The 72,089-nt window shown below is 33.9% G+C and overlaps 4 protein-coding genes and 1 long non-coding RNA gene across 5 annotated transcripts; all 5 read right to left on the bottom strand.

Annotated features, from left to right (window-relative positions):
• Positions 1-6,948: 6,948 nt before the first annotated feature.
• LOC134237561 (uncharacterized) lies at positions 6,949-11,791 on the bottom strand. The gene is made up of 7 exons (XM_062719661.1): positions 10,432-11,791; positions 10,185-10,328; positions 9,930-10,065; positions 9,717-9,845; positions 8,667-8,762; positions 7,649-7,824; positions 6,949-7,156 (listed from the first exon to the last, which is right to left on the bottom strand). The coding sequence occupies exons 1-7, from the start codon at positions 11,773-11,775 to the stop codon at positions 6,974-6,976; spliced, it is 2,208 nt and encodes a 735-aa protein (XP_062575645.1). The 5' UTR covers positions 11,776-11,791; the 3' UTR covers positions 6,949-6,973.
• Positions 11,792-17,434: 5,643 nt separating this feature from the next.
• LOC134237553 (ficolin-2-like) lies at positions 17,435-24,447 on the bottom strand. The gene is made up of 11 exons (XM_062719652.1): positions 24,388-24,447; positions 24,179-24,265; positions 23,361-23,438; positions 22,428-22,529; positions 21,580-21,724; positions 21,432-21,470; positions 20,513-20,791; positions 19,797-19,939; positions 18,812-18,908; positions 18,071-18,241; positions 17,435-17,919 (listed from the first exon to the last, which is right to left on the bottom strand). The coding sequence occupies exons 3-11, from the start codon at positions 23,427-23,429 to the stop codon at positions 17,657-17,659; spliced, it is 1,308 nt and encodes a 435-aa protein (XP_062575636.1). The 5' UTR covers positions 23,430-23,438; positions 24,179-24,265; positions 24,388-24,447; the 3' UTR covers positions 17,435-17,656.
• Positions 24,448-30,121: 5,674 nt separating this feature from the next.
• Positions 30,122-39,864, bottom strand: LOC134237554 (ficolin-2-like). Its single transcript, XM_062719653.1, has 4 exons — positions 39,728-39,864; positions 39,407-39,503; positions 30,833-31,003; positions 30,122-30,384 (listed from the first exon to the last, which is right to left on the bottom strand). The coding sequence occupies exons 1-4, from the start codon at positions 39,752-39,754 to the stop codon at positions 30,122-30,124; spliced, it is 558 nt and encodes a 185-aa protein (XP_062575637.1). The 5' UTR covers positions 39,755-39,864.
• Positions 31,790-36,324, bottom strand: LOC134237555 (52 kDa repressor of the inhibitor of the protein kinase-like). Its single transcript, XM_062719654.1, has 2 exons — positions 35,633-36,324; positions 31,790-34,776 (listed from the first exon to the last, which is right to left on the bottom strand). The coding sequence occupies exons 1-2, from the start codon at positions 35,850-35,852 to the stop codon at positions 31,790-31,792; spliced, it is 3,207 nt and encodes a 1,068-aa protein (XP_062575638.1). The 5' UTR covers positions 35,853-36,324.
• Positions 39,865-61,671: 21,807 nt separating the features above from the next.
• Positions 61,672-64,034, bottom strand: LOC134237562 (uncharacterized). Its single transcript, XR_009985842.1, has 5 exons — positions 63,965-64,034; positions 62,472-62,535; positions 62,286-62,342; positions 62,027-62,113; positions 61,672-61,736 (listed from the first exon to the last, which is right to left on the bottom strand). It is a non-coding gene; the product is annotated as an uncharacterized LOC134237562 (long non-coding RNA).
• Between the last annotated feature and the right edge of the window lie 8,055 nt (positions 64,035-72,089).

The following is a 72,089-nucleotide window of genomic DNA, read 5'->3' on the forward strand; positions in this document are numbered from 1 at the left end:
ATACTAGAAACACTCCGGTCTTTTTTTTTGTTAATATTTTATATTAAAATAGCACTTTTCAATAAAGAAAGAAATATCTTTAGTACGTACCGTGTTTGTCGTCAACCAGGAGAGCTGAAATAAATCTTAAAACTCGAAAATTCTATTTGGTGGTGGTGAAGGGGGGGTCAACTTTATTCAGTAAAAAATTTTACTCATATGCCACTAAGTACACGACTTTTAATATATATACTGACTATTAGTACTGCAACAAAAAGTGTAAGGGATGGGGGGCAACAAGCCTTTCGCTGAACTTTTCCAGTAGTAAAAAGTTACGTTTAGGAAAATGTTTCGTGGCCACCCTCCCTCTACCGATGAAACTTACCCCATAGGAGGTCGTCCACCCGGAAGTCAGTATATATATTGAGACTTTGGTGGTGTGATTGTACATTGTATAATTTCCCTTTCGAGAATTTTTCACTCAAATGGAGAAGCCACCTCTTGCCGGTGGAGAGCTGCAAATTTGTCCTATATACTCGGCACTTATAGCCATTGAGCAGTGAGGATCTTTTTTCGTGCCAGCACCTACTGCGACACGGGACCTCGGATAATACGGTCTAGATCTCATCCGAAGGACCGAACTCCACGTCCTATAGTGGGATTCGAACCCACGACGTATTGGTCGACTCCTTACTACTGTACTTCGTGAACTCTTATAGAGCAGACGCCGTAACCACAGTGCCACGCGGGCGACTGCATCCGGGGGGGGGGGGGGGGAGAGAGAGAGAGAGAAAGAATCATTATCCATATGTACTCGTGAAGATTATCTATGTTTAACTAAATGGTTAAAATGATTTAATTATAAAACACTATTAAAATGATATTATTTAAATATTTATTCATACAGAACGGATAACTTTTCTTCAAAAACTGAAAACGTTAGTATATATCAACATTGTTTTACGATTAAAAAACTATTCGGGGGAGGGGTTGCTAGGAATGGGGCGAATTGCTATATATAGCGAGATTTCCCACGGAAGACTGGCTATATATTGAAACTTCCCCGGGGGAAGTCCCACTGTCTAGTCTTCCGAAGGAAGCATCACTATGTAGTCAGTCTTTCAGGGAAAATCTTACCATCTAGCGAGACTTCCGAGGGAATGACATGTATCAGGGGCAGCGGGCACATACCTGAACTTATAACAAACATCAGGCATTTAAAAATTTAAGTTTGATTGATAAAGTATCAAGGCAGAAAATTGAAAAAACTCGAATAACCCCGGCCCGGGTTTGCTTATCTAATTTTACCAATTTTTAACACTCTTAGCGAACACCCCTGCCACCTAGCGTTATAATGCAGCACTAAATTCGGACAACTTGTATTCGTCTTCATTGAATATGCTTCATTGTTAGCGTGATTGAGTTAACGTTCGTAATAGATATAATCATTTGAGAAACCGTATCAATTTAAAAGAAAGTAAAATGAATTTACAAGAATAATGCAACATAGAAGTAAGGGCAAAATGAAGAAGGATAAAAGTGAAAGTGAAATGTAATAAAGACGAATATGAAAACAATAAAGTGACAAATAATTACAATAATAACAAAGCATAAAGAAGTAGGCAGAATAAGAATAAAAGCAAGATACATAGACTTTTGGCGGTAATTCCCTTCCATAATTTTTTGATACTTTCAATGACTTCCATTGAGAAAGTAAAATGAGCTTAGAAACAAATTATATAGGTTTCAATAAAAAAAAAAAACGACGTCAGCTGTTTGATTGCTTCCTATTTTCATTGACGAATCGACTTTACGTTCTAATCAAATAAAGCAAAGAAAAGCAATATTTTAATAAATAGTAAAAATTGTCAAGAGCCATGAAACATAAATTATTATTTTTTAACTTACCTTGTTTTCTATTCTGTTACAGAGGACAAGGAAGAACAGTACAGGAATCTGCAACCCTGTCACACCTCTTGTAAGTTGATTTTGTTATAAATATTTAATAGCTTATTTTTTTTTTTACGATCGGGTTATATAAGAATTTAAACAATTTAGGCGATCTATTGATTATTTATGAAATCACACCAACAATGCCGTAACAGAATAAACTAGAAAGTAAGATATACTTTGCAAGTAACATGAATTTTTAATATCATTTCCTTTTAACATGCAATTAATCTACAAAGAATGTACTGAGGCTACTAGTGTTATTTTTTTAATGAAAAAGAAGAAGATTTTTTACCTATTTGAAAGTCTCATTTGAGATTATTTCTAAAGAGAGTGAAGCAGCTTTCTATTTTCGAAATTTAATTTGATAAATAAATACAATCATGTACAATATTTATCATTATTTTTATCATTATAATCATTATTAATTATTATTATTATTATTTCAAACATTTATCCCCTTCAAGTATTATCATCATGAAAAATACCAGAACTTGCCTCGCACTTAGGAAAAGAGTACATGCAGTTACATTTAGTGTATTTATTGTTTATTGTCAGTATTTTATTCATTGTTATTTATTCGTCTAATGTGAAGTTAAGAATATTTTTTCGGTGCTTTCCAATCTATCATTACTCTTTTAACATTAGAATATTGCAGAAAGATCGTGTAAAGTAATATATATATTATGATCATATGCATACACAAACAACATCTAATGTTAAAATCGATTCCCGGAAAACTCTATGCACGCTACATGTATAATGAACTCGATGAAATTGATTTTCAAAATCTATCCAACGGAAATTATCCGCTTTATACTCTGTGAATCTTCAAAATTCCAATCCAATCTACAAAGTGCATATTATGAATACATTTTACACTGCTTATAGGTTAAAGACTCTCCTATTACATGTACATGTACCATGATAATTCAGAAAATGTCCTGTTTCCAGTCCATTTATTTTATATTTTCTGCACGTGTAACATTTAAGCATACTATATATTTTTCTCTATACTGCATAATTTATTTTTTTTTAATTATTAGCAGTCACGTTGATGGAGGACCACGGTCTTGTTTAAAACAGAAGAGGACTGGTTCGAGCTCAGTTTAGTGATACTTTATTTCGGATTAAAAATTACACTTGATCTGAAGTTTCGTACTAGTAGTTAATTGTTTTACCTATCATAAAACTAACACTAATCCAGTTCCTATTAAGCTTCAGAGATTTACGGGGTCAGCTGAATGTCCAGAAAAGTGACAACTACCTTCCCGGGTCTCTTCACCAAGCTCAGAAAATGATTGCCGAGTTGTCGGAAAGCACCAGAAGATGTAGTTGCTACAAAACAGTAGCTATAGGTCACACCCGAATACTGATTACAGGGTTATTGTCGCCCTTTCAATCATGCAAACAAATGTTCCCCGTCTTAAATTCGCCCACTCACACTTTTGTTTAAGAAATTAAACTGTATTTTTCGAATTCGCCCCGTTTTAAAGTCGCCCACCCGAGGTAAAGGCAAAAATTTCCTTGAATACAGTATTTCAAACCAGGTACTTATTGCTTCTGCCAAACTCTTCCTGTGATTGAATTTTGCACCTCAAAATTTGTTAAAGTGACACGAGAGCATACTTTACGTACAGTAGCACCATTGCCGACATGAAGCCCAGTACAAAATTGAACCCCTCACCATGCTTCCCAGTGCACAACTGTATCTTTGAGTCCTTTTAATATAATCAATTTAGCAACAAGTCAGTGGATCAATAGATACGTCTTTGTTTTATAATCGCTACAGCACTTATTATATAATCCATCTTTTTAAAAGACAGGCTTACATAGTGGTCTATGGTACTTTCAAAAATTCGGGATTTTTTTCTCGAATTTTGAATGGATAAATTGTTTTTGTTCAATCAATCAACGAATGCTTTTTTTGTAAATGACGATATATCCGTTTGGGATATACATTGACTCATTTGTCTCGAGAATAAAAAAAAAGACAAGTTATAACGATCTGTAAGATAACGTGCAATACACCATTCTACAAAAAGTTATGTGCTAGCCAATTTAATATCTGCGCAAAATGTCATCAAAATACGATATATTTCAGATCAAGATTTGATCCTCTACGCCAAGAATTTGTGAGGACAGTAACGTATCTGAAACTCTCGGCTAGTGAAGAAGTCAAATGAATATATTTTAACTTTCTTCTCAAAGTCACAAAAATTATGACTCATATTCAGACAAAATATAGGAGGAACATTTTTCATTTTAAAACTTTATCTCAAAGCATAAAAACTTGAATCTAAAATATTATAAAAATGAATACTAGTACAGTCATACAGTTTATATATTCACGATCAATGATAAAACAAGGAAAGAAAAATAAGTATACTGAAAAGAAAACGAAAACAACAGCATTCCAACTACACTCTACCTCAGGCATTCTAAAACTCATAGAGCAAAAGTGTCACTGTAAACGCAAGAATGAAATTGGCAACACACCTCCATAAGTTGTACTTTAGTATTTTATTAAAATGAGGAGTTAATGAAGTGCATATATGACCAAAAGGCTTGTAGAGCAATAATCATGCACCACGGCAACCAATTGAATATGAATTTTAAAAGATACCCACTGAAATTGTTTTCTTCAAGCTTTGAGACAGCTTTAGATACTCAAACAGATTGAGTCATTTTCCACAATTGGATTATCTTTAAATCTGTGTAGTTAATCTTTTACATCTGAGTCAGGTTTAATATTTTTTTTATTAAGTCATCTCTTTTTTAAAGAATGCTGTAATTCACATTTTCATACTATTTTACACAACATGAATCGTAAACACTTGTATGAGAATACGAATATCTTACCTTGTAGAAATGCTGTAAGAGAAAACTCGACGTATATTAAGTTTATTTTATGTTATGTTATGACTTATTTGTCTAATAATTTCGATAATCCTAATATGCTTATTTTGTAGTATCATGTAGAAGAGAGAGAGAGAGAGAGAGAGAGAGAGAGATGAACTGTTTAGGCTATGAAAAAAGCTCATATTGTTTAACATGCCCCTTTTTATCTGTAGATCTAAATATAATGGTAACTAATTTTAAAGAATCCACATAATACATTGAAATAAAAAATAACATTTTCTTTCTCAGCAAAAGTAAAGACACTAAACTATTGAATGCTATGTACAGGGAAATTCTCGCCCCTATTTTATATTCGGCCTCCTTGGAAGTGGGGGAATTTTAAACGAGGCGAATTCAAATAAACAGTTTCATATCTTTAAAAAAAAAACCAGTTTCTGGGCGAATTTGAAAAAAAAAGAAAATCGTTGGCAAAAGTGATCGGGCGAAAATAACCCCGTATTCAGAATTTTAATTATGAAAAGTAACTAAACATTAAAATTTCTTACATGTACCTCCGCTAAGAGAAAAAACAAAAAATAGAAAATAAGCAATAGAATATATAAAATCAAAAGAATTTCGAAATAAATATGCTACTAAACACAAAGTTATCAAAAATGAAGAAGCATATGCCACAAGAAAACTAGATTAGTGATATGAATAATATAACAAAATAATACAACCATAGTTTTCCTCAAATGTTATACAAATTAAAAAATTGCAAAGTCTAAGACATTTTTTCGGAATTAATCAGCATAAAAAAAAACTGAATATACCTGTGTTTGATGAAAAGTTCATGACAAATAAATCCAATGCCTATAGTAAACTCGTATATATATAAAAATGTTGTAGTTTAACTATAAAAGATATAGTGTTAAAATATTTCGAACTTCATATTATTATTAGCTAAGATAGAGAAAACTAAGAGTTATAAACAATACAAAAAACGTCTTCATTATTACAATTATGAATAACCTATTACATTGTATACATGCATATACAGTTAAACTTGTCAAATCCGGATGTTAATTATCCGAAATCATTTCTAATAAGGTCTAAAGTTTAAGTCCCTTACAGTAAATTCAAAAGTTTTATATGTTGTCTAATCCGTAATGTTGTTTAATCCGACTAATTTTTTAGAACAAGATTTGACAATTTATATCATAAACTTACTATGGGATACATTTTGGACAATTATTGTATACAATATTGTCCCTGAAATACACATGTTCAAGCACATTCCTTTCAATCCTAGATTACAGGTATATTAAATATTTGGAGATATATAAAAATCGTTAGAATATGATGTATTTCACACTGCCGCGTGTTAACTTACACGATGCTATGTGTGAAAAAGGCTTCATAAATAACTTACTAAATCTTTTGATTTTCCGAATCAGCGGAGCAGCTAGTACATGTACCTGTAAAACAAAACAATACATGTATGTTAAAAGAAATAACTTGACCGAATATTTGCCAAAATGAATTGAAGATGAAATTGTTTCTTAAAGTTAAAAAGTAAAATACTGTTGACTTCTATTGATATGAGGACTAATCTTAAAAGATAATTTGATGTACATGCTGTTAACAGTTCTTCCACCAATTAATCTTGAAATATGTTTGGATATTACCAATACGCTACACATATGATTGAAAAATCATCTATCTACAGCTTCAATTCATTGTTTTGATTATCTGAATATAATATATCATGCTCTGAATGCAATTTAGCATGATAGTTAAATTGTACTTATCAACAATAGCAAGATTATGTATATACATTTAACATTGAAAACCATTCATACAAAATCGAATAAAAACATTTAAGAAAACAAAATGAAAAAAAATCTGTAACATTTTTACAACATCAAATAACAAACAAGAACACTCGCGCTCATCCCTTGTTAAATGTCCTAAAAAGACAGAAAAAATCAGTCAGTTACAAAAATAAAAATCAACACTAAGAAGTTTTCGTGCTTTTCTTTTCGGTTATTTTAGACTAGTGCGATAATTTTAGTTTTATCTTAAAAACAATCTTACCATATTTGTTGTGAGGGGATCAACAAAATATACTAGCACAGAAGTAAAATAAGGTCAACGAATTAATTTTCATTTGATATATATCAATGTAATGTTTATTGATAACCTAAGGTACATTATACACACTTTCAAAAACTCCATGCTGTATTGCTGCAGAAACAGTTATTCTCTTAGTAACATCTGGATGTAGCATCTGTTTCAACAAATCTTTCAACATTGGAACCAAAGAATGAGTTGAATTCTCCAGCAACTGTAGTTCCTCTTCTACAATAGTTCCTTCCTCTAATGCCTGCATATAAAAAAATGTGGCGAATGTACATGTATACAAGATACGGCTTACAGCAATATTAGAAATTTCTTATATTTTTAAAAACAAAATTAACAAAAATACATCTAAGAATGTTATATTAATCGATACGATGACATTGTCAGCTAATACAACTTATTATTGATTCAAATGCTGACTGACGTTTTTCATACTAATTTCTAGTCCATTATTTAAATACACTGAATTAATGAATTGACGACGGATTTTCCCGTTATTTCCCGATCATGACAGGGAGCACATGGTGGGTGTGACCGGTCGGTAGCTGATGCTCACACCTCCATGGCACCTGATCCAAATCTCTGATGTTTTAGAGGTCCGAGTTTGCTCTGCTCCTATTTATTATTGTTTTATGGACTTTGATATTGAATACTGTTTGATATCTCCAAATCCTTCATTTAATAAGTTCTCTCGTCAACTCTTCGTATAACATTCACAAGTTAGCAATAAAATTACCTCGACAAAACATTGTCTATTTTCTTTACTTTGGGTCCAATATTTCTCAAAAACAAATCTTCTGAGGAAGTGGGACAGCATGGTACACCCAAGGGTCCATACATCATGAGCCTCTAGGTCGATTAATTCAGGTTTATTCCTCAGTGTCTCGGGTGGATAAAATCTTCTTGTACCGTCTACAAATTATAACCATACCAAATAAAACAAACGTGCGATAATTATAAAAAATTCTGAATAATTTGGTTTTAAAGCAAGGGTAAGTCAGTCTTGGGAAAATGCATGCAATCTCTTCTGGGCCATCTTTGAAATAATGTTTGATTACCCTTTCCCGACTCAGGATAAAAAAAACTTTCGGTTGGTAGGTGCAAACTTTTTTCCTCAAAAAATTTCATCATTTATACTGACGGAATGGAAACACTGATGAATAAAAGGGAAAAAAAGAATCTTAATTCCAGAAAGTTAAAAAGTTTTGATTCAGACATTTTCTGACCTTTTCTAGTTGTAGTTGACGGTAAAAAAGGTTCATTCGTCTTTGTTGTCATTCTGTTTAGTTATAAGTTGGCCCTTAACGTCTGTAGTTAATAAAAAAAACCTAAATATGAATCAAATGAAGCAGGTTCTGTGTTGTCTGTAATTTTTATCTCACTTTGATAAAATGCATATCGATTTATATTAATAAAAAGTATTGCTAAATGATAACAAAGAGTCACCACAAGGGTTTTCTTTTCTTATGTGGAAGTTATTAAATAAAGTTTGCTTATTAGGAATATTGAAATAGGTGGGATAGTAAAGGAGTACAAAAGGCACCCATCGAAATTCTAAAAGATTACCCATTCTCGTAATTTTGCTCAAAAATAGCAAAAAATGACAAAACTTTAAAAAGCAACAAACATTGCATCAATTTTCTTCTCTCAAAGCTTTCGAACAGGAATTAAGATACAGTGTTTGAATAAGAAAATACCTTTGTTCTCCTATAATTATAAACATTCTTTTATTAAATAACAAGTAATGAACGTACCGTTGTATTTCCAATAATTTTTTCCAATGTATTTTGCAGACCCCCAGTCGATGAAAACCACAGATTCAGGTTTCCCTTTTAAAGCAACATTGTCCTCTGAAAAAAGTCACGAGAAAAAAAAAATACAGGTATGATTAAAAATGAAAACTCCGAAGACGTTTTCCAAAACAAAACATATACCAGGAATTTATTTAAATGTAGTTTAAATGTAACTGAAACATCTAATTTTTTTAATGCATCAACCGTAAAAACGACAACGATATCAATTGATATTGCTGATCGTATGTATCTATTTGTGGTATGACATCTAAATACAACACATGTCTCGTAAATGTCGTATTTTTATTGATAGGAAATAATTTACGGTTATCTATATAAGTTTCTCTATTTTTTAAATGGAATGACAAATGCATTAGATATTATAATTGGATTAAGATGCGGAATTACTGTATTACTAAATATACAGGGTTATACTCGCCCCTTTTATTTTCGCCCCTTTCGCCCTACCCTCATTTGGGCGAATTTAAAGAATACAATATAATTTCTTAAACAAAACTTTGACTGGGCGAATTTAAAAGTGAGCAAAATTGTTTGCAAGTTTGAAAGGGTGAAAATAACTCTGTATACAGTATTCGCACCGAAATGCCATCCTGGTCAGAAGGACATAGCGCGCTTCTTAATTGAAGAGTTCCTGTAATGGAAAACAATTGTTTGTAAAAAAAGAAACAAAAAAAAAACCTGATTTTGAAAAAGAAGAATTTATAATTATATTGAATTTAAGTAAAAATCATGTACAAAGCACATTAGTGAATAAAGATTTTTAAAGTGAAGTATCCCGGTGGAGGAAGCGAGGGTTTTGCAGACGAATTTTATTATGATACCATAAGCCAATTTTAACGTTTTAGAGGCGACAAAAACAATTCCGATTTTTCGTATGCCTTGTCAGTGATTACTTAGAAATATGAGAAGATAACTTATGGGGGAGGGTCATTTTATGTATTAAAAGGTATGTGCAAGGAAAACGGTTACCCACAAAGATAAAGCATATACCTTTAATGTCAAAATGTGCGACTCCATATCCATGCAATTCTTTCAATGCCTTGAGGAGTTGAAAGAATATGCTGACTGATTCCAGAAACGTATTTTTTGTAGGATTTCTTCGTTTTTTCAAAGACTCGCCTACAAAATTCAAAAAAGTTATCCATTTTACACCTTATTGTAACATGTTTTTCTTTCTGAAATGAAGCATTTACAATACTTTACCTTCAGCATATTCCATAATAATATTGATGAATTCATCTTCAACAACTATTCCATATATTTTTAACGCCTTTGCATACCCTTGAAGTTGTAATACAGGAATGGTAACCTCCTCCTCCCGAAAATGTGTTCTTTTGATCTATGGAAATCGGAATTTCACAACAATATGATTTTACATTTATCACATCCCTCAGTCTATATCATCAAAACATTTAATTAAATTTTACGAAATGTTTTTATTAGATTTTTTAAAATTACCTTTTTCATTGCAAAAAGCTCATTCCTTTCCATTGATTTGCAAAGCAAAACTTGGCCAAATGCCCCTTTTCCAAGCTCTCTTACTACTGTGTACTGATGGTTCTGCAGAAATGATTTTGATGTTCTTGCAATAGGATCCATTAGCTTAGAGTAAAGAAAAATTAGTTATTTTTAACATTAAATACAATTATTTTTTGATGCACAACAGCTATGATTGTTAATGTAGACATACATAATCAGGCATTACCGTGTCTTTGAAAGCAATTCCACAGTGGTCCGACAAACTGCTATTTTCCTTAATTCTTGATAAAAATGGCTTCAAGTCTTCTCTTGAACCAATTTCTACAAATCTGTGGAAGGGATTGCCAGGATTGCAAACATTTATTTCTTGTGAATTCATAGGAACTCCATTTTGATTTTGAAGAAGCTGTAGAATATGCCTCACTTTCTCTATCTCGTCATTTGTGGTAATTTGTTTCAAGATATCTTGGGACATAAAATCATTCTCCAAAGAGATATTACATCTGTCACCTGCTTGAAATTCTTCGTATGATTCGTGAAATTGTTCTGCTGTTAAATTGATAACCAGATTTTCAACTGGAAATTCCATTTCATTCAGTAAATTCAGCAATTGCAAGGTAGTGGGATTCATCTTAAGGGCAGGCATACCTGTGCTTGTTTCAGATTCAGCATGTGTCTTGCCTTGAAATGCTAGTTCATTCATATTTCTACTCTCTAACGCTTGAACAGCCTTCTCATCCTCATCAGTTGGAAATCGATTCCAACATAAAGGCCCAAAAGGGCTTTTACAAGCAGTATTCCTTTCCTCATAACCTTGTTCTGCATCTTGTTTGTTAGTTTGTAAGGTTTCTTTATTAGATTTTGTATTTCGCAATTCATTGGCAGACAGCATAAATACATATATGATCCGATTTTCAGATGCAAAACAGAATGAACTCTGTTGAAAACATTCCCACCATGCTTCAAAGTATTCTTTGTAGAACCCGTCTTTTGCCAGCAATTGACTTTCAAAAGTTTGAAATTTGTATTTTTCATGGCCATATACCTTCTTGCAATGCGCTTTCGATTTATCAGTGCAGAGCAAATTTTCCCAATCGTTCAGATTGAAAAAATCTTTATGTTCTATAAAAACTTTGTTCTGTAATCGAAATCTCACAAACTTTTTGTCTGGGTACTCTTCCTGAAGAGAACTTTCAAAGCTCATTTTATATCCCTTCCTCGTCCTGGTTGCATATTCTGCCTTTTCTTTCCTTTCCATCAGCGACACTAAAGACGGAAACCAGATCTTTAAAATGTTAATCACCAGCATTGCAATTTTGCGAAGGCAGGGGATAAAAATTCGAAAGATCAGCCATAAAGCAAAGGAGTCTTCTGTTGATAACTTAATTTGGTTCGTTATCCTATTCCATGTCTGATTCCCATCGGCTAATGGCGATTCAAAAGCATCATCAGATTCAAAGACAAAGTCGCTTGACATAAGTGTATCAGCATCAAGATCAGTCGAATTTTCATCATCACCATTGGTATCACATGTTTTGCTAATGTCCGTATTTTGGTTGTACAATTTCATATTTGAAGTGGTTTTCCTGTCCTATGTAAAGAGATTCACTTGTAAAAATACAAATTTTGTAAAGTCTATCAATTATTGCAATGCTTTCTAACTAAATAAAGTAATTTAGTTTTTGTTACATTTATTTCTTTTATACAATGCAATGTGGAAATCAGCATCCAAAATATAATTCAATATAATATGAATAAGTATAAATCACAGCTAAAACAATTACTACAAACCTGTTTAGAATGTTTTCAGTCGGTGGCTATATTTTAGAGAATATCACTAGATTTTAAATAGATTTAAATAATTCTACTTAATGTTTCACCAAACCTCTACATATAGATGTAATACACCTCTTCGGACATTTTAGTTTCTCATTGGTTAAGAAATTAATAACATCAGGAATTTTAAATTGTTGTTGACAAATCTGATGCGACTTGTGCCCAACTTCTTTGCCGGAAGAGACAATCTTATTGGTAACTAGTATTCTATACACTCGTTGACATCGGCCCGAATTTCTATCCAATGTATATTTCAACAGTGACTGAAAGCTGTGTAAATTTCAGATGCTAATTACGTTGCGCCGAGAATGCCACGCCTTAATGAAAGTCCAAGTTTAGCTGGGAATTGTAATAATTCCGCTCGTGTGGTTTTTCGTACAAATTAAGGTCACCTTCATCAACTAATAATTATTTAACCCCCGCTCCGAAGGAGAGGAGGTATACTGTTTTACCTTTGTGTCTGTCCGTGTGTCCGTAACAAATTTTTGGTCACAGTTTTCTCAGCAAATACATTATACACTAATCGCAGATGCTTGAAATTTAAGCACATTCTTTGCTAAGGCATTCAATGTGGTGTGTTCGCTTTATTGAAGTCCGATGTCAAATATCCCTTTATCCAAGTGTCTATCCGTACCATACATAACCAACTCTCATTTCAGTTTTTTCAGCAACTGCTCATTGCAGACACTTGACAATTTAGCACATTCTTTGCTGATGAGTGCTATATAGTGGGATTTATTTTTAGCTCACCCATTTTCCGTCGTCCGTCTGTCTGTCCGGGCCAATTTTACCGAAATTTGGTACAAAGCATACTTGAGTAAACGGGAGTTAAAATTATAAAATGAAAAACAAATTCCTATTACAAGGGATATTATCAAGGAAAGACCGAAATAGGATGGATTCATCTTCTTCTCAAAAACCACACCGGGTCAGAAAAGCTGAAACTTACGTGGAAGCATCTTGGGGATAATGTACGTAGATTCTAAATTGTTAAATTATGACCCCCAGGGTAGGGCGGGGCCATGATAGGGAATCTAATTTTAAGGTCATATACGACACGTTCTTCAAATCTATCTTTTTATCTCTTTGTATTATATAAAAATATGCATATTTGTCATTTTCTTGTGAATTCTTTATTGTCTTCAATATGATTTTAAATATATACGTACATAAAAAATCTGTGATAAAGGCCATTCAAATGATAACCCATATGGGATATAAAAGAAATATAACCCTGTGGTATTGTGTCCAAATACCTGGTAAGGAACCCTATTTTTGAGTGAAAACTTGTTTAAGTACGTAGACTTCAATGACAACTTCTTGGGAAAAGTTTTACATTTTTGAGGAACGTGTCATCTGACTTTAACATTGAATTACATAGGAAATTTCTTTTAAAATCTTTCTTTCAAGAACCACTGGGTCAGAATAGCTGAAACTTATATGGAAGCATCTTTGGTTCTTGTAGATTCTTGTTCAAATCATAAACCCAGGGGTAGAATTGAGCCAATATATATAAAAACAAGGGGGGGGGGGCTTGTAAAACAAAATTACTAAGGAAAGCAATGTGGCCATAAGACCTCTAACTGTTCAAATCTGATGTCAACTTCCTGTTTTTCTGCATCTGTCCGTCCCATTCATCACAAATGTTTGTCAGCAATTACTCATTGCATATGATTGAAAGTTTAGCACATGCGTGTACTTTGTTGAGGCATGCCATTTGGTGGGGTTTATTTCTGTATAAATCTGATGTCAACTTCCTATTTATCTGTGCATCTTCCTTTAGAGAACTTGCATATATTAACATGACAGTGTATATTCACATCAGAGCGGGGGGACCTAAAAGTGAGCATTGACCCACAAACTTCTTTATTCATAATTTAAGCAAAGAATTTTTCTAAAGGTGATGTTATAAAGTGGAATTTATCAATAAGTGGTCAGTCTAACAATTATGATCAGAATTTTAACTTGTGTGAAAACCCGTGTGAGCTTAAAGATATGTATGCCGTATTTTTGCACAGCTGAAACCAAACAAAAATTTCTGAAGTATGATAAGCTATCAAAAATAAAGCATTCTCTCAAATTCGACGAAATATTATTCGGTATTAACAAAGTACTGGTCGGGAAAAGAACACGATATTCTCATGCATATTTATAAAGGACTGACGTTTATGTTGGATCTGCGCATGTGCGCGGGAAAAGCATCATGAGAATCATCAGGTCGAGGAAACTATTTTTTGTGACGTCTGTTCAGCGAGGAACCAACAAGACTGACAAATCGACCAATCAGCTCAATGAGTTCTATTTATTGCATTTATGGGTTACTACTCAGTACATAAATACTTCATGTGTTTTTCGAACAGGCTAGTTTTTTTTTAAATAGCTCTCAGAAAGACGTGCTACATCAGAGCGGGGGTCCCAAGCATTTACACGCTAAATGCATTATGTACATTATCATCTACAAATCCCATGCTAACATTTGCATACAAATGAACAATGATAAAAATAAGAGTTTCCCCACTCTATTGTACAGGTCCGTTTGTTTACAATTTCCCCGTGCTCTACTGACAGTGAAAAGACAATTTCACGTGACTATATATTCCTCGGTACAAAAAGCAACTAACTCTGAGGTGTGCTCACGTATTGACAATGTTTACAATGTGTACAACTTCGAAACATACAGTATGCTAACATGAAAAACTGCATTTGTTTGTTTATGTGAGCATGGGAATTCTCAATTAGTAACTATTCTACCTATTTTTCTAAAACAGGTTTTTTAAGAAATGTAAATTGGCTTTCCAGCCGTCAATTGAACTTACAATTCCCTAACCCACGTGTTTGTAGTGAAAACGTAGTAGACCATCATGCTTTTCGGTTCATTCACGAGATTGGACCATTGTTTGCTGTGAGCATGCGAGACCACGTGTTCATGAATATTTCAATAAGAGGCGGTTTAATATGTCGGAGAGAAAATAATTTTTACAAAATAATATTTCATAACTTTTGAAAGTGATGGAGTGGAATTGTCTTAATTGCAGAAATTACATAACTTATGTAACCTGATGAGACACCACATATATTTATTTCTTTAGCAATAAAACACTAATACGGCATATATATCTTTAAATAGTGTGCAGAGCTGTAGAACCTCTTTCAATTTACATCGTTTAAATGCAGGTATAAATTGCTAAGACATTAGTTAACTGGTGGCCGTCAAATAATTTTCTAGCGGTCGCCAGACAACAATTTGGCGTCCGCCAGATCTAATTTATGTGGCAGCCGCTAAAAACCTATCTGGCGGCCCGCCAGATAAAATATTTTTTCTACTCTGTACCTGGCACCAACTGGCTTCCGTAGGTTTGCACTTTTAAAGGGCATATAAACCATTAAGTACAATAGCGCTGACATGGTGATTTTGTAAATACGGAAATGAGTTGGTGGTGTTAACTTATGAGTTTTTACATATTGAGTGATTCAGAAATTGTTTAACGTCTAAAGTGATATATTCTATACAACGATCAAGCCTTATTTAAAAACTAGCTTTTTTTCAATAAGCCTTATTTAAAAACTAGCTTATTTACATTATTTTAATGATTCTGCACTTTATGAACTTTCCTCTCTTTTTAAAGATAATTTAATGACATCTCAGTCGGGTTCAATGCGACTTATTTATATAGCTCAAACGGACATATTTATGATTATGGAAGCATATATGCAATTAAATTATATGCTAATAAATTGATACGTGTAAGCTTCAAATCTTGAAATTACTTTCGGTTTAACGCCGTTTATCAATAACAATACACACATGCCTAAGTTATTATGAACATAATTATACAAAAAGATCGTTCGCAAATCATTAAATGTATTACGAACTTATACATAAAACCTTCTTTGAGAGTGTTCTGGGATATATGGGGAAAACATCTTACCGTAATTTCTTGATGTGATGGATTGACTTATTTTTTTTTAAGTGTATATCAAACTTTCCAAGGGCTAATTATAGTATCATTTATCTAATCTACCACACAATGAACAAATCTTTTTAAAATCGAAAGAGGAAGCCTTTGTTAGGAATATTAACTTTATGGAATAATATGCTTTTAATGTTGGATACCTTGCAAGAATTGTGAAAGTATGTAAATAATTTGTTTCATTAGAACTAGAATACACGGTTTTAAAATAATTTTCTTCTTAAGAAGCCTGTGGCCCTTTTCACAAAATATTTTACGACTAAATCTAAAATTTCACCACTCCTGTAAATTTTTATCAAATTAAAATATTTTTTTTCTAAATAATTATTTACAATTGTATCATAAGATATTAATATAATGTTACAGAAAAATGAGATTCTTGCAGGTTAGATAATTGTTGCAGAATGAGGGGGGGGGGTTAGTCTTATTCGTAAGAATTAAAAAAAAAAAAAAAGATCCACTGATGAGACCATCTTTCAAAAATTGTTTGGGTGCCCTCTCCTGACCAACTGACTAAAAATGGCCCAATTCATTTTTTTTTGTACATATCTGTACACAATTTATTTTTTTATTCCCCATTTCCCGTAGGTTGAAATATATGTTGACATTTTCTGGAAAAAAGATTTTTATACCTACCGATCGAGTCAATAATTTATTCCTTAGTCGGGAGAGGGCAAGCAAATATTATTTTAAAGATGGTCTTAAATTCGAAACTATTTTTTTTTTAAGTCCAGATGTGACATCTTAACAAGAGGCCCATGGGCCATATCGCTTCCTGAGTAATTTTGGCCATGCTATTTTTACATGATGTCCCCGTTGTAATATCTAATGTGACCCTATCTTATCCCATTGGTCATATTGTGGAGAATGTTGAATCTACACTGCCCGAGGATGCTTCCCCGTAAGTTTCATCTTTTCTGGCCCAGTGTATTTTTAGATGAAGATTTGTCATATATTTCTATGTAAAACTTGGATTCCCTATTGTGGCCTCTCCCTACTCCCGGGGATCATGATTTTATAAATTTAAAATCTGCATTATCCCAGGATGTTTCCATATAAGTTCAAGCTTTTCCGGCCCAGTTGTTCTTTAGAATAAGATTTTGAAAGATTTGTCTGATACATTTCGTTGTAAAATTTGGATTTCCTATTGTGGCCCCGTCCTGTCCCTGGGGATCATGGTTTGAACAATAAGAATCTACCGTGTACACTATGAGAAACTTCCACGTAAGTTACAACTTTCAAGAAAAGCTCACTTGAGCTTTCAGCTTAGGTGAGCATATAATCAAATGGTAAAAAATCATTTTTTTAAGTTCACATGCAACAATATTGGCTTTTTATTATATAAAAAAATATGATACCTTTTTATGTATATTTACATTATCAACGGTTCTGTAACACTTACCTATTAAACCAATTTTGTGCATACACTATGAATTAAATTTGTTAAACACGTTAACAATCTATTTATGAATCGATTGTTCATGACTTAACGCCTGTGTACATAAAGGCTTAAATACAACATGTTCCAAAAGAATATTGCACTTTATACTGGGAAACATTTTTAGAATGTAAATATTTGATGATAATTATAAAAGGCGTTCTAGAAAGTTTGCATACATTTCAGCGTTAAAACAATCCAATTTGTCAAACTCTGCGAACCATCATAAATGAAGTTTTTACACCAATATAGCTGGTTGACAGTGAATACCAAAAATTACAATTCTCAGCAGCCACACAACTTCCATTTCCGTATATTCCGTTAAGGTTTGCCCACGTGCATATATTATGCCACCATGCGCCTTTGCGTGCTAATGCACAATTGCTCGGAGCAAAATCATTATCTATGTCAATTGTAGTGAATTTATATCCATTCGTGTTAGTTGTTCCATGACTTTCAATGGAATCCCCTAAAAATAGATTAAAGTCTGTAAGTTAATAAATTAGGCAAATTAGTTAATATTGTCAATATTCACCTCACAAAAAATACTTGAAAGGTTGTAATTTTAGAAATGAAATTCAAGTTTTCTACTGATGTCCTTCTAATATTGTTTTGCATACCTGCAGTCCCCTGATAAGAACCCTCTTTAACTCTCATCCTATAACTATCTGATACGTTGGCAATCCTAAAATCTTTGTACTTGGCATAGAACCAACCACCGCCGAATTTTTCTAGGAGAATGTAAAGATCTGACGTTCCAAGGGTTGTCAGCTGATGTAAGTGATTGTTTCCTATAGAAATATTTGTTAGTGTTATTTTTTTCTGGACATTAATTTTTTTTATTATTAAATTGGTTAAGATTACTGATTCATCGATTGTCCGAACTTAAAGAAAATAAAAATATTTAAAACCCAGAATGCAAAATCATAGGGTCATATTAACAATGTATTATGTCAATGCCATGATGCTGTTCCTAAGATTATAACAAAATTTATTAATCTGTTTTACGTATCGTTCACGATAGCGTAGTGGTAGATCGTTCGCTTCGTGATCGGGAGGCCTGAGTTCGATTCTCGTTCGCGGCGCCGCGTCAAACCTAAGACGTAAACATAGGTAGTGACTGTTCCTTCGCCAAACGCTCGGCATTAGAGTAAGTCACGGGTCTTTCGGATATGACATTAAAAACGTAGGTCCCGTGTCGCGGTAGGCGTTGGCGCGTTAAAGAACAATCACTGCTAAATGGCCCTGAGTCCCGATTATAGATCTAAATTTGAAGCCCTTCACCGGCATACGGTGATGTCACCATTTGAGTGAAAAATTCTCGAGCGGGACGTTAAACAGCCTGCAATCAATTAACATACCAAGCCAATGCTCTCCTTGTGGTCGCCCAAATCCTGATGAGTAGTTCGACCAAAACCAAAAGAAATCAACAGCTCCATCCTTTCTATGCTGAAACACCTGGTTAAAATGATAAACATAATTGCTATATTTTTGTCCATTTCTAAAACACATCAGTTCGTTTACTTTTACATGCATCTTATCAAATTGCCTACTATGTTGTAAACTGATCATTTTGCAGGAAGCAAGTTGTTCATTGGTTATGTCCTTAAATTCATATAAATTGATACATTTCGCTTCTGCCATAAATGAATTAACTTAAAATCATCTTATCGTCTCGCTTAAAAATATTCCTTCACTGCCCAAAGACCGAGATCAAGTCTAAGCTAGCAGGCCTCCACCGGAAAAGGGTGGCATGTCACTGCCAAATTTTTTTTTTCAGAATTTACTAAAACAATTAAACAAACAATTATATGAATGACATGACATACAATTATGACCGTAGAGTGCTTGAAAAGAGATAAAACAAAATAGAAAAGGAGAAAGAAAACAAGATGTGTTTGTGAAACACTATGCGCCCGGCGGCAACAAAGCTCGAAAAAGTATTTGTAGCATATAGGTCACAGTCAAGGTCACAAGGTCATTGACCTTGGTGTCATTTGAAAGAACTTAATTAATGGGAGTATGCATACCAAAAAAGAAGTCTCTATCTCCTATGGTTCAAAAGTTATGGCGAAAGTTCGAAAAAGCTATTTTTAGCATATAGATCACAGTCAAGATCACAAGGTCATTGATCTTGGTGTCATTTAAAAGAACTTAATTAGTGGAGAAGGCATACCAGATATGAAGTCTTTATCTCTCATTGTTCAAAAGTTATGGTAAAGATTAATGTTGACAACAGAGAAACAGATACACAGACAAAAACAATATACACTCCGGGCGCATAAAAATGTTTCAAACTATGTCTATATAAAAAGAATAGACATACAAATCCTAATTTGAACGTACCGTCCATCCCCCTCCATCTGTTGTCATATCACAGTAAACTTCCACTGGTCTGGTCACGGGGAAGTAGGGGTATATCGTGTACACCCCTGTACTGGTATAACCCTGCTGATGTAGTTGCTTACAATCCATGCTTCTATTTCCAGCTGGAAATTAAACTTTAAGGTAAAACATGTACTATATCATTAAATGATGCCATGATTTTTTTTCATCCATGTCTGTTTTAAATTTATATTTCTCTGATAGGGAATTCGGGGATTAAAATAGCATAGATATATAAAAATGTTAATGACATTCAGTGAATTTGCCGTTTGAAAACTTTATCATAGATCAATAAACAATACTCGAATCTCTATCGCTCTTTCTGATATTGCTTTAGTTTTGAATAAGGAAGAAATTTTGGATACCAAAATGCATACTGTAAACGTCTTTAATTTCTCATGTTTAAAATGTCTCGGTTTGTTAGAAAGTTACCTTTCACGGTGGTTTTAATTTCACGGTGAATCGTTTATAAATGTTCAGGTGGTATGTCTGTTTTTTGCCAGAATTTAATAAAATAATTATCATGATGGTTTAAAGTTCGCGGAAAATTCCTAAATCGTGAACATAGTGAAATTAAAAACACCGTAATGTATTCCTTTTCTACACAGTATGCTACATCCATATACGAGTGCCCAATACGCTTAAGAACGGTTGTGTTCTTTTAAAGGTCTTCATACCTGATATGTTCGATGCTGTTGTCGTAGTTGTCAATTTTGTTGTTGGTGTTGTTGTCATCGATGTTGTTGTTTCCTTTGTTGTTGGTGACATTGTTCCTGTTGTAAACGTTGTCGTCTTTTCTGTTGTAGTTTGCGTTGTTTTTATTGTTGTCTCTACCATTGGTGGCGTTGTCATTATTGATGATATCGTTGTAGTCGGTGTTGTTATCGTTTCAGTTAATTTTGAGGTTGTTGTTTCTGAAATTCCTGGCGTCATCGATGATGCATCCTGATTCAAATCTACGCATTTTCAAAAACAAAAAAATTACAATATTTTGTTATTTAGACTTTTAATTAAATAATTTTCAGTGACGTGTACTTTACCTTAAAAGTATTTTTTTTTTTAGTTTTTGTTCATCTTTAATTAAAAAGGGGAAAATAATGCATTTATCTATGATATACGGTCACAGCACAGACAAATCAATAAGAAAGGTTTACGCCTATGGTTAAGAAATAATAAGAAACAACAAAATCAATAGATATACACTGTAAGGGCTGTATTGAGAAATTACAGTCGGAGAAGAATTGGCCATCTCTTACAAAAGCCAACGAACGATATCACAAAAGTGACATAAATATTGACTCCGGAAACGAAATGGAGGATGAAAGTCCGACCAAACACAACATGGAGGATAACAGTTGAGAAAGAACTGAAGGACATAAATATTACCATTAGGAAGGTGGAGAAGACAGCCGTTTAGTTTCGAACAAAACCTATATTTAGAAACTGGAATCTTCTGATTTTTTTTTTAAATTTTCAACAACAAAAAATCAGAATAGAGTAAGGAAAAGAAAACGCAATGTTTTAAAACTCGTTTCTATTAAAAATTTTAATACTGTAGTTAGATAAGGAAAAACAATCAAAAACTCTAAAATCCACCTGTTGATATCTGTGTGTTTTGATTAGGTTCTGGTTTATCTACAAGAAAAAAAAAATAAAGCACTATGAGAATGAAGTTTACAGAATCGGAGGCTTTTTAGCGTTATTAAGACCATTTAATCTGGTTCTATAAAATAATTTTATTAACCTTTGTTGTTTAATACAAGAAACACGATAGTTCCTACGGAGGAGACGGTTATAATAAACAAGAAGGAAATACAGCAGACGAGAAGAGGTCGCTTGCTACGTTTGGACTGTTTCCTATCTGGAGGTTTTGGGACGGGTGGTGGCTGCTGAAAGGACGTCTAAAATTTGAAATTATACACAGAATCAATCCATTGTTTACTAATGACAGTTCATGCTTTTTGGTTAGCATGTATAATTATTCAATTGCAAAACAATACAATAACATTACATTATATATTTTTCCCTTGAATTTGTATAACCTGATTCAGTATTTTTTTTTAAACTTATTTTTTCAACATCTCTTAATTAAAACTGTACTGGGATGTTTAACATACTTCATAACTAATTAAAATGATGAACTGAACTGTTTTTTGCAAAAAACCAATAAAAGGTTGTAATAATTTTTAAAGCGAAATAAGTTATTGACAAACAAGCTGATGAAACAAAAATATCAACAGTCTTCTGTAAAGTTACCAATTTGTAATTTCTATGGTCGATAAACGGAAATACAATTTATACTCAAGTCAATTTCGGAATGACTTTTTTCATAAAAATCGTTAGACCATTATTTACGCTTTGATTTGTCGACGGATGTTTCTGTTACTCAGTATTTTTCCTATCAAGACAAGAAATGTACAGCGTACATGACCGTTAGCAGGGGAAGGTCACTCCTCCTTGTTACCTTATCCCACCTTTTGTGTTTAAGGGTCAGTGTTTGCTCTGTCCCTGAATTGTTTTGTTTCTAACGGACTTTTAAGCTTTAATACGGCTAATTATCCCCATTTATTTTATGCGTACGTTTATACTTACGCTAATGGTATTCTGTACACGTGTGATTTTCTGTGCCTGGTTTCGCAAAGGATGGACAACTTGTACTGGTTTCTCGTACAGCGAGTCCGATAAACCGTAATCCTGAAAATAAGAATCTTATTCCTATATGATCATACAAAATATTTTTAAACTGCAGTTTTTAAAAAAAAAAATTACAGATAACAAATAAGTCGAATGTACGCAAACATAAAAGAGGAGTTTGATTGTAGTGCAAATATTTAAAGGATTTGTTTTTTTGAAAAGCCACTGAAGTAAAAGGAATTTCGATTAAAGCACCAAAGACTCCCGCAGATGTGAAGTTTGGCGACAAACTGCCAATTTACATTTTAATAATAATTACTTTTGCCATTTTCCAAATACTTAAGTAAAATTAATTTATATATTTTAACTGTATCAGATTAAAAAATCTTGAGGAAAGTATTGTTTTATGGACTTTGAGATTACATACTGATCGTTACGTGTATCTCTATATCCTTCGATTCGAAATTCCAATTTGAAATTACTAATAAATTCTTTGATTTTATGCGTATTAAATTTTATTCTGCCGAAATCTTTATTTCCCTTTAAAGTACCTAATCTTTGCAATACAAGTAACTGTTCTGACTTAATTGTACCCAGGGAGTCATTTAGCATTCCTTTACAATGAATTTATCGTCCTACATACAGAATAAATGTTTTCATGGTAACTTGACTCCATGAAGCAAGAATGTCTTTTAAAATCATTCCTTACCTGCTTTACCTTTATTTACGCAAGGTTTTTTTTCAATACTAGCAATTTGTTGAGGCTCCGAGGGGATTTACCTGATTTAACCATTCAAGATTAACATTTACACATTGAAAGAGATGTATGAAAACGAAGGTCAGACAAAAATGAATTGTGACATAATAATACTTTTAATAGACAAAACTCACGGAGTTAGGGTATCCCGGGTGTGGAATGTCATCTGGCGTGAAGTATTCATGATCCGATTTAGCTGACATCGAAAGGAGCTTCATACAGAATATGACAATAATAAATATTGTAACAGTAGACAATCAATATGAAAATGACTACGACATACAACATTCTTATACATGTACATACAGGTGTGTAAGGAATGAAAAGAAATAAATTAATATTTTTGACTGGGATTAATTTTGATTATTTATGTGTTCTAAAAATTATCTTTTCTGCTTTTTACTTACATGTTCTTCTTAGAAGTATAAGTTGGACACTTTTGATTTAAACAATAATTATCCATTGACAAATGCAACAGCTCAGGTAGCCTAGTAATTATAACATACAATTAGTCTACAGGCACGTAGCATCGTTTTTGAAAGGGGGGGGGGCAGAGAAATTTTCTTTTTACTTACCTGCAAAAGTTGACAAGCAACAAAAACAAAACAAAACAAAAAAAACAAAAAAAAAAAAAAACAAACTCGAAAATCCTATTCCGTGTGTGTGTGTGTGTGTGGGGGGGGGGGGGTGGTTAGTGGCCAACTTTTTCCAATGCCAACTTCCTTTTACTTCTATTTTTTGGCATACCATACTACATTTCCTATATATCACTCTATATTGTGGTAAAAAGTGGGGGGCGGGGGGGGGGGGGCAACCAAACGGTGCCCACCTTGCTACTTCAAGGGTCTAAATTATATAAAGGTCGCAGATGTCATATAAATTAAATACAGTCTTTAGAAAAATGAAATTTACAATGCGTTTGAAAAATCCTCTAAAATCCATGATGGCTTACCGCTGAGTCTCGTATTCTGTCATAATCTGACGACTTTAGTTCCAAATATGCATTGTATGGACTTCCATCAACGTTTTTTCCATATTCCTTAATAAGGAAAGTACATTATTATTATTAAAAACAGGCAAAAAATACTCTGGTTGTAATAGAAAGTGGTAATTTAATTCTTTTAGAAAATGTTAAGTAAGTATTCAAAATAATAAACGTACATGGACTTGATTGTTTGTATTATTCTCGGAGGAACATTTGACATAACCTGAATCCGACAAGCTCTGGAAGATAAAATGTAATGCCAAGAGAAAGAAAACGATAGAAAGAAAATCAGAAATATTAATCGTGATGTAATTATTTGAAGTTAAGAAACAGATAAAGTGGAATAAACGTGAAAAATTCGATGAGCTTTTACCTGTGATGAATCCATCAAAAGTTATTGTTTGTTGTTGAATATGCCCAAGTCCTTGGTAACTGTAAAATAAAGCAATGAGAGAGAGAGAGAAAGAGAGAGCACAGTTAATACATTTATATACATTTTCCCTAATTATTTTGTACTGGAAATATATAATTAAAAATATATTTTTAAGGAAAGAAAAAAGAAAAGTATGTGACCTACCCGATTCTTGTTTGATAGAAATCACAGAATCATCACTTCCTGGTTGTATTGAACCTTAGTTATTATGAAATATCTTTAATTTAAATATTCGCGTACATGGAGAATGGAGTCCACTGAAATTTCAATCGTAATTAGAATTTTCGTCTAAGGAATGTCGTGGATCTTTAAAGAGAATGGCCCTGCTCTTCTTTCCTTAAAAAAGTACACATGTATTGTTCTACAGAGAAAAGATTTAAGTATTTTGAAACTAACTATGAAGTTTAGGTCCAGTTCACACGAAGACATGCCACCAAAAAGATTTTTTTTTACAGTTTTTGATACTTCCACTATTGTAAAGCGACCATCGATTACACGACCTTTTATATCAGGTGCAATTTGTGTTTGCTTAAAAGCAGAGATTTTTTACCGTGTCTGCTGATTTCATAGACAAAAATATGAATGATTGACACGTTTTATTCAACATATAAAACATTATTTAAATTGCACTGCAGATTCAACATAAATAGCAAATTTCAGTATCCGTTCAGTAATCAAGACAGAAATCCAAATGAACAAAAAAAAAACCTTCAACGATTTATTTACACAAACACAGGATTATTATGAAGTCCTCGTGAGAACAAGTTAAAAATTCGAATTTGAACTTAGAGGGTTTATTTTAACTAAGCATGTATGATCCAACAGACAACTATGGATAATTAATATATTTATGATGATGAGAACAAAAAAAAAATACAAATACTGAATCTTTTTCTATTTAATTTCAGTTTTCCTTTGAAAATAATTGTAGCAAGAGCCTTGCTTTTGAGTCAATATTCCTGAAATTACCAATTTTTTTTTACAATCTCAAATTCCCGTTTATGAATCGATCATGTGATAGCAATCATAGCATCATACTTCTCCACAGTGTAAAGTATATTTGCTGGTTATTGTTTTTTTTTCTAAAATAAAATTGCATCTACCTTATTATTTCGCGAGAAGCACCACACGCGATGGAAAATTACTTGCTTTTTTTCTTAAGGTATTGAAGTCGATGTTAAATCTTTTGATTAATTGTCTATTCTCAATTTACTATCCTCTCTAATTGACGTTGAAGAGCACTTTGGCGATTAAACTCGCAAAAAATAAGGAATCGCCAATATTAAATACCATTCACAACCGCTAGACTCCATTGAAAATTACAATGAGATTGAACTTTGAATAAATGACTCTTTCACCATCCAGTCGTATCATACGTTGTAGAATAGCGCATATTGTGTGTCCTCGAAGGCAGTGTATGGTTGTGTTGATTGTCCGACAATATATGCATTGCAAATTTGTAATAGTAATGTCGCCTACGACAATATGTGCAGAGGCGAAAATATGCATTATCACATTAAATTTCATTTGCTTCAAAATCTTACGTACAGCCGTAAGGTAGTACACAATAGAGAATATAAGCCATATTTTCCTCATATTCAATTTTTCTGAAACTTTGATATTTTGTTCTTGAATACAAAATCTCTCTTTTTATTATACCTCTGTTTATTTTTTCCATATAAAAATAAGACGAATAAACATGCTATTTTTTCTAAACAGTCTCTACCGTGAAATAGTTTTTGTGCTATTTGCCATGGTGAATAGTTCTCAAACTATTCAACGGCAGCATTCGATTTCCCTCGCTTTTCATCTCTGAAAACTTCTGATTTTACATGGATTGTGACGTACGAGGGGTTATCAAAAAGTTCGTGGACTGGCGCCATAAAATTAAAATCGCTTTAGGTACATAAATGAATTTTAGAATATCTGGTTAGCATTATCTTTTCTATCTATAAAATAAACCGCAGATCATAAATTTTATTTTAAGTAAATTAGTAATGTTTTTGTAAGCTATGGTATGTCCAGGCGGCGCAACCTCGAATACGGCGTTTTTTCGACCGAAGCTTAACTAAGAAAAACTCTTTTGATATGAACATTTGACATCCAAAAATCTGATTAATTCAGGTATATGTTGGGATAGTATTGCTTCATAAAATATGAAGTTTTCAATTCATTCTGAAAGTACTAAGAAAATTTATCGTAAATTTGACATTGATGTCTAAACAAATAAGTCCTTGAAAATGACGTCAAAAGGGGGGAGGGGTTTCATTTTCCAACATTCTATAAAGTTTTGGCCCTAGAAAAAGTGGTATAGACCCAGGAAATGTTTAAACTGGCTATGGAGAAATTAAATGCATTCAGAGTACTTGTTTTTTAATGCAAAAGAGGTTCAGAGAGGAAAGGGATGCACAGTTAATGTCGATTCTTAGTCAAGGTGTGAAAAATAATTCACGTCAAAAAATGACGTTGATCATATGTTGTAGATATTAAACTCCCAAAAGCAAAATATGCTGGCACAATCGAGCGAGGATTTCTCCCAATGTATCAATCCATTTGCAATATTATATGCATTTAAAGCCGCTGTTCCTGACATTGTGTAGTCATAACAAGAGGTCCATGGGCCACATCGCTCACCCGAGCATTGTGGCTAGGAAAAAGTAATAATTGGTTTACTATTGAAAAGTTTGAATCCAAAAGTTTGGCCCCACTCTACCCCCGGGGGTCAAGATTTAAACAAACTTGAATCTACACTACCTGAGGATGCTTCCATATAAATATGAGCAATTATGGCTTTGCTATTCTTGAGAAGAAGATTTTTAAAGAATTTTCCTATATATTTCTATATAAAACTTTGGTCAGCCATTGTGGCCCCGCCCTACCCCCGGGGGTCATGATTTGAACAAACTTAATTCTACATTACCTAGGGATGCTTCCATATAAATATGAGCAATTATGGCTCTGCTGTTCTTGAGAAGAAAATTTTAAAAGAATTTTCCTATATATTTCTATGTAAAACTTTGGTCGGCCATTGTGGCCCCGCCCCACCCCCGGGGGTCATGATTTGAACAAACTTGAATCTACATTACCTGGGGATGCTTCCATATAAATATGAGCAATTATGGCTCTGCTGTTCTTGAGAAGAAGATTTTTAAAGAATTTTCCTATATATTTCTATATAAAACTTTGGTCGGCCATTGTGGCCCCGCCCTACCCCCGGGGGTCATGATTTGAACAAACTTGAATCTACACTACCTGAGGATGCTTCCATATAAATATGAGAAATCATGACTTTGCTGTTCTTGAGAAGAAGATTTTTAAAGAATTTTCCTATATATTTCTATGTAAACTTTGGTCGGCCATTGTGGCCCCACCCTACCCCCGGGGATCATGATTTGAACAAACTTGAATCTACACTACCTGGGGATGCTTCCACATAAATATGAGCAATTCTGGCTTTGCTGTTCTTAAGAAGAAGATTTTTAAAGAATTTTCCTATATGTTTCTATATAAAACTTTGGTCGGCCATTTTGGACCTGCCCTACCCCCGGGGGTCATGATTTTAACAAATTTGAATCTACAGTACCTGGGGATGCTTCCATATAAATGTGAGCAATTATGGCTCTGCTATTCTTGAGAAGAAGATTTTTAAAGAATTCTCCTATATATTTCTATATAAAACTTTGGTCGACCATTGTGGCCCCGCCCTACCCCCGGGGGACATGATTTGAACAAACTTGAATCTAGACTACCTGAGGATGTTTCCCCATAAGTTTCAACTTTCCTGGCACAGTGGTTCTTAAGAAGAAGATTTTTAAAACATACCACCAAATTTTCACTAATTCTCAATTATCTCCCCTTGAATAAGGGCATGGCCCTTCATTTGAACAAATTTGAATCCCCTTCACCCAAGGATGCTTTGTGGCAAGTTTGGTCGAAATTGGCCCAGCAGTTCTGGAGAAGAAGTCGAAAATGTGAAAAGTTTACGGACAGACAGACAGACGGACAGACGGACGCCGGACAAAATGTGATCAGAAAAGCTCACTTGAGCCTTCGGCTCAGGTGAGCTAAAAACAAGACGGGTTTAAGTCCTTACTCAACTCCAGGGAATCTCATCAGATTAAGTGTATGAGGTAGAAGAAGCGGACATTGAAAAACAATGACGTTGTGGGACGTCATGAAACTAAACGGCGACGGCGCCGGGTAACCATATAATGTCTTTTTTATTTTTTCATGTTTTAGCAAAAAAAGAACGAATCAAGCTAAAATTTTCATTATTTCTTTATTTTTTGTTGCTTTATGTCCCTTATAAATTTTGAAAGTATAGACTGCATAGTACTAATTTTATAGCCTCAGTCCACGAACTTTTTGATAACCCCTCGTATATATGTATTATGACCTAACAAAAGTAAAGTCAGCATCGGTATAATAAAACACCTATTTACTGACTATTCGGACAAAAGCAAGTTTATGTTGTTTGAAATATAGCCTACCAGACCCCTGTAAGAAGATTTTGAAATCAGAAATTGGACAAAAAATGAGCCTTATTTCAAATTTATTAATTGATCTATTGCAAACTTTTTTAACCCTGTTTATAAAGACAACCCTCTTGTTACTTTAATTCAGTAAACTATATAACACTGGCATATTTGAGTAAAATATGAAGTCAAATAAGAACACACATAGAGTCGGAATTGAAAATTTAAATGTTAATATTCTACACTTAAAGTTTCCTGAAGTGAAAATGTCAATTTTAATTACGAAAAATCAACACAATGATTCAAATGGGTCCCAGAATTGAATGTGTAAAAGTACAGAAAATTGAACTAGTGGTTTCAAACATTTTTGTGATTAAAAAAATTAATGCCAACAAGCTAAAAGATTCAGCAAATGACGTCTCACTATTTGACCTTAGACCTCTTGATATATCCTTTACCTTTTAACATGTAGTACCTAAAGAATGAAGACTATCCAAATATTAGCCCTCTATTGTTTATGGAGCAAAATTTATACTGCATTTAATAATTGACTGTTACATGCTTGTATAATTATTGCATTTAGACAGCACAAACACATTCTAAAATGTAAAATCCACAGTGAACAATGTATATGATTCTTTAAATTTTCTCACAAAACATGACGAAAACATGGCACAACTTATCATTTTTCTTACAGTAATTAATTTTTGTCACTATAGTAATAATTTTCATTTTCCCGGTATAATTTTTAAGAAATGAATATTAATAGAATTTATGGGTGTTTTGTAGTAGTTACCTTAACATTCTGTTTCTTTTATCTTTTTTTTGAACGTTACAAAAAACCTTAATACATAGGAGTTATTACAATATTGTTGAAGAGCTGAATTCTTTTTTAAATCACCATTATAATGATTGTTTAATTAAAAAATAATAGCTCTGCAAGGTAATTTAAGTTTAAAAATCAATCAAAATAACTATAGTAAGTATCTGCCAATCTTCAAGTCAAACTCTGCGAATCATCATAAACGAAGTTTTTACACCACTAAAGCTATTTGTCAATGTATACCAAAAATTACAATTCCCAGGTTGCACACAAGTTCCGTTCCCGTACATTCCATTCAAATTTGCCCACGTGCATTCATTATGCCACCAGGCACCTTTGCGAGCCACTGCACAGCTTTTTGGAGCAGAATCATTATCTACGTCACGTGTGCTGAACTTGTGTCCATTTGTATTGGTTGTTCCAAAGCTTTCCATGGAATCCCCTTAAATTATATTGAGTTTTCGAGATAAATAAGTTATAAAAAAATTCTAACGGTCTTTAAAGAACATTTAATCAATTCTTATCAACTGAGTAAAATGTCAACTGAGGCAAAACGTAAATAATTATTTTTATGATATTGAACAATCTGTTCAAAAATTCTGCGTGATCACCGTAATTTTTTGAAATAATATCCATCGTCAAGCAATGTTGACCGTTGTTACGTTGGAGAGCGTGGTCTCATCATTCAACGTGTAAAAGTGTTTTTAACAAATGTGTCTATTCGACGAATCAGATTCAATTACGCAGTCATGAAAGTATAATACAGTATATCCATCCATACAATAAAGTCAATCTTGGTTGTCTTTCATGTATAAAAAAAGATCTAAAATTTGCTATATTTCCAGACCTTAACCTTAACTTATCTTGTCAATATGCCTCCACTAGCTCACCTGCATTCCCCTGATATGATCCAGATTGGAGTCTCAACCTAAAACCATCTGTTTCGTTGGAAATCACGAAATCATTATATTTGGCATAGTACCAACCCCCGATAAATCTTTCTAAACGAACATAGAAATCGGACGTTCCAAGCATCGTCAGCTGATGTAAGTGATCATTTCCTGTAGGACATATATAGTATGATAATATTATAGGATTTAAAAATACAATACATTTTCCTTAAAGTTTAATGAATATTAAAACAAATTATGTTATTTTACTAAAAAATCATTGAAATGGAACAAAAATTAAACCATGATCTGTAACTCACACACCAAATATCGGCTCAATTTCTGCAAGTATTCAGAAAAAAAGTGCATAAAAACCATTTGAAAATTTAAAAGGTCGTAATTCTCTCAAAAATCATTGAAGCGAAACGAAATGTAAACTATATCTGAACCTTATCAAGATACATTCACGTACTAAAAATCAGCTCAATAGCTGCACACACGTTTTAAAAAAGAAAACCAAGTTGGACAGACTGACATAAAGACAGAGGGACAGATAGACGGACGAACATACTCAGGAGAAACCTAAAGACCTGTCCTAGTTTCACCGGTAGGGGAATAAAATGCGTAATGAAAATGTTATGAAAAATTATTTAAAACGTTATAAAATGTGTTTCTTAGACCCCTACCAGTCAGTGGCGGATCCAGGATTTGGTGAAAGGGGGGGCCCAGAAGGCCGGGGGTCTGGGGGCCGCCTTAAGGCCCCCAGTGGGTCCAGGGCAAAGCCCTGGTGGGGGCCCAGGGGGCGAAGCCCCCGGAAGCTCCTGGGTTTTGCTAGTTTTTAAAGATATTTTTTGAGCTATTCCAGCTATATTTTTCACATTATAACACAAATAAAAACTAACAAAAAATGATTATTTGCATGTATTGTCAAACAAGAAAAGCAACTATGTATGAACATCAAGAAAGTGGGTATGCCAGTTGAAGTCGTCTAGGATGTTTTGATGCAAAGATGTCAATAATTTTATCGTAATCAAGTTGCAAATCACGATGGATATATAACAACATCAGTGAATTAAGGCGATCTTCTGACATAACACTTCGTTTTTTGGTTTTCACATCCTTCAAGCTTGAATGACTTCTTTCCACAGAGGTAGCTGATACTGGCATTAGAAGGAGAAGTCTCAGAATTGTAGAAATGTTTGGGTAGAATTTGGAGTTGGTTTGTTGAATAGTAGATCTGAGATTGTCAGGCAGTGACATAGACAACTCTGGGTTGGACCATTCCCTTTTCCATAACTGAATTTCACTGAAAAATTGTTCTTTGCATGGCAGATCGTTTTCAAAATGATCTACAATTGAACGTACTTGCTGATCATCAAGTAAATGCAAGTTTGAAGGAATTAAACTAAGAGCCTTTGATGTTATTGCATTTGCTGTTGAAAAACGAGATTTCAGTTCAGACAGCAAATGGTCAAGGTAAGGGAAAAAGACTGATCTACAAAAGTACTGTTTTGGGGTATCTGCTGAAACATTATTTCTTGTTGTTTGTCTGTTGCACATTCTTGGGACTCCTAAGGTTGTAGATACTTTCTTAGCCATAATCTCTGACTCAGCCCACACTTCATTAAATGAATGGTCACTGTCTCTTCTTATTTGCTCCAGCTCTTGTATGACAATGTTGACTTTCTGAAAAGCAGATATAATGTCTTGGGTTGGTCCTTGAAGAAGTCCACTCAATGATTTGAGGTATCCCGAAAACTTCAGATATACATGTATCGCAACAATCCACTTCGAACTACAAAGACTTGATAGTAGCCCATTAGACTCTGTGATACTCTTTACATCCCAGCCATTTTTCCCATAAACAATATTTGTTAAACAATCAGTCAGGGCTTCGTATGCATGTGCGATGTTTTGAACAGTTGTGTGCCTTTCAATCCATCGAGTTTCACAAAGTGTTTTTATTGATTTTGATTTTATCTTTTCTCCATCTTCCTTACTTGTTGCATTCACATTATCAACAAATGTTTGAAATGCATGTTGTCTCTTTGGTGAAAATTTGAAAAATAATCCGATTTGTTTGCACGTATCTAACATGATTTGTATTTCTGGTATTCTACAAGATTTTGAAACAGCCAGGTTCAGATCATGATTCATGCAATAATAATATTCTGCTCTTGGAAACAAACGTTTTATCCTGCTGGCGCATCCTTTGTTTGCTCCAGCCGTATTCCCAGCACCATCATATGACTGTGAACGACATTTGTTCATATCTAAACCTAAAGAGCTGACAGTTTTAATAATTTGTTCAGACAATGCCTCACCAGTCACACTTTCACATACGACATATTCAACAAATCTTTCCACAGGTACATCATCTTCAAGATATCTTATCACCAATCCTAACTGCTCTTTATTAGACACATCAGAAACTTCGTCAGCTTGAATTCCAAAAAAGTCATTGTACTTTTGATGTTTCACTCTATTGACGATCTCACGCTGCAAATATATTTTTACTGAATCCAAGAGTTCATTTTGCGTAGTTTTAGATGAATATTTGGCATTCTTCGCACATGATTGAAGATGCTCCTTAAGTTCATCTTCTCCTAAGTGACAACAAAGCTTCAATAGTTCTTTCAAATTCCCCAAATTTGTATTGTCGTCACATGTATCATCGTCACGATGGGAACGTAGTGGAATACCCTGCCGACCACAGAATTCGACACACTTGAGGATAGAAGTTAAGATTTTTCGATTTTTTGCAACCTGAATTTGCAATTTAGTGTCTAAAATATTGTCAATTCGACACGATGAATTTTTGTAAGTTTGAAGAAAATGACGCATTACATCTGCAGACGATTTGTGATAGTGACATTGAGAATGATTCTTCAAATCTGCCACAGCATCCTTCCAATTACGATATGGCTCAGTAATTAACTGCTTAGATCGCAAGCCTTCTTTTGGGAAGAAAACGCAAGCTAAACAGTAGACGCCATCATCTATTGTTGAGTATGAAATGAAATCAAATTGCTGAAACCATTGATGCTGACAAGACCTCAATCGAAATCCACTTTTCTTTTTTTTGTCGACATATTTTTTCGATGGGAATTTATAATTCTCTGGGGGCACTCGGTTTGCTATTATGGTGTTTTTCATTTCATCATTCATGGTTTCTAATGGTTTAACACCAAAAGAAATGGTATCTGTGAGAAGAATATCCTCAGGTATTGACTGTGAAGGCACAAAAGTCTTTGGGATTTCCTTTTCGTTTACCAGGCCACATGGATCTCGAGCTGGATCATCTTTTTCAATGTTATCTGAGATTGTTTTCGGTGACGGTCGAGATTTAAACAAATCACTTATTTTTGGCTGGAAAACTTTCTTTTTGGGTGAAGATGATGGTTCAGTTAAATGATCGTCATTGAACTTGCGTTTTTGTTTTCCAACTATGGTCCATCCCAAATCTTTAATATCCAAGAGGACAAAGTGATTTGGCTGAAAAGCTACATTTGGTGTATTGTCCAAATTCCCATCTCTTGACCAAAGAATACTAATAATATCAGAATCTAGGCATTCTTCTCTTGGGTTTATCAAGCCATGCATGAGAGGTCTAATACCGAAATTGCACTCAGGATAGACGGCAAAAATGCGTTTTCGTAATACAGAGCTAACTGCAAATATTTGTTGCAAACCTGACCAACATCCCTCTATTAAGGTTCTGTTTGCTTCCTCTTGAACCGCAGATTTTTTACATCTTGTGTCATTAAATAATTTATCAGCCTCATCAGAGAGTGTAAATGAAAATAGTGTATTCTGATCTTGCGTCATTATTTCGCGATGCTTGGAACTTTCAGTGAGTTTTGGATGATTGGCATAAAATTCTGAATACAAATGCAGTTCGCATGCTGTTGCTACTCGTAACGTTTTGCTTAGGGATTCATCACCTGAAAAGAAGATATATATGCCGATATAGAGCATGAATATGTTTAACATAATACTGATCGATTGATTGATTGATTGTATATTGTTTAACGTCCCTCTTGAGAATTTTTCACTCATATGGAGACGTCACCGTATGCCGGTGAAGGGCTTCAAATTTAGACCTATACTCGGCACTCAGGGCCATTGAGCAGTGAGGGTTCTTTATCGTGCCAGCGCCTACCGTGACACGGGACCTACGTTTTTAAGGTCATATCCGAAAGACCCATGACTTTCACTTCTAGTGCCGAGCGCTTGGCGAAGGAACAGTCACTACCTTTGTTTACGTCTTAGAGTATGACGCGGCGCCACGAACGAGAATCGAACCCGGGCCTCCCGATTAATACTGATCGAATAAAATCATCAAAACTATTTGATAAATTATACCATAATGATAATTATTTTAAACAATTTTATTACTAAATAATAAATCGTTAAAGACTAGTCTCAAAGGATATGCGAGCTCTTAATATAAAGGGGAAATTAAAAAAATATTATTTATTATATACACATGATAATTTCAATTTTTGTTGCTATTTGTAATACTTGTACCCGATACTTGAATCAATCATTTAAAAATAAAATTGTTAATAACATATTAATGAAAAATATTTGAACAAACTTCTGGTCTTTCAATTTCAAGTTATCTAATTACAGACTGCCCGACGCAAAAGTTCAGATATCTAAATTTTGTTGCATGTATCAAAAGCTTTACACATTTTTTTAAGATGCAATAATTGTTAACAGATATCGATATATCAGAGAATATCTAGATTTCATTGAAGAAAACGAGTCTAAGAGAAATATGTATTGATTCATTACCTGTCAACGCAAGTGAAATTGCATTAAAAAGGCAATTCCCGTTCCCAGTTGTCTTAATGGGGTCAAGCACACCATCCTCCCCTAGTATTTCCTTAATATCCCCAGGCAGCAGTGCACGGGCCAGGTTGTCCTCATCAGATTTTTTTCGAGTTTCTTTAGAAGAGTTTGAGAGTTTACTCTCAATTTCCTTCAATGAACTTTCATAGATCGAATGGTTCATTTTTAAGTTAAACTTCGGAAAATATTATAAATTGAGTTAACTGAACTCACTATACACAATCACGGCTGAATAGAGAGGTGTAGTTAATACAAAAGGGAAAACCCATACAATCATTAATTTACAGGAGTGAAATTAGGGAGAGCTAAATGTAACATTTAAGAAACACATCACTGAGATCTAAGTCATAAATTTGATAACCCGCATGGGTAAATGGCATTAATTGATATCCTGAAACACGTTACAGGAAAGAACTGTCAACAGTTAGAAACTAACAACACATTCTATAATGAAATGAAACAACTGAACCCCAGCCATATGTAGTGTATATTTCATTCACGACTTTGAATTCAACATTTTTAGCACACAAAGTGTCTAATTTTATCTCATTTTTTCATAATTAGTTCTTCTTTTTTTTTCTTTGTGATCACAAAAGGGGGGGCCCGGGCCCCCCGGGCCCCCCCTCTAAATCCGCCACTGCCAGTTAAAGCGGAAGTTACAATATGTTTCCCATGAGTCTGTCTATCCGTTTAGCTGATCCTCTGTCTGTCTATCTGTTTGATCCAATTTTCTGCACATCATTTTCTAAAGACTTTCATATATTGAGCTGATTTTTTGTATATGAGTGTATCATTATAAGTTACATATAAAGATTTATTTCGTTTTGTACTTAACTAATTTTTAACGACATTTAGACCTTTTCAAATTTTCAGGGATTATTTTCCGTCTTTTGTCTAAATGCTTGCAGATATTGAGCTGATTTTTGTAATGTAACATTAACTTGATGAGTTAATTATAGATCAAATTTGCATTTCTTTCCGCTTCAATAATTTTTGACTGAATATATAGCATTTTCAATTTTCAACTTGGGATTAAGAACGCTTGCCGGTAGGAGACTAGTATTGCTAATGTAAAACGTTCAATATATTTTTTTTGTTTGTGTTTTTAAACGTTTTCATGACATTTAAAAAAATAATTGAACTGTAATGATTTGAAACATGTCTCTACGTTTTTAAAACATTTCGAACAATCCTTTGTAAAATATCTTTTAAGAAAGGGAATTACACATGTATATTAGAAAACATTTTGAACTTTCAACGATTATAACAGAAACGCTATAAAAATGTCTTAACGTTTTGTGACCAAGTAATTACATATTTTAATTCATATATTTATTTAGGCTAATACCGTACTCACTTTTGTTAACTTATTTCTTATTCGATTATTGAATTAAGTGAGTATGCTTCTAACATTTTGTAAAGGCTTTTGTCGAACACTCTTTGTACTCTTATTCCTGACTGGCGTATTTTTAAAATCAACTCAATCCACTTGCGCAGTAGGTCTAGGTATAAATTATTCATGTTCGATTGAAATTACTTGTCCCGCCAGCCAGTTTTCAAGGTCACAACTTCTCGAGGCCGTGCTGTCCGTAAAGGTATTTGCTTTTGAAATACTTTTCTTTTTCATGTCTTGTTATTTTTTTCATAACTTATGTTATTTTTCATTCTATTTGAAGTTATAATTATGTATTCACATGCCATTGTCGTTTATTGCTGTTAATAAAGATTTAAATGTGACCTGGTCTTGTTACTGCTCGGTTACAGTTTTTTTTTACAATGTTTTCCGTTACCATTATTACCACCGGAACTAGTGCTAATAGCACAGGCCTTTGGATCGCTTTAAAAAAAATGTGTGAGTGAAAAAAAATAAAGGTACTGAACTCTTACACTGGGTACCTAATTTCGCTAATAAAATATTTTTTATTCTAATGCTCTAAATTTTTACTTTCTATTGAAATCTATTCATAGATTAACTTCAATTCTACCAAAGCTCATTTCGAAATTCCATATATTTCCTGAGATATTTTGACATCAATTTCAAAAATGACCTACTTTCTTTTACTCAACATTAACTTGGGCCCCTGGTCAGTCACATGTAAACAGACGGTGTTTGAAGTGCGGCGAAGAGTTGAATAGTATTTGCAAAATCTTTCAACAATATAAAGTTGATTTCGTACTCCAGATTGTAACGTTAAGTCTGTAATAATATTCCTTTCGCGAAAAATTATTTGAAAACGTTTACATCAACAACTACCGCCATGTTGATTATGAATGTAAATGAATCCATGGTAGAACGAATTTTTCCCGGAATGCATTATATACCTTTCGATTTTTAAAACAATTAGACCGCTAAAATGTTGTTTGTAACTTAGTTACACCATATGATCAAATTAAAGAAAAACCTTGTAAAGCTTGAATGCAAATGAGAAAATATTCATAGAGTTTAGAATAGATTCTGGGGAAAATTTGTCCCGTCGTTCCCGCTTTACAATGAAGGCCCAAGCTGATGTCGAGTAAAAAAATTAATGTCAATTTGGGAATTGATTTCAGAATATCTCGAGAAGTATAAGGAATTACGAAATAAACTTTGGTAGTAATGAAGATTGTTTATATTTAAATAGATATGGATAGAAAGTAAAATTGTAAAGCATTTGATTTAAAAGAATTTAATTGTCGAAAGTAGGTACCCCATGAAAAGAGTTCCATACCTTTATTTTTTTTCAACACCTCAATTTTTTTTCTAAGCGATCTAAAGACATGTGGCTAATTGTAACGCGAACCGTTATAGATGTTCCCCAAACGCTCCACAACTTCATTTTGGTGCCTCATTCCCTCCAAGTTTCATCATATAAACTAAACTCTATGCATCTTAAACTTTAACAAAGTTTTTGCTAAAGTATATCATTGCAGTATATAGCAAATTTTTGCATTGCACGCACATGTGCATGCATATGCGGAATGACCAATTCATTGTATCTACACTATTATTCATTTTCATGTACTTAATATTAAGGCATTTAATCAAAAAGTATTCGAAAATACACTAAATCAAGTGCATTTGTAATTATACGCATTGCACGTGCACGCACATACATGCATGTGCTTGATGACCATACCTTCTTGTAGGGGTCCATTAGGACCATCTATGTTCTAAATCCCATCCTGTTTGGCTGAAAACCAAGGGAGTCATAGCCATTTAAAGTTTTAGCCAATCAGATTGCAGTGCACTTGCATGCGCGTGATTTCATGAAAATCATTTTATGTCATATCGTAGGATATCTTAATGCATGACTATGTTTTAAATTTCAAAGTATTTAGTTTAAAAACGAATAAGTCCTCTTGTCTATAATATTAATATATTCTTATATTCTTAGTTTCAACACATTACATCAAAAAATAGAAACGTTACGAATATATCAATTATATATTTGTCATTTTACATGTTGCACGTGCGCGCTCTACATGTCTACTTACTCTAAAAAGGTTTTACCTACATCAGATGAACAGTTTACAAGATTATTCGCGGACAAATAAGTTCCCAGGAGGAAGAAAAATAAGAAGAAGAAACAGAGTAAAAACAATATGTTCCCCAACTTCGTTTGGGGAACATAATAAACTGTTTTATGAACGATTTGCACTACCTATGATGCATTTATTTCTATCTCGTGATAAATACATTTATATATTAAAGAGATGTCTCCCAAAGCTTGTACATACCAAGCCAGTATTCACCCTTTACTTGTCCAAACCCTGATTTGTAGTCAACCCAATCCAGATAAAAGTCAACCGATCCATCCTTTCTATGTTGAAACACCTGACGAAAGAAATTACACTTTTCAATATATGTACTTTGATTTTATTGAATGCTGAGGCTTTTAGTTATTTCGTTGGATGCTTAAATGATTGTCACACCCACATGCGCAACAGCACTGTCATCCTAATTAACAGTAAAGCCTCTTCCTTCATGAATCTCTAGCAAATGGTGGAACAACCCGTCATTACTATTAAAAATCATCAATAATTAATCCTGATTCCTACCGTCCATCCCCCTCCATCTGTTGACATATCACAGTAAACCTTCACTGGTCTGGTAACAGGGAGGTAGGGGTATATTGTGTACACCCCGGTAGTGGTATAACCTTGTTGGTATAATTCCTTACAATCTTTGTACTTATCTACAGCTAAAAATAGACGAAAATTATTATGTGCTTCATCGCGTGGAAATATTCTTAAAGTACTTTGCTAATATATATAGATGTATAATTGATTTGTAGATTTGTAAATCAAGACTTGAAATGATTAGAACTCTTTTTTTTAATTGAAGTTGTTTACGATGAAATTAACGTGAATAATTTTTAAAATCTGCTTTCTTTTATCAGATTGAGAAAATTGTAAAACATAGAAAGAAATTGTAACAAGAGGCCCAGGGGCCACAGCGCTCACCTAAGCACATCGGCTAGAAAAACACATATCAGATCAGAACTGAAAGTTTACTGACTCAGAGGTAGGTGTAGGGGGGCTTGAATTTTAACCCCCAGGGGATCATGATTTGAACAAACTTGAATTTACACTACCTGAGGATGATCCCATATAAATATTATTAATCATGGCTTTGAATACTTGAAAAGAAGATTTTTACAGATTTTTCCTATATATGCCTTTGTAAAACTTTTATCGCACATTTTGGCCCCACCCTATCCCCGGGGGTCATGATTTGAACAAACTTCAATCTACACTACCTGAGGATGATTCCACATGAGTTTCATCTTTCCTGCCCCAGTGGTTCTTGAGAAAAAGATTTTAAAAGATTTTTCCTATATATTCCTATGTAAAACTTTGGTCGTCCATTTTGGCCCCACCCTACCCCTGGGGGTCATGATTTGAACAAACTTCAATCTACACTACCTGAGGATGATTCCACATAAGTTTCATTTTTCTTGGCCCAGTGGTTCTTGAGAAGAAGATTTTTCCAATATATTCCTATGTAAAACTTTGATCGGCCATCTTGACCCCACCATACGCCCGGGGGTCATGATTTGAACAAACTTCAATCTATATTACCTAAGGATGATTCCATATGAGTTTCATCTTTCATGGCATAGTGGTTCTTGAGAAGAAGATTTTTAAAGATTTTTCCTATATATTCCTATGTAAAACTTTGATCGCCCATTTTGGCCCCACCCTACCCCCGGGGGTCATGATTTGAACAAACGTGAATCTACATTACCTGAGGATGATTCCACATGAGTTTTATCTTTCGTGGCCCAGTGGTTCTTGAGAAGAAGATTTTTAAAGATTTTTCCTATATATTCCTATATAAAACTTTGATTGGCTATTTTGGCCCCACCCTACCTTCGGGGGTCTTGATTTGAACAAACTTCAATCTACACTACCTGAGGATGATTCCACTTGGGTTTCATCTTTCCTGGCCCAGTGGTTCTTGAGAAGAAGATTTTTTAAAATGCCATTAATTTTTCTCTAATTCATAATTATCTCCCCCTTGGAAAAAGGCGACTTTCAAATCTCTATTATAGCTAGAGCAAAGCTCGTTGCAAAGCAACGAGTAGGTCTTCCGTCCTGTTTGACCGAAAGTAGCTTTCATTTTTCACAAAAATGAGAAATAACGCCCAAAAATGCATTGAATCCTCTAAAGCTATGTTAAGTAATGCAAAGTAAGCCATTTTTTGCTACTTCCGGTTTGACCAGAAGTGACGACGACGGACGGAAAATTAATTTTTAAGCTCCCAGAGGCATATATTATCCAAAAACTTGTCAAAAACTGCAAAAATACGCGTTTTCCGACTACTTCCGGCCGGAAGTGACGATACTGGACGTATTTTGACGACTACATTAGATTAAGCTTGGCATTTTCAACAACTTTCCTTCTTTGATGTATAACAAATTCTCAATACTTTTTGAGATATCTGAAAAAATCTTTTGGCCCCTCTAAATCCCTTAATTTAGGGGTCAGCCCTTTTTCTGACATATCAATTGAAAGATCTTCTAATTCTGCACAAATTATGTTCCATATATTTTAACAAAATATTTTTAGTTTAGAAGATAAAAAGCAAAATATTAGTAATTTTTGTTTCTTTTAAGCGTTCTAATTTTTGACCCCTATATAGCGCCATTTTGAATAGAGAAATCGAAAAACAAAAACCGATGTGCACAACTTCTATCCTTCTATTATCTAAAATCAGTAGAATTTCTGCTCCAGCTTTAGTCGTCTCTGAGCCTTTGTCTGGAAACGAAAGCCTATAAATTTTCATTTAAAGGGGAATAACTCAAAACCGGAAGTTACTTTTTGAAATTTTAGTCAGCATTCTGATAGAGTTTATAAACGTCTATAATCTCTAAAACTTTGAGCGAAATCCGTTGAGAAATGATTGAGATATGAGGCCTCAGAGTTGCGGTCTAGGAAGTAGAAGAAAAAAAAAGAATAACTAGAGCAAAGCTCGTTGCAAAGCAAATAAAAGGTCTTCCGTCCTGTTTGACCAGAAGTAACTTTCATTTTTACAAAAGTGAGTAATAATGTCCAAAAATGGTTTGAATCCTCTAAATCTATGTTATTTAATGCAAAAATCAGCCATTTTTGCTATTTCCGGTTTGACCGGAAGTGACGACGACGGACGGAAAATGAATTTTTATGTTCCCAGTGACATATGTTACCCAAAAATTGTAAAGAATGGCAATATATGCGTTTTCCGACTACTTCCGGTTTGGCCGGAAATGACGTCGCTGGACGTAGTTTGACGACCTCAATAGATTGAGCTTGACATTTTGAACAACTTTGCTTCTTTGACGTATTACAAATTCTCAATACTTTTTGAGATATAAAGGAAAAACTTTTGGCCCCTTTTGGCCCTTAATTTTAGGGGTCAGGCCTTTTTCCTAGCTATCATTTGAAAGATCTTCTAATTCTGCAAAAATTATGTTCTATATATTTTAACAAAATATTTTTAGTTTAGAAGATAAAAAGCAAAATATGAGTAATTTTTGGCTCTTTAAGCGTTCTAATTTTTGACCCCTATATAGCGCCATTTTGAAAAGAGAAATCGAAAAACAAAAACCGATGTGCACAACTTCAATCCTTTTATTATCTAAAATCAGTAAAATTTCTGCTCTAGCTTCAGCCGTCTCTGAGCCTTTGTCTGGAAACGAAAGCCTATAAATTTTCGTTTAAAGGGAAATAACTCAAAACCGGAAGTGACTTTTTGAAATTTTCGACAACATTCTGATAGAGTTTAGTAAGTTTTAGTATCTCTAAAAATTTGAGCAAAATCAATTGAGAAATGAGCGAGATATGAGGCTTCAAAGTTGGCGTCTAGGAAGTAGAAGAAAAAAAAAGAATAACTAGAGCAAAGCTCGTTGCAAAGCAACGAGTGGGTCTTCCTTCTTAGCGATGAGCAGAAAGTGAAATGTTTCAATTGTCAATTTTGCTACCATTCTTTATTTCTTTGACCCAAATAGCAAACCCTTTCTTAAAGTCTGAATGTGGAGTGAGCACGAGGATAAATAATCCAATGGTAATCACTCCAACAGCATTGAAACTGTACCCAAAAACTTTTTCTCCCTCATATTTTAACTTTGATTTGTAGGCATATTTCATCTTCGATACAATCATGTTAGTGAAGTATGGCATACTAGAGAAATATCAGTGTTTTGATACATCACCGTCTTAAAATTTGCTTTAAAAACATTAATTTTACACAAAATAATTAGATAGTGAGTAAACCGGCCCAATGTGTAACAGATAAACTATATTCATTTTTTGTCAATCAGTTAGACGACCAATACTTTTACAAGAAATATATAGAATTGTGTTGTGTGTGTCTAATTTGCAGCCCTCCACTGGCAAATGGTGGTATCTCAATAGGAGTGTAGTAAAATTCTCTGAATAGGACATTCAACAAAGAGATATTTTGATATTCAACAAACAGATCTCCTTTTGAAAGCACTGCCCTTCATATAAACAAATTTTATCCCCCTACACTAAAGAATTCTCTGTGCCAAGTTTAACTTAATTTGTCCTGTTGGTCAAACAGAAAATGGAATTCTGAAGAATTTAAGATAAAGATGATAAAGGGTGAATTTTAATTCTAAAAAATTTACTACAGCTTTAGCTTACTGTAACATATTACATTTAGCGATGTAGTCTATTTAGCGATTTTGGCGGAAAGCAGATTCCACTAATTCAAGTACATCGATAAATGTCTTGTATATTAACTTTTATAAATAGCAACTTCAGACAGCGCTAAATCAAATCTACGCTTACTTATTGAAAATTGAATTTCCGTCAAATATCATACACGCCAAATGTAATACATTAACAGTATATGAGCAAAACTGTATACAGATTTAGTGATTTGTTGACTTTGAAATGGGACTGGACATCTCTTTGATCTTGTTTGAAACAACATGTGCATGTCCTTTGTGCTGAATCATGCACAAATGTTAATGCTTAAGTTATTTATGCAAAAAAAAACAACTTTCCTTCTATTATAATGTAAAAATATACATATTAGATCTTATATATTACTGCTGAAGACAGACCTTTTATCATCTTCACCATTAGAATTGGTATGACTCTTCCCTGGAAACGGAAGACCTCAATACAGATGTAATCATGCAAGATCTGACACACATTTAAAAAGAACATTTATTTCAAACTAAACATAGATTCTGTGACAAAATCTATTTCTCTTGAAAAAGTGAAAGCAATTGATATATTAATATTTGTGGATTTATGTCTGTTTCTCAAATCAAAATTTAATATGGTATATTTAAAGACATCTTCTTAAACTAAGACTTGACAGTTTCAATTTCATTATGCTGTTTATTCTCTGTCATCTCCCATCATATGCTCTTCTCAGTCTTGTGGCAAATCATGGCCATGCTTGGCATCAAATTTCAGTACTCAGATGACAGTCACATCCATCAAAAAGAAATTGAAAATTTTTTATTGAATTTTTTTTAAAAAGTGCAACTTATAAGATACTGTCACATTTTCTGCATGTGTATTATTTGTAAAACTACCCTATAATTATTTATGAATATAGGTTTACAGGCAGTCATTTGAGGATGTAATAAAAAAGCATATTAGTTTTTCATTATTTCAAATAAAGGAAATGTACATTACATGTACTTGTTCATGTTAATATTTATTAGGAATGGTAATGGTTAACAGTTGTTAACCGACTAATCAGTCAGAAACGTGGTACATGTACATCCGGTTATGATTTTTTATGTGTCAGGATAAGGCCATTTGTAAAGGTGTTACAGCATATTAGGAACAATGTACTAATGAAGTCACAAAACACTATCACATAAGGAACAATGAGCTAGTGCAAACTAACAATGCGGCTCATTTAAAACACCAAGATACTAGGTCTATGACAGCATGCGAGCCGTTTTAAGACACTTACATGCTAGCGTGAAGTAAAATGCGCTACCACGCTTCTGACAGTGGGCTAGTGTGTTTCAAGGACAACACGGTGACAATGTACTTGTGCGTTTGTAACAATGTTTCAGCAGGCTGTTTACACCACGCTATCAAGCTTAGACATAATAGATTGTGTAAAGTTGTGTTAGCATGGCAACATGTTTTGTGTCGTCACAACTGCATGTTGTTTTAAGTTGCCTTAGCCTGACAGTGTTGAGAACACTGTATTAGCACATTGTTCCTAGCTAACACGCTGTTACACTTTTACAAGTTGCCTTATTGGGACCCCGTAATTTTCAGAACTGCATCAAACCTAAGACAAAAACATATACACAGTAATCTGGTAATGTTCCTTAACCATGAACCCAGCATTTGAAGTGAATGAGATCTTAAAAACCTTACAGTACATGTTACTTAGGACAATGACTCTGAGTTCCAAATAAAGGACTAAACTGAAGCTTTACACCAGTATACATGTATATTACATCTATAAATGAGTGAATGAGTGAAAATTCTCAAATAACATTATCAATCAAACTATCAATAAGAAGCCTATACTTAGGTCGCAGGTTCAAATCCCATTGCGAAATGCTTGAGACAGGTTACTCCGATGAGACTGTATAAACTAACCGAGATTCTGTGTCACAGTATGTGTTGGCATAAAAAGAATCCCTTACTTCTCAAAGGCAATAAGTGCTGAGTACAAGTCTATATTTGCAGCTTACTATCCCAAGTAGTGGCATCATAAAATGACTGAAAAAATTTTGAAAGGCCAATAAAAAAACAAACCATTCTTGCAGTCTACAATCACATAAAAAAGCAAACTTTTTATTAATATTACAATTTTTTTAATAAATTTCTTTTGCAATTTAACTGAACAACATTTGTGCCATTTTTTGTCAATAAATTATGATACTAAACACTTTATTTGAACAGCTACAGGTATTTATAGTTGCCCGCCTGGCGCAGTGGTTAGAGCATCTGCTCTAGAGTCGCGAAGTAAGGAGTCAATCCTTACGTCGCAGGTTCGAATCCCACTGTGGAACGTGGAGACCGGTCCTTCGGATGAGACCGTATAAACAGAGGTCCTGTGTCGCAGTAGGTGTTGGCACGAAAAAGATCCCTCCCTGCTTGGTGGCCCTGAGTGCTGAGCATAGGACAAAATTTGCAGCTCTCCACCGGCAAGTGGTGGCGTCTCTATATGAGTGAAAAATTCTTGAGAGGGACGTTAAACAATATACAATCAATCAATCAATTATAGCGAGCACAAAGCGCTGCTCATAATGCGAGCTTATATGACAACACCAGTTGGCAAAGAGAAAATTATGACTTGCACATTAATCCACACAATTTTTTTTTCTGCAGTAACTTTGGACTCCCAATACTTTAATTGCTTCTTTAACATGTTTAAGCTACATTCTTGCAAGATCATGACCAAAAGTTTCCAAAAAAGAAGTTCACCTTGATTTAATGGATAAATTACAGATAAATAGTGAAAATAAACATTCTTCATTCAAGTCAGCACTTTTAAAGCTTTAGACTGCTAATGTAGGCCTAACTTACATGCGACGTCATGTGACTTCAAAGTCTAGTGCCCTGTTCACACGAAGAGTTTAATTCACAGTAAATTATCGCGAAGTAAACTAATGCGAATTAAACTGCAGTGTTTACATGACAGGTAATGCAAAGTAAACAAATGCAAATTAAAAATTTTACTTCTACAGTCAGGCGTCAGTAAGGCTTTTATGACATCATTTACAAATCATGTCACCTTAAGCAGAAGCAGATGTATTTGACATAAGGCCTAGGAAAAAAATGTGTTTGTTTCCGCTTTCCCAACCGACCCTAATTTATAGTGCCGACCCTAATACTTTTTTTAATGCTTTTGTCCCAGTTGTGCAAGATTTCACCCAGGGAATAAGAGTCTCCAACTTTGCAAGCTTTTAACCTTTCTATTATAAGTTTAAGTCACAGAAATGCTTGAAAACACCATTTCTTTTGTCATTAATATTTCTTCTATACATGTTTTGATTAAAGAAGCAAAAAAAATTAAAAAAAAAAAAAAATTGCCTACCTACCTACCCATATTTTTTCAGCCTGAAAGCGGAAACAAACATATTTTTTTTCTAGGCCTAATATCACAGTGTCTCTAGAAACATTCTAGTGATTAACGCTGTTTTCCTTAGTTTTTCACTCAAAATTACCACAAGTATTTAAAGCTGACCATAAACATGTAGCATTTGACTTAATTTTGCCATTACGCATGCCTCAAAATTTGATTCGAATTAGCTTTTCTTAGCGTTCACACAAAGCTAATGCAAAGTAATTTAATGCGCAGTAAATTAATTCGATCGAATTAAACTTATTTGAATGAAACTCTCGGTGTGAACAGGGCATTGATGCACCAAATGTCAAGTCCAGTTTGAAAAACCTGAGCTATATTTAAACTTAATAAGTATCTGACCTCACCCTAACAGTCGCACCATTAACATATTAGTTGGAGAATATACACTGTAACAATAAGTGTAATGTGAATTAAAGTATGACTTTGAACATGTTGAATGCGAGTCTTGTTGAAATTACATGATCACATATATTTAAATAAAATATAAAGCTGTCTGGATTTTAAATGGTTAATAGAGAGCGTCTGAACTGTATACAAACAATATATCGGTGAGTCTGTGTATTAAAGTATTTCTAAAAAAATCAAAGATCTAATTAAGCTGCCATCAGCTGACCATAGTATTGTAAATTTTAGGTTAAAAAATTCTTACCTTAATTCCCATGATTTCCTCGTAAACAATTCACACAAGAAATTGATTTTTTTAGGTTCGGTTTCGGGTTTCTCGGGTCGGGTAGGTAATGGAAGAAAAGCTCATGATTTGTATTATTTTTAACAATAAAAAGAATATTCTCATTTAATCTTAGAAATTGCAACATTATAACTAGTTTAGAGTGTTCATCATAATAGTACAGTCGGGATTTCCTCGTAAACAATTCACACAAGAAATTGTAAATCGGATAATTCTGCTTGGAATAATGCTCCAGAGGATTGAAAAAGTACTTCGTAGCTGCAGATTAAATGTGCGTGCATGTCTACATACGGTTTGTATGGTGAAAAAATGTTCAGCTTCACATCATTTCTCGATTTCTTTCAGTTTGAGTTTGTCAACATGTGTCCAATTTCGATGGGACGCACTAAAAACCGGATATACAAAAGACCTGATATTTACCTAATGTTTTTATCTTAAATAAAGTGATAATATTGAGTACTTTAAATGACTTATTTAAAGACTTTATTACTATTATGCATTATGCTTTACAAAAAAATGGTTTGTTTGGAATATTTACTGACAATTATGAATCAGGTCAAATCAGGTTTTTAGTACATCGCGTCTTTAGAACCTTCACATTTCCCACAATGCCGCGCGTTGTTTACAAACAAGAGGCCCCGAAAAAAAATCCTCTAAACTAATTATTGTGTACATCACCTTATTTTTAATATTTGAATAAAAAGAAAACAGAAAAACACCGAATCAAAACTATATCTTTCAGATGCATCAACTAAAACAGTACACATGCAGTAAAGGCTTGGCTGGCTATAGTGGACAACTTGTTCCTGAAAGGTTTCTCACATATTTGTTTTATAAAAAAACAATTAAATATAGCTTGAAGTTTATTTCTTTTTATATCAAATGGCAAGATTTAATAAGTTCGAAATTATTTCAGTCAAACTTTTTCATAATATACCAATATTTTTAGCTATCAGAAAAAAACGTGTATGAGCTATTAACCCCTAATTATAGGGGCCAGCCCCTTTTCCTTGATCTTATATGAAAGCTCTTGTAATTACGCACAACTTTTATTATATATTTCTTACCAAATTATTTTCGGTTCAAAAGTTATTACACAAAAAGAAGCAAAATTTCAAGGAAAAAAAAGATGCTAAAATTTGCCGTCACATAGCTTCTGAGCTTTAAGAAATCAGCTTATAATTTTATCGTTCTGCACATCTACAATGTATTGGCTACAAGTTCTCCAGCTTTCATGGAAATATCATGTGTTGTTCCTGAGATTTTTAGTGGAAGCGAGACATCAAAAATTATCAATTAAAGGGCAATAACTCACAAAGAAAGGCATGTATCAAAAAATTGTAAACAGGTATAAATAGGTGTAAACACAAGGTATCTAACCTGAAAGTTTCATAAAAATCGGTCGAAAGGTCTTTGAGAAATCGCCTGTCAAAAATCCGGCAGGAAAAAAAAGAATAATAAGAAACAATAGAATAACAGTAGGGTCTTCCGAAGGAAGCGGAAGACCCTAATAATCTTTACCAACAGAATCAGTAGAAGGTCTTCCGTTGGAAACGGAAGACCTTAATAATCTTTACCATCAGAATCAGTTGAAGGTCTTCCGTTAGAAACGGAAGACCTTAATAACACACGCCAAACCTTGTCAACACGCAGTAGAATACACAATGGGAACTACATATATTTTCAAAATTCTTGGAACACCATAATGTATATTTTTTTACTCATTGATAAGATCAACTACCCTGTTAAATTATCTTAAAAATACAACTGTGCGTTTAAAATTAATTTGTCATTTTTTCCTCGCAAGGCTCATTTGCGGTATTACCGGTCACGGTAGCCTAGTGGTAGAGCGTTCGCTTCGTGATCGGGAGGCCCGGGTTCGATTCTCGTTCGCGGCGCCGCGTCATACCTAAGACGTAAACAAAGGTAGTGACTGTTCCTTCGCCAAGCGCTCGGCACTAGAAGTAAAAGTCACGGGTCTTTTGGATATGAGCTTAAAAAGGTACAAGTAGGTCCCGTAGGCGCTGGCAATAAAGAACCCTCACTGCTCAATGGCCCTGAGTGCCGAGTATAGGTCTAAATTTGAAGCCCTTCACCGGCATACGGTGACGTCTCCATATGAGTGAAAAATTCTCAAGAGGGACGTTAAACAATGTACAATTAATCAATCAATCAATCAATCATTTGCGTTATTTAACTTTTCAACGCCGCAAACAGCTCAAACGTCTAGAAAGCACAGCAAATATGAAAGGTGCTCAATTCATATTAAAGATACCGAAATAAAAAAAATAAATGATGAAAGGGACTAAGAGAAGGTAAATATAAGCATTGAATTCTTATTTTTTATGTCGTCGATCCTATAAAACACCTGGCCGTGCCGACAAATTATCATTCCGCGCTAACGCACGATATTCAATTTGTCAGCACGGCAAAGTGTGTTATAGGACCGACGACATAAAAAATCAAAGTACTGAGACAGTACTGAAAGACGGGGTCAAAATAATCTTCATGCTAGATTTCACAAAATTAATGTGATTTTTTTTACGAGTTTTAATAACAACTTTAAATTTTCATTAACATACTAAAAACAAAAATATGAATAATATACATTCACATTTTCCATTTAATTTGATTTGAAGTAGAAATTTTAATAATTGCTCAGTCTGGAAACCTTTCTGAACTGCTCCGAATTTCATCAGGTATGAACTAATAACTTTTCCGGAAGTAAACAATGGATGATGCGTACACAGTCATAATAATACACTGTACGCAGTATAGTACTTTGTCTACTAGTGTTATTTACAGTTAATATTTTCAGTTTTAAATTATCAAAATACTTTATTAGTTGAGTTAGACAAAGGTTCATATCAATTTCTTCAGTTTGATACAAAATGTTTATGTTTTGATCGAAACAATTTCTGCACTCTTTTGTATCCGTAGATTTAATTCATGTGTTATCACCACGGCTTCCGTTTTCTATTTTTAGGCCTCTGAGAGTAAACTAAAAGACGGGGTCACGTGACCACGTCTAAAAATAAAAACTCAATTGTTAAATATTTCATTGCAAACATATTGACCAATAAAGATAATATTACTGGATATGTCTGGAGCTATTGTTGTAGTTGTAGTTGATATTGTCGTTGTTGTTGTCACGTTTGAAGTGCTCGTTGTTCTTGATGTTGTTATCGGTTCAGTTGTTGATACTGTTTTCTGCGATGTTCTTGTCAAAGTTGTCGTCTCCAATGTGGTATTCCCTTTGAAATATTTATCAATGACAGTTTATTTATAAAATTTGTTCTGAATCGGAATAAAAAGTAATATATCGATTTAAAATTTTTTATCTGTTTTTTTTTAATCTACGCTATAGAAAAATTTATGTTTAAATGTAAATTTTGATTTAAAAAGAATCTACAATTTACCTGTTGATGAGTTTTGAGAATCCGCGTTGCCTTCAGGTGTATCTACAGACAAATAATAACCCAAATAACGGAATACTGAAAAAATGTTTTTGACAATGTGGGAGTACTTTGATGCACTTCTTTATTCAAAAAGGTAATTTACGATATGTTTACCTTTTTTGTTGATGTACAAAACCACCACAGTCACCAAGTATCAGTTAATTATCTTAAAAATGAAAATGACACAGCCAATCAAAAATGGCCTCTTGCTTCGTTTGGATTTGACCTGATTCCTTTCTGGTAGGGGCGGTTTTGATTCCGATTTATGAAAGGACTTTCAAAATAGAAAATTCTAATTTTCAAAATATTCATGTTATTTTTTCTACTTTGCTGTTGATCGTAGTTTCTTTTTTTAACATTTTTCTTTATTAACCCCCTTCCCCGCAATCATGCATTTTAAGGCATATACCATTTCCTATTTCTAATGCAAAATCACGCATATACCGTTTCCCCGCATTCAGGCAATTTCACGCACTTTAAAAAGTTCATTCAATCTTAAATTTAATGCCTATTTCCTTCTATTTTATACTTGCTAAAATCTCATAAAAAAGGAAAAGTTATTTTTTATGAAACTATTACGACTTAATATCATTTACGCTAAACTTTAGAGAATCTTGTACCGCGATATGATGTTCTTGTGGAAAAGGTAACATCATATTTCTATGACGTGAACATTAAGTGTATGTTGCATAACAGTTCAGTAAGTTGTATAGAGTTATATGTAATTATAACGAAAAAAATTTTTAGTATTTTTGAAATTGCTTTTCATAATATTTAAAAAAAAAAATTATATCATGTTTATATACATTATGATTTGTGTGTTTTTTAAGCAATGAACTGATGTTTTTGGATAAATGTCAAGCGGATTTGTATTAAAATATTGATCTCATGGGTCAACCTGTAAATTCATGTATGTAAATACGAAATAAACGCTTACGGTGTCTGTTAAATTTGAGGTTTTCTTGCTCGACGTCTCATTTTGAAAAGGTCGAACAACATGCACTGGTAATTCATATGGCGAATCCGATGAGTTGTTATTCTAAAATCAAGATATGATATACAAATACTTTTAACTTTTTGTTTGTAAAATATGATAATATGCAATATCTTATTTTAAAAAAATTCTCCCAAAGCCTAAGAATGCAATGGCACAGAAAGAGAGATTTTAATCGCTGTACACATCTTTCTCGTATTCAGTTTAAATTCTGAATTGGGAATTATTTTTTAATGGAAGATTCCTGCAAAGATGAATTATGGAGAATTACTAAACATAACAACCTTGCGATTTCTCAAATATTGTACATGTATATCTATATACAGAGATAAAGAAATGTCAGTTCTTTCTAAAATAGATCAGGAAAAAAATCCTGTGAAAAGTAAATAACTTCAAAACTGAAGAGTTATAAATACTTTTGATCCCTACCTCATCATCGTGTTGCCAAAGATTTATTCAGTTTCGTCACAACAATTATTAAATCGCTTAGATACATTTGATAGTTTTGAAATTTATAACTCTTAGGGGCGCATTAATCATTTTATACTCCTGCAGAATTCCAATACGAAAATGTGTAGTTGACCGTCAACTAGCCGTCAACTAACCGTCAACTAGTCGTCAACTGTTAATGCGAAAACAGTTGACCACTCGTAGTTGAATGCTTTTCTGAAAAGCGATCAACTGATTTGCATAAAACGGCCAGTTGACCATTAATTGAATGCTAATACTTTGAAATTTCAAGCAGAACAAGAGTTGACCACTAGTTGAACACTCCGACTTGTTAGAAAATTTCTCCCACGCTAAATTTATGTTGGGTTCAAAATTCAATTTCATAGATCAGGCTTGTTATACCATACAACAACCAAGATTTGAATCAGTACATGTGTGTTTTCTGTAGAAGATAGGAATTTTGATTTGAAACATTATTGTCTTCGTGATGATTCAGCGTGTGAAATATCTCATGTACTATTGTAAGTATATAAAATTTAAAGATTTGTTTTTACTAAGCTTGTTATTTTTAAACAGATAATAGGAATGCAAAAAATTGTAGCCAGTAAAGGTCCCTATTTTTGTGTACTTTTTTAAATATTGAAAGAATTCTGAAAACCTGTTATGCATCAAGTGTCTTGTTGTGTTTCTTGTTGTGTTGGTAAAAATTAATATACAATTGCTTTAGACTAATACTATATATAACCTTTTCTTCTGCCCAGAAAATGAAGAAGGAATGTAACAACTTATGAGAGTGTGCCAGCTCAATTCATTTATAATGCATTTAGTTTTACAAGAAACTCCACTTGTTTGACTTTTCATATTTTCAAGAACACTGCTTGTCTTAGATTTCAAATCGCCCTCCATTTTTTTCAGATATTTAATGAAAGCAACCTACGTGCACTGACTAATGGAGTATTCAACTAGCGGTCAACTGCAAAGGAAATAGAGGAGTATTCAACTAGCGGTCAACTGCAAAGGAAATAGAGGAGTAATCAACTAGCGGTCAACTGCAAAGGAAATAGAGGAGTATTCAACTAGCGGTCAACTGCAAAGAAAATCGTGGAGTATTCAACTAGCGGTCAACTGTAAAGGAAATAGAGGAGTATTCAACTAGCGGTCAACTGCAAAGAAAATCGTGGAGTATTCAACTAGTGGTTAACTGTAAAGGAAATAGTGGAGTATTAAACTAGCGGTCAACTGCAAAGAATATATAGGAGCATTCAACAGTGGCCCACTCTATGCAAATGAGTTGATCGCTCCCTCATTTGCATGGCAAAAATTCAACTAATGGTCAATTGACGGTCAGTTGACCGTCAACTAGTAGTCAACTGAATACTCCGATTGAATTCTAATAGTTTTTTTCATATGGGTTTTTATTGCGGAAGCATTCCTTGATCAAAATTACATAATAAATAGCAACACCAGATTATATTAGTATGACAATACTAATAAATAACAATAATAAATAATACTAGTAAAATCCATTCAAAGAAATCATTGAAACTTAAAGACAGTCACGTTGCATTATTTTACGTGGGGAGTCGAAAAAATTCTTGACAAGCAAGGAATACACAGGTGAAAAAAATAAACGAGAAATTGAAACTGGAGGGGGGGTTGAAGTTCAATTTTTTGGGGTTAAAAATATTTAAAAAAGTTGTAGAAGGAAACCAAAATGATATACTGCGACTAAATTAGCTACCAGTCCACAACAACATCAACTGAGAACAGATTTGAATGAAAAATTTAAACCAAAATAACATTTGAAAATATTTTGAAGATGTAAACAAACATTCAATCATATTGTTGAATCTTAATACTATTCAGAACTGCACCTATTGTAACGTTTTTACAAAGTACAAATAATTATTTAATAGGTCCGCTTAGGATTCCTTCCTAAGTATCACGTTTATAATATGAATCAAACAAACTTCAACAAAGATGACACTATAACAAGAAACTGATTGAAATTCACTATGTGTATATACTTTTTCCTCGGTCCTATCTGGATAAATGATTAGCAAACAAATATGAACTTAACGACAACGAATTATAAGAAAAGAATCAACCACAATTGAATCACTAACGATCAAGCAAATAATCAAATATGAAGTTATAACACTGTAGTTGCAGACTGAGTGGTTTAACCAACAATTTTGTTGTTTCCCGACACAGTCTGCAACTACCAAAAAAAACACACCCTAAAAGTCACTGAGACACCTTTATGTAAAAGTCACCAAGACACTATTTTAAGTCACCAAGACACTATATCAAATAAGTCACCAAGACACTATAGTCACTGAGACACACTATTAAGGAACTAGGTTCCTGAGCTGAGTGGTTTAACTAACAATTCTGTTGTTTCCCGACACAGCCCAAGAACCTAGTCCAGGAGGTGTTAACCAAGCGATGAGTTACCACCAAGTAACCAAATACTTCATGGGTGTCTGTATTTATACCCTATTCTAATAACTAATGATTGGTTGATGATTCTGGAACTCTGATTGGTTATAATATCAAGCGCTGATTGGTCAATTATACAATGATTAGATTGGTCTATTTCAAAGGCATTTCAATCCAATATGATTTTCCGTTTCATTACATTACCCACGCCTTCGAAAGAAATTATGCGTCCTCGCATAGGTAAACAAAAAGTATGATAAGGTTAAAAACATTGAACTTTAAAACTGCAGTAGTATTTCCTACCAAACTGATTTTTATTTACATATTCAGAAAGAGACGTAATCACTAAGGTAGGCTGGTCTGCTTCTCTTTCGTTTGCCATCTGCCTGAAAACTCTCCTTTTCATATGTTTCCTCGGCATCTTGAGCAATGTTTTCAGAGGAATCAGACATTGTATTTTCTGCAATGTTATTCGCTTGCAAAGGTTCTGATGTTAGGATTTGGTCTTTCATTAGCCTTATCCTGTCAGTATGAATGACTTGGTTTGCACCTCTGTATCCACAGTTTACTTTATAAGTAACATTGGAACATTTCTCAATAATATCAAATGGTCCTTGCCAATATGACGTGAATTTGGGAGATGTACCGGTCTTACGTTTTGGGAAGTAAACGTAAACCCTGTCACCTGGCTTAAACGACTGCCAGTTTAACTTTCTATCATGGTACCACTTCTGTCGTTCTATACTCTCTTTTGTCATTTCCCTGAAAACTGCATGTGCTTCTTCTAATTTTTCTTGTAACTCCCAAACCCATCTATTCTGCGGAATTCTCTTAATATCAGAATGGACCTCGTATACGATATCCAGAGGTGTAGCGACCTCTCTACCTAACATCATTTTGTTTGGAGTTGCACCCGTTGATTCGTGGACTGCTGCTCTGTATGCCATCATTACGTATGGGAGATGTTCGTCCCAATCCGTATGGTGCTCATTGACATAGGCTGATAACATGGTAGCCAGAGTTTTGTTGAATCTTTCGACCATCCCGTCCGATTGGGGGTGGTACGGGGTGGTGTGTGTTTTCTTTATATTCAAAAGCCGGCACATTTCTGTAAAAAGATTGCTTTCAAACTGGACTCCTTGATCGGAGTGAATAGTTCCAGGCACTCCAAAGCGGGCTATGACTTCTTCCACTATCACCTTAGCTACAGTTGCGGCTTCCATATTAGCCATAGGAAAACTTTCTGTCCATCTAGTAAAGTAATCCGATACGACTAGTATATATCGGTTACCATTATTAGACATGGGAAGTTCGCCTAATATATCTGTAGCAATACGTTCCATTGGTGCACCACAAGTGACAACTTGCATCGGTGCACGTTTCGTAGTATTTGGTGATTTTCGTCTTTGGCACTTTTCACAACCAGCAATGTACAATTTAACATCTTTCTGCAATCCTGGCCAATAGTATTTGCATTTTATCTTCGCCAATGTTTTCTTTATCCCAAGATGTGCAGAAGTCCTTTCATCATGGAACTGTCCTAATACTGTTCGTCTTTCACTGTATGGCACAACAGCTTGCAGAGAAACTTTGCCATTTTCGTGCTTTTTCTTTCGGAAGAGCATTCCATCCTCTAATACCAGAGCATCCCACTGAGAACATAGAGACTTAATGAAGTTGCTATGACCAGAAATCTCTGATGACTTTGGCTTTACACCTTTTTCAACCCATTTGATCAGTTGATTTATGTCTCTGTCCTCGTTTTGTTTGGTTTTCAAAGACAACTTATCCGTAGGTGTTGTGCTACTTATGGTATTAACTATACTCTCAGAAGATGTACAACATGCTTTTCTGCAAGGTAAACGGCTGAGGGCATCAGCATTTGCATGCTTATTCCCTGGTCTGTGTTCAATGGTCATTTGAAAATTACTCAGTGATTCAAACCATCGAGCAAGCTGGCCTTCTGGATTCTTGCTGTTCATTAGCCATTTCAAAGAACTGTGATCTGTTCTGACTAAAAATTGCTTGCCATACAAGTAGTGTTTGTAATACTTTGTAAAGTAGACAACAGCCAACAGCTCCTTTCTTGTAACGCAATATTTCCGTTCTGCTTTTGACAAGGTTCTGCTTCCAAAAGCAATTACTCTTTCTACTCCGTTTTGTGTCTGTGAAAGAACTGTCCCTATTGCTACGTCGCTAGCATCTGTATCCAAAATAAATGACTGTGTAAAGTCAGGATGGGCAAGAATTGGTGCGGAGATAAGTGCATGTCGAAGGGAATCAAAGGATGCTTGACAATCATCTGTCCATTTGAAATTTGATCCCTTCTCAGTCAATTTGTTCAGTGGTTTTGCCTTTGCTGCGAAGTTGTGTATAAAACGTCTGTAGTAGCTGCAAAGGCCTAAAAAGCTTTTAACCTCTGTTAGATTAGTAGGCACAGACAAATTTTGTACTGCAGAAATTTTTGAAGGATCTGTGCTTACTCCTTCCTCTGATACCACATGTCCGAGAAATTCAACAGTCTTATGAAACAAGTGACACTTTCTTGCTTTCAGTTTCAGGTTAGCAGATGACAGTCTATCAAATACCTGTGTGAGGTTTTCTAACATGTTGGTAAACGATGTTCCGATAACAATGATGTCATCTAGGTATACCAAACATATTTGCCATTGCAAGCCACTCAGAACAGTTTCCATTAGCCTTTCGAAGGTTGCCGGGGCATTGCAAAGGCCAAACGGCATAACATTGAAATGGTATAAACCACGTTTAGTTGCAAATGCCGTTTTTAGTTTATCTGAGTCATCCATGCTAACTTGCCAATACCCGGAGCACAAGTCGAGGGTTGAAAACCACTTTGCTCCGGCAAGACTGTCTAACGAGTCGTCGATGCGTGGAAGTGGGTAGGCGTCTTTGACTGTAGCTGCATTTAAACGCCTGTAATCCACACAAAATCGCAAAGAACCATCTTTCTTTTTCGCTAAAACGACTCCCGATGCCCATGGACTATTCGATTTCTCTATGATTTTTCTGTCAAGCATGTCATCTAATTGCTTGTTCATCTCGTCCTGTAAATGATGTGGAATTCTTCTAGGAGGTTCTTTCAGTGGGCGTGCGTCCTTGGTATCAATCGTGTGTTTAACCAGTGAAGTACGTCCCAAGTCTCTGTCTGACTTCGCAAATATATCTGCATACCTAGCCAAAAACTTCTGTAACTGAGGTATTTCACCACCATTTAGATTAACTTTAGATCTCACAAACAGATCCTGCAGATGAGATGGCAGATCTTTGCATGGCTTATTTACTGTAGAGGTTGGTTCAAAAACATTGTCAACTGAACTCATATTTGCAATAAATGTTCCTGGATACACTGTTTGATGTTCATGGGATGGATTCATCATTCGGACTGGTATTTCTCCATCTTTTACATATCCAACTGATCTTGCTATTAATGCTTTTCCTGATTTGAGAAACCTCTCCGACGGTTCTATCAAACCTAAAACTTCTTTCATGTCGTAGGATTTTGACGGCATTGAGACCTTACAATAAGTCACTATCTCACTTCTGGCAGGAACGACAATCATCTCTTTCGAGTTAATTCTAAAGCAACCGATTTTGCCAAAGAAATCAACTTTGTAAACTTTGTCGTTAACCTTAAAATACCCATTAACTATGTCTATTGTACAATTGTATTTCTTCATAAAGTCAAGTCCAATGACTCCATCAAGAGAAAAATCTGCTACGATGACATCTTGGCTATAAAAACTCTCACCCAGATTAATGCAAATGCTAGTTTTTCCTTTCACAGTTAAGTCGGTCCCACATGCGGAAGAGACTATTTGATCGGTTTTGTACAAAACTGGTTTGTTTTGTATAGCCTCATAAACTTTACTTGACAGTACTGATAGTGTTGCTCCCGTGTCAACAAGCAAATTCGCTTCAATCCCCTGGATGGTAGCTTTCACGTACATTCCAGCCTCAGGATCATTCTGGTTTACCCCAACTTGAGCTTTGTAAGACGTGATGCATTTGAATGTGTTTTGTACAGGATGTTTCTTTGTACTATATGAGTATTTCTTTTGTGATGATGCGTTTTGTTGAGTTCTATAACCTTGTGGACAGTCATATCTGAAATGATTTGGAGATCCACACAAATAGCAGCGTCTGTTGCTGGTAGCTCCAAATTTCTTTTTGTATACAACATCCTGTGAATTCTTTGCTTTCATGTCATTAACTTCCTTACGAAGTTTTCCTATTTCATCCTTCAGCTCTACCAATATACTTGTGCTGATCGGATCTGATATGGCTTTCTTGTTTCCCTCAGTTTTCTCTGACTGCATTGGTCGCAAGTGGGTTTGTTTTTCTAACATTTTACGATCAGATTTAACAAATGCTTCCAATTCGACAGCATGTCGAATAGCATCATTGAGATTTAATGGCCTTGCTTGTTTGATTCTCAATCTCATGTCAGCATCTAGGAGAGCATCAATAAACTGTTCTTTTGCCAGCGTTTCTTGTACATCTCTTGGCGCCGTTGGGTATGCCAAGCTTGTGAGTCTTCTTATGGATTGTCCCAGTTCTGGTAAAGTTTCCGTTGCTCGTTGTCGGCGTTCTCGCAGCTGGGTCCTATACAAGTCATTTTGATTCGAGGGTGCAAATCTCTCCTCTAATGCATTCACAAGTAAGACATAGTCATGCTTGTGTGTGTTAGGCAAATTCCCCAGTACACCCTGAGCCTGTCCTCTCAAGGAAACTGCTAAATATAAACCTTTCTCTAGATCCGTCCACTTATTCAACATGGCGCATGCATCAAAATGGGAACGATAATCTAACCAGGATCCAGTACCATCAAATGTTGCAGGTTTTATATGGGTCTGTGGTTTCTTCTCTGTTGCCGTTATGATATCGGTCTCTGTATCTTGTCTACTAAATCGACGATCCTTTCGGCGATTAGTAATGTTTGACTCTGTTGCACTTCCAGAGACTGGTGTTGACATTAAATAACCAGGTCTTTTGCCCTCATCGGAAGGAACACTACTTGTACCAAACAACATTTCATCTTCCCAAGAAACTTTTCCTATGGGATGCTTTTTCGGTTTAACATCACCGTGAAAGTCTATATCAGAAAATCTCCCTGATGCAAAACCTGAATCTTTTGATTTCGTATCTGATCGAACATCTGGGGTACTTGTTTTATTAGCACTTGTATCCTTGGCTAAACTAGCATTGTGAATGTTTAAACTGTCATTTTTCAACTCTTGTAGCTTCTGCTCTATGAACGTTATTTCTTTGTCAATGTCGGTAATATCCTTGTCAGCCATGTTTTACAACATGCCCACAAAATGAAAACAAATAATAGATCAACAAATGATACAAAATATATAAACGTAATATTCCTAAAACCGCTGCCACCAAATTTGTAACGTTTTTACAAAGTACAAATAATTATTTAATAGGTCCGCTTAGGATTCCTTCCTAAGTATCACGTTTATAATATGAATCAAACAAACTTCAACAAAGATGACACTATAACAAGAAACTGATTGAAATTCACTATGTGTATATACTTTTTCCTCGGTCCTATCTGGATAAATGATTAGCAAACAAATATGAACTTAACGACAACGAATTATAAGAAAAGAATCAACCACAATTGAATCACTAACGATCAAGCAAATAATCAAATATGAAGTTATAACACTGTAGTTGCAGACTGAGTGGTTTAACCAACAATTTTGTTGTTTCCCGACACAGTCTGCAACTACCAAAAAAAACACACCCTAAAAGTCACTGAGACACCTTTATGTAAAAGTCACCAAGACACTATTTTAAGTCACCAAGACACTATATCAAATAAGTCACCAAGACACTATAGTCACTGAGACACACTATTAAGGAACTAGGTTCCTGAGCTGAGTGGTTTAACTAACAATTCTGTTGTTTCCCGACACAGCCCAAGAACCTAGTCCAGGAGGTGTTAACCAAGCGATGAGTTACCACCAAGTAACCAAATACTTCATGGGTGTCTGTATTTATACCCTATTCTAATAACTAATGATTGGTTGATGATTCTGGAACTCTGATTGGTTATAATATCAAGCGCTGATTGGTCAATTATACAATGATTAGATTGGTCTATTTCAAAGGCATTTCAATCCAATATGATTTTCCGTTTCATTACACTATTTATAATACAAACCAAAGATAGAATTCAAGATATAAAAATTAAATGTTAACTCAAGTGTTTTTTTTTACTTTAAGGACCTTGGGGCCAGTTCTTTTATGAACATTTGAGCTGAAGAATTGAAAAGGAACACAAAACTGAACTTTGAGTTTATATTTAAAAATTGATAAATATCTTGGCAAAACTCACTAATTTGGAATATCCCGGATCGTGAATTTCAACAGGCATCATATACCCTTTATCTGTCTTCTTTGGTTTCAAAATAACCTAAACATAACGATGATTAAGGTCAATTGATATTTTAAAACATTTAATATAAGGGGATAACAATAGATTTGCTGTCACTTTTAAAACTCATTAATATTATTAAAAGAGAATAGAGAAAAAATTCTTTCTTATTGGCTTGATTTAAAAATGTGTAAATTAAGTCCACAATTTGAATTTAATTTGCTGAATAAAAAAAGTACTGCCGAGTCATGTAACTTTCTTATCGGCTTTATTTAAAAATTGAAAATTAAGCCTATAATTTGACTTCTTATTAGCTTAAAAAAACGTACTGCAGAGTCCTGAATTTTTTCATAATCTGGGGTGCCTAATTCCATATACACATTTCCTGGATTCTCATCTTCATATTTTTCTTGCTCCTTAAAATGATATATAATACTAATGATAATAATAAAAAAATAGAATGATGATGATAATATTAATATCATGAATAGCGTTTCAATGAAGCTAATTTTGCTTCGTTTTTTAAAATTTTATTTTCTATTTTGTGATACATGTACATGTAAAAATAAGTCAGGAAAATTGTTATACATGCGCTTTTATATCTGTTACAGAAGAACATATGACGTAACCCGCGTCCGCTGAGTCCTAAATATCGGTAAAAGAAGAAAACGGTAAAAAACAAATATTATAATTTTTTCAAACGAATTGCATGAATGAAAAAAAAAATGAAATGGAAAACAACTGTTGAAAGAAAATCATTATGTAATTTGTTACTTTTGAGGAATCCATTTTCCAAGACTTTCTAAAGAAACTTTGTGTGTTCAAATATTTTTGGCAGCTGCAAGAAAAAAAATTGTATACTTCAATTTATCTAATCATTAATTTCTAGTGGCAATGAATTTACAAAAGATAACTCCCAGCTTGATTTTGAGAGATAAATGGGGTTTATTTAAAGAGATAGACAGACTGTACCTGATTAGAAAAAGAAAAGATAACAAATATTGCTCAATCTTATTAATCCAATGTAGAATATTGTGAAAAGGATAAAACATGGACTACCAAAACTGTAACTATAGGATATTATACTAAAGTTAACTCAAGTTAATACTTGGTTATCTTGATTTCCAATAAAAACTCAATTTTAGAACCTTTAAAAATATTTTAATGGCTAAAATCTCTTGAATTCAACAACATTGGTATAAGATTTATAAATAATATGTTATTCATTTAAAGTATTTTTTTCTATTTCATTTGAAAATAATGCATACAAGAATTATTTTACAGAAATATAACAGGGTCATCTTTGAAAGTTTGTTTGGTTGCCCTCTCCTAACCGACTGACTAAAATTCAAATCTGTTTTTTTTTTTTACATTCTAGTACAATTGTATTCTTTTAATCCCTCTTATTCCGTCAACAAATATGTTAATTTTTCCTGGTCAAAAGATTTTTCCACCTACCTACCGACCCGATAATTTTTTCATGGGTCGGGAGAGGGCAAGCAAACATGATTTTAAAGATAGCCCAGTCTGAAATCCAAGTAAAAATTCTTGGAATCACTAAAGTGAAAGCTTTGCATGAAATATATTTGAAAAAACAGCTTTATTTATATAGTTCACTACTATGAGGTATTGGTACCTCAAGTATATTTTTGTTAGGGCCCTGGAAACATCACTTTTGTTTACCGGTAATTATACACACCCTGAGCCTTTTCTATTGAACAGGTAAACGTTGTATTCGGTAGTAAAATTCAAATTTTAAACTCGAAATGTTTTAGCGTCAATATTTTTGTTTTCCACACATGTATAATCTTTAATATTCGATTATTCAATGTTTAGTCATCTATTCTCCCTGCATCTAATTCAGAATAAACTATAAAAGTATCAAGAGAGAAAAAGAAAATGGATAGGTTTTATAACAAGTCTTTTAAGCAGAATAAGAATAAATGAAAGTATGACAGTTTACAGAAAAAGGAAAAAGGGGGAACATTTAATGGTACATTTACGGTCCTGTTTTGATATTCAGAAAAGAAAATGTGCAAAAACTGACTAATATATGCATAGATCTATCGTCGTCCTATTCTGAATATCAAAATGGAGAAGAAAAAATAAAATCAAATATTTTAACTGAATTATTCAATGTACATATATAAAAACATCGCTAATTGTATCAAAAATGATAATTATAATGAAGAAGAAAACTCAAGCCAATAACATGTAATTCAGTTTAGATGAAACTAGATTACTATTTAACGATGTCTGATACTTACTATTCAAACAGTTATTATTGTTCCTTGTTCCACATAGAAAGTGGCACAGCCTTCAATATACTTTATTGATTGTTCTTTAAATTTTAAAATCACTTTGCATCTAGAGGGTTATATCTAATCTGTCATATGCACTTATGCAATGATGTCAAGCACATAATGGTTGATAACAAATCACTTATCGATTTGTTTTTCCGAAGGTATTGATTTCTTCTTTTAAAAAATAAAATAAATTAGAAGTAAGAAAACTTCTTCTTATTCTTCTTACTTAATTCAGTCGATTATACCGAGTGTATTTTCCTTCAATTATATTATGATATTAAATATAAAATCTGTGAAAATCTGGCATTTTGGCTATAACATAAAAATTCAAAGGCCTAAAATTAAAAAGTACAATAAACCTTCTAATTCTGCTAAAGGTTTGCCAGTAAAGAAGAAAACTGATATGAAACTTTTACTAAAGAAGAATATTTTTTTCATTGAACAGCTTATTATTAATTAATTAATTGAGCGTCTTATTCTTTTGGTATGTTTTAAGTTTTATATGCAAAACGATTAACTGTTTGTTTAAAGTTCATAGCAATAATTTTCAGATGTGCTATTTTATATCAATATATCTGTTAAGGGTGTTAGATGAAATAAATATTAAGATGCAGATCAGTTGTTAAGTCCAGAAGTCTACTACCAATATGTTTTGTTCCAAAGTCCAATGGAATGATACAGATTGGTAGCAGTAGAAACAAGGGCTTCCGGAGGTGGGATTGGGTGCTTCTTGGAAGTAAGCAGTCCCTATTCACATTTGCCGTGATATCTTCGTAACGAGCAGCACAACGAAAAATCCGAAGCCAATTCAATGTTTAAGGAATAAGGATCTTTATTATTCGGCATCAGGTGGCCATTGTTGTGGTCGAGGGTTTCTTACCGTGTCCAATTTTTTTTTAAACACAAGTTGGTTTTTGATAGTCTCAGTCAAAAGGTCTTTGTTTGTATGATAGTTTAATTTTTTTTCAAATTAAGACGCTACCACGTGCCGTTAGAAGGGTGCATATTTAAAACTTTTCTCATCAATCATGAGCATTGATCAGCAAGTAAAAGTTTTATTCGACCTGCCATCTTGTGATTACGTAGCGAGGTGAGCGCCCTAATATTGGCATACAGTGAAAAGAAAAGGTCATTAATTTTTAAGCATTTCTGAACATTTTAAATCAAAAAGGTTTCTTAAAGTAAATACATGAAGACCGTTCTCGGTATCCAAGTGACAAGGTGTCCCATCATAATCTGGAGGCCTGGGTTCTCTTCTCGTGTCAAACCTACACGTGAGGCGTATTAATAGTAGCAAATTCTTCTCAAAGTGACCATAACTAGCAGGAAAACAACCTTGAATGTATTGTGTAGACGCCATGATAACCCCTCCCCTTTTCACAAACTTTGAAATGACTGTTGGAAGACCTCTTATTTGCGGATTATGGAGTAAAACTTTATTGAATGTAAAGAATTCGTAACATATACTATTTAATTATAAGTAAATTTTAGTTCCATCCATCTCAAGTTAGGTAAATAGATATAATTGTAAAAACTTTTAACATCGGGTGATGTAAATGCATTTGAGGTTGCTTTTCCTCTGAATGAAAGACCAGAGATGATGCGGGTGGCTTTAGAAGTGGAAAAAAAACACGATTTATGTGAGACCTGAAAAAAGGAGATATTATGTCACGGAAGGCATTAACAAAAGAATCCTCACTGCTTACTGTCTGCCGACTAAAGGCCCAATTTTGAAGCTTTTACCGACATACGAGGTCTATTCAATAAAGAATGTCCCGAGCTCTGTTACATACAAGATAGAATTCATATGACGTTAAGCTTGACTATCTTTAATTATTGAATCTTTTATAAACTGATAACATCTTATATGACCACTTTTCATCACATAGTTTCATTGTGAAAAGCTGGAAAACAAGGGCTATTCGAGACACCGCATTGAAATGAATGGTAAAGAATCGGAAAACTTAAAGCTGACATGAATTCTTAAAAACGCAGCATTTTCATCTATGTACGACTTGTTTCATACCAACTATAGCCGTATTCCGCCATATTTCTTTCAGTTACCATGTCTCATTGTAACGATATATACCCCTATGCGCTCGTTACACTTGAATGATTTCTTGGATTGGCTATCGACTTGTGCACATCTCCGATGGTAAAGCATATATATATTTATAAAAGTTATGGTAAAACACGTGTGTTTGTTTTGTATGCAGATTAAGTCCATCGATAAAGGAGATCGATTGGTTGTTTATTTGTTTACGGGTGAATAGGTTGAATCCGTGCTACGCATAATTCAGACACGTATAAGGTAGATTTTCGGGTGTTTTAAGTTATTCGAAGTTCGCTGCTACATTGCAACAGACTTATGTTCGCTTAGATCGGAGATAGAAATCAGCTATACTAGACGAGCGCCTAGCTTCATGTAGAAACAGTTGCTGATTATGCACAAACAAACAGAGCCGAGGTTCCGGGCATCTCTGACACGTTTGGACTCCATGTGGGTGAAAATTGGCACATTTGAAGGTGCAGCTACAAACTGGTAATTTCTTATTTGCGACTTCCTCAGAGAAAGAACGAAAGTATGAAAATAACATTTGAATTTTAAACACTGTTTATATTATTTACGATAGGGTAAAGGACCATATAAGCACCCTGTGTCTTTCACATTAAGGCAACAAAATTTCATTCTGTTAATCGTAATTCCTGAAAGCTTGAGTGATTAAAACGTTTGTCAACGTCTAATCTTCTGCCAGTTTTGTTTCTTCTTTAAGCCTCATTGACTATTACTACGGCTACGACTCTTACAGCAGATAGAGGCACGCGCAGAACAGAGAATCTGGTAGGACTTGAATTTGGCTTTGTAAAAAAAAAAAATAAAAAAAAAAAAACAAACAAACAAACAAACATGTGTTACTTGAGAATGAGTATAATTCTAGTAAAGTCACGGTAGTAACTAATACACGTACGTACCTGGTACATGTATGCTATATGATGGGTTGGAATTTGGTAGCAATTATGAACAAAGTTCCACTGTTTCTAATTTATAGTAACGAGACACACTATTTTGGAAGCATGTTCCCCAAACGAAGTTGGGGAACATATTGTTTTTACTCTGTTTCTTATTATTATTATTTTTCTTCTTCCTGGGCACTTTTTTGTCCGCGAATGATCTCGTAAACTACACATCCAACTAAGGTGAAATGTTTTTAGGGTCAGTAGACATGTTATGTAGATTTGCGGAACGAAGGTCATTTTGCGCGCACGTGCTTGCAAGAGCGCGCACGTGCAACACGTGAATGACCAATATAATGTATAGTAACTTTTCTATTTTTTGATGAAAAAAAAAAATGTAAAAAAAAAAACAAGAAAAACAAACAAACATTGGCTGTGTCTCAATATCTTTCTTGTTTTTTGACGAAATCCTTTGAATTTTTTAACATAGCCATGCATTAAGATATCCTACAAAATGACATATAACAATTATCATGAAATCACGTGCATGCACGTGCGCTGCAATCTGATTGGCTGAAACTTTAAACAGCTATAACTCCCTTGGTTTTAATTGATACTTCTACAAAAAAGTATGGTCACCATGCACATGCATGCACCGTGTACTAATGCTGCAATCTGACTGGCTGAAACTTATATATAATTTTATATAATGGACTTCTATAAGAAGGTATGGTCACCATGCACATACATACACGTGCGTGTAATCTGATTGGCTGAAACTTTAAACAGCTATAACTCCCTTGGTTTTCAACCAAACGGGGTGGGATTTAGAACATAGATAGATGTAATGGACTTTTTACAATAAGGTATGGTCACCATGCTCATGTATGCACGTGCGTGCACGTGAAATGGGTAGAATTAAAAATACACACGTTTTTTTTTTATACTTTTGGATTAAATACTTTAATATTTAGCATATTAAAACATATAGATTGTGTAGAGAATTGTATGGTCATTACGCACATGCATTAACATGCGCAGTGTGCAATGATAAAATGGGTAAACGTTGTTAAAGTCTCAAATGCATAAAGTTTGTCTTATTTAATAACGCTTACAGGGAATATGACTATAAAAATTTTACAATTACAATTAGCACTAGTTGTATTTGAATTTCATGATATGGTTTGAACAGTCCTAAAATTTTACACATTGATGACACATGATGCATATAACTGCATATAGCTGGTTCATTTTTCTGAAGTTGTTTTCAAATCTTGGAAATAATGTACAGTGTACATGTAATTGAATATATAGTTCCTGATGTTCCTGATATATACTCGAAAAATGATGAAACATCGTTTTATTTTAGTAAAAATTTTTATTCAATAAAACCTTTGTTTAGCCACAGTGGTTTTTATGCTCCTAATTCTGGACGTTGTACAATGTATTTTAAAATACGTAGAAATGAAGAACATAAGATAAATGCATATTATTGATGCTCCATAATTTGTACATAATGTATTCCGATGCTGATAAATATTACAGAGTATCAATTTAAGACAGTGTTTATAATAGCCTTCATTATGCATTTTGCATGTCCTAATTTAGTGTTTTCTATCTGTTATGAAGAAAATACGACTCAAGAGTTGATATCATGATGATATTCGCAAGACCTATTGCCACATGTATTGATGTATTGCAGACAAGGCCCTTTTAAAGTTCTGTAAGTAGCTTGAAGAAGCTGGCATGGTCTGGCATGTAGTATGATGCAGAAAAGGCCCCTTTTGAAGTTCTGAAAGTAGCTTGAAGAAGCTGGCATGGTATGAGAAGTAGTATGATGCAGACAAGGCCCTTTTGAAGTTCTGTAATTAGCTTGATAAAGCTGTCATGGTCTGGCATGTAGTATGATGCAGACAAGGCCCTTTGAAAGTTCTGTAAGTAGCTTGATGAAGCTGGCATGGTCTGGCAAGTAGTATGATGCAGACAAGACCCTTTCCAAGCTTGAAGAAGCTGGCATAGTCTGAGATGTAATATGATGCAGACGAGGCCCTTTTCAAGTCCTGTAAGTAGCTTGAAGAAGCTGGCAGGGTCTGGCATGTAGTATAATGCAGACAAGGCCATTTCCAAGTTCTGTAAGAAGCTTGAAGAAGCTGGCATGGTCTGAGATGTAGTATGATGCAGACGAGGCCCCTTTTCATGTTCCGTAAGTAGCTTGATGAAGATGGCATGGTCTGAGATGTAGTATGATGCAGACGAGGCCCTTTTCAAGTTCCGTAAGTAACTTGATGAAGCTGGCATGGTCTGAGATGTAGTATGATGCAGACGAGGCCCTTTTCAAGTTCTGTAAGTAGCTTGAAGAAGCTGGCATGGTCTGAGATGTAGTATGATGCAGACGAGGCCCCTTTTCATGTTCCGTAAGTAGCTTGATGAAGATGGCATGGTCTGAGATGTAGTATGATGCAGACGAGGCCCTTTTCAAGTTCCGTAAGTAACTTGATGAAGCTGGCATGGTCTGAGATCTAGTATGATGCAGACGAGGCCCTTTTCAAGTTCTGTAAGTAGCTTGAAGAAGCTGGCATGGTCTGAGATGTAGTATGATGCAGACAAGCCCCTTTTCAAGTTCTGTAATTCGCTTGAAGCTTGCATGGTTTGAGATGTAGATTGATACAGACAAGACCATAAAGAATTCAGTAAGTAGTTCGAAGAAGCTGGCATGGTTTGAGATGTAGTTTTACAAAGAAACGACCATATAAAATTCAGTTAGTAGCTTGAAGAAACTGGCATGGTTGAGAGGGTTTGATACAGACAAAACCACTTAAAATTCAGTTATAGTAGTTTGAAGAATCTGGCATGGTTTCAGATGTAGTATGATGCAGGCAAGACCCTTTCAAATTCTGTAAGTAGCTTAGATGAAGCTGGAATGCTTGAATGGTTCATCATGTACATTGATCATAAAATTATTTTTGAAATTTTTAAAATTTTCGAAGAAGTTAACATTTGTGGAATATAGTATTGACTAGTATATTTAGCAAAAGACCTTCAAAAGACCTATAAGTATCTTGATGAAGCTGGAAAATTCCGAGATGTATGGTTATGCAGACAATTCTCTTTGTTGGATTTGTAAGTATTTTCGAAGTTGACATGACCTTAAATATAGTTGCCTTCTTGTCTTTTGAAGATGTGTAAAATTATAGTATCTCATTGAAGCAGGAAACTCGTTTTATCGATAAATGCAAGTACATAAACTTCAAAAGATATACAAAAGTGCAATTTGTTTGAGATGTATTTGCAGACATATTTGAAATTTCAATTGACAAAGCGAAACTACTGTACTTGCGTATTTATATTTTAATAGCTTAAATACTAATATAGCATTGTCTTGTTTATTCTGTAAAGGAGGCCAAATTGTAACTATGCTTCTTATAATCACAGACTCTGTTGGATTGGATTCTAAGCGTTTAGAAAATGATTTGGGAATAATAAAGCAGTTTGATATCACAATCTGATTTTGAAATTTTTGGAGCAAAGTTTTTTCAGGTATCTTTAGTCAGGACACACGGACCAGATGTTTTGTAAAACTTTCATTCAAGGATTTGTCTGAAGACTTCCAAAGCTGTGTTTAAAATCAAGGTTCGGACAAATCACCTTTAGTCAAAATCAAAGAGGAATAATGTTTACATTCTGGTAGGTGTAGTTCAGTTCTTTTGTCCTATTGCTAATAACCAAGAGATGTTTAGAAAAGGTTAATAATTGAGTTTGATCAGATGAGTATAATTTATGATTGATTTAAATTTATTTTGTATTGTAAAAGTTATTCTTGTGTATCTGGAAGTCACAATCTTGTACAAGAAACAGAGAAATTCTGTAAGCACTCAAACTTTTAAGTTTATATAAGTAATTTTATTCTTCATAGTGTTTTAACGGGGTTGCTATCTGAACTGCAGATCCTGATATGTATGATTCACTTAAAAAAAAAAAAACAAAACAAAAGAAAAAAAAAACAAAAAAAAAATCAACGTAGAAGGCTTTTTGAGTTCATCTGAAGACGTCGTGGTAAAAAGGAAAAGAAAACTCTTCAGCCGGGAAGGACAACTCTTTTATTTAATGATATATTCAAAAAGTCATGAAAGTCTCCAAAGGAAGCTTGAAATTGAAATCTTTATATATAACAAATTGAATTTCATGCAACTTAAGGTTCATTAATACTCTGATAGGAGAGATAACTCTGAATGACATAAATGTCTAATATTCCTTTATAGATTTGCAAGTGTCTTTTTTGTCTAATTGCATGTTTTTTACTTATAAACACATTTCTTTTTTGGAAAATCATTTAGGTTCAAGCAACATTTCATACCAGTGAGCAGACTGAGTGTTTATGAATCTTAATGTATTTGAAAGTTCTTTGAACATTTTTATACAAATGTCCTCGATTTAGCCTTAAATACCAATTTTTAAGTTTGATATAAATTTATAATTGATTTATGAAATTTAGCATTCATAGCAAACGCTTTATAAACTACATTATTTATGCATAATGATAATTGTGCAGTATACATAGAAGAAATTAAAGTAACACAGAACTCAGTACAAAATTAAAATCTGTGGAGTTTTCTTCAAATGCTTGGAAACCTATAATTTTTAACATAGATATAATTGTCGAAAAACTTTCGTTTGGAAAATGCATGTTATAGGTGAATTCATTTGCATTCCTGAAAAGTTATATTTTTATTCTCCTAAATAATATTAACTTTTCTTTATGAAGTTTGAAGAATGATCAATGTGGGTAAATACGCATCACTTTGAGAATTCTGCGACATTTTTATGATAATTTTTAATTATTCAAGGCCTGGTTTAAAAAACGTAATAATTGGACTACCTTGAAGTCTTGATATCTAGGGGTGGGGTCATACACGTTTCGATAATTTTATGTCAATGCTTTCCTTATCGTCGAAGTCTGTTGCACTTGCGCATGCGAGCTCATTCTATATAAAGTGTTTTTGAGTTTTATTTATAAATAATTTATGTTCGTTTGAACTGGTGAATTTAGAACATAAATATATTTATAAAAGTTATGGTAAAACACGTGTGTTTGTTTTGTATGCAGATTAAGTCCATCGATAAAGGAGATCGA

Source organism: Saccostrea cucullata, unplaced genomic scaffold (assembly GCF_032062105.1).
Source record: "Saccostrea cucullata isolate Sc308-1 unplaced genomic scaffold, CSIRO_AGI_Scuc_v1 ctg24, whole genome shotgun sequence".
Taxonomy (NCBI): domain Eukaryota; kingdom Metazoa; phylum Mollusca; class Bivalvia; order Ostreida; family Ostreidae; genus Saccostrea; species Saccostrea cuccullata.

Excerpts from the sequence above, each read along its gene's own strand:
- LOC134237553 (XM_062719652.1), bottom strand. The coding sequence starts at position 23,429 with ATGTCAGCTAAATCGGATCATGAATACTTCACGCCAGATGACATTCCA. Across the intron at positions 21,725-22,427 it reads GTGTACAGAATACCATTAGC|CAGCCACCACCCGTCCCAAA; the intron begins GTAAGTATAAAC and ends ACGTCCTTTCAG. Across the intron at positions 18,909-19,796 it reads CAGATGGAGGGGGATGGACG|GTGTTTCAGCATAGAAAGGA; the intron begins GTACGTTCAAAT and ends CATTTTAACCAG.
- LOC134237554 (XM_062719653.1), bottom strand. The coding sequence starts at position 39,754 with ATGTCAACAGATGGAGGGGGATGGACG. Across the intron at positions 31,004-39,406 it reads AAAGGGTGAATACTGGCTTG|GAAATGATCACTTACATCAG; the intron begins GTATGTACAAGC and ends TATGTCCTACAG. Across the intron at positions 30,385-30,832 it reads ATCATATCAGGGGAATGCAG|GGGATTCCATGGAAAGCTTT; the intron begins GTGAGCTAGTGG and ends ATATAATTTAAG.
- LOC134237555 (XM_062719654.1), bottom strand. The coding sequence starts at position 35,852 with ATGAACCATTCGATCTATGAAAGTTCATTGAAGGAAATTGAGAGTAAA. Across the intron at positions 34,777-35,632 it reads AATTTCACTTGCGTTGACAG|GTGATGAATCCCTAAGCAAA; the intron begins GTAATGAATCAA and ends TCTTCTTTTCAG.
- LOC134237561 (XM_062719661.1), bottom strand. The coding sequence starts at position 11,775 with ATGAAATTGTACAACCAAAATACGGACATTAGCAAAACATGTGATACC. Across the intron at positions 10,066-10,184 it reads AGCTTTTTGCAATGAAAAAG|ATCAAAAGAACACATTTTCG; the intron begins GTAATTTTAAAA and ends CGATTTCCATAG. Across the intron at positions 7,157-7,648 it reads ATAGACAATGTTTTGTCGAG|GCATTAGAGGAAGGAACTAT; the intron begins GTAATTTTATTG and ends TTTTATATGCAG.